At 36.0% G+C, this 72,089-nt stretch overlaps 1 non-coding gene across 1 annotated transcript; it reads right to left on the minus strand.

Annotated features, from left to right (window-relative positions):
• Window positions 1–38,213: 38,213 nt before the first annotated feature.
• Window positions 38,214–38,320, minus strand: LOC141680381 (small nucleolar RNA R71). The gene has a single exon (XR_012558321.1). It is a non-coding gene; the product is annotated as a small nucleolar RNA R71 (small nucleolar RNA).
• Between the last annotated feature and the right edge of the window lie 33,769 nt (window positions 38,321–72,089).

Consider the following 72,089-nt stretch of genomic DNA (forward strand, 5'->3'; position numbering starts at 1 on the left):
AAACAGTTTAACCCACCTGGATTCCAGCAACCACAACAGTATACTACAAGGCAATCATATCCTCAACAGGGAAGTGCAGCTGCACCTACTAGTGCTGATTTTGAGGAACTTAAGCTGTTGTGCAAGAGTCAGGCGGTTTCTATCAAGACCTTGGAAAATCAAATCGGTCAATTAGCCAATGCAGTGCTCAATCGTCAACCTGGCACTCTTCCCAGTGACACGGAAGTACCAGGCAGGAAGGAAGCTAAAGAGCAAGTCAAGGCTATTACCTTAAGGTCTGGAAAAGTAGCTGATGCTGAAAAGGCAAAAGAAGTCGAAGCTGAAGTTAGAGATGAAGAATCTAAGCAAAAGGAGAAAGTGGCGGAACCAAAGAAGACTACTGTTGAACACACTCTGCCTGAGGCTAATACAGGGGAGAAACAGCTCTATCCTCCACTACCTTTTCCTAAGAGATTGCAGTAACAAAAGCTGGATAGACAGTTCGGGAAGTTTCTGGAGGTGTTCAAGAAACTTCACATCAATATACCTTTCGCTGAGGCTCTGGAACAAATGCCTAGTTATGCGAAGTTTATGAAGACTATTCTTTCAAGGAAGGTGAAACTGGATGACCTTGAAACCGTTGCTCTCACGGAAGAATGCAGCGCTGTTCTGCAGCAAAAGTTACCACCAAAACTGAAAGATCCAGGAAGCTTCACCATTCCTTGCACCATTGGCAGTCTAACTTTTGACAAGTGCCTTTGTGATTTGGGAGCAAGCATTAATCTGATGCCCTTGTCGATCTTTAAAAAGCTGGATCTGCCTGATCCAAAACCCACATACATGTCGCTACAATTGGCGGACCGTTCCATTACTTACCCAAGGGGCATAGTTGAGGATGTGCTCGTCAAGGTGGATAAGCTCTTCTTTCCTGCAGATTTTGTTATTCTGGATTTTGAGGAAGATAAGAAGATTCTCATAATCTTGGGGAGGCCTTTCTTGGCTACTGGCCGTACCTTGATAGATGTGCAAAAAGGGGAACTTACTATGTGGGTCCAAGATCAGGATGTGACCTTCAACGTATTCAAGGCAATGAAATTCCCTACAGAAGATGAGGAGTGCTTAAAAGTGGATGTGATTGATTCTGCGGTTACTTCGGAACTCGATCACATGCTAATATCTGATGCATTGGAAAAGGCCTTAGTGGGGGATTTTGACAGCGATGATGAAGATAGCAACGAGCAATTATAATATCTGAACGCATCTCCATGGAAGCGAAAGCTCAACATACCATTTGAATCTCTTGGTACTTCTGACCTTAAGAATGCTGAAGGGAAGCTCAAACCATCAATAGAGGAAGCACCTACCTTGGAGCTCAAACCATTACCTGAACACTTGAGGTATGCCTTTTTAGGTGATTCATCTACGTTACCTGTTATTATTTCAGCTGACCTTTCAGGTAGTGAGGAAGACAAGCTCTTAAGGATTTTGAGAGAATTCAAATCGGCTATAGGATGGACCATAGCAGACATCAAGGGGATAAGTCCTTCATATTGTATGCATAAAATTCTGTTAGAGGAAGGTAGTAAGCCAACTGTGGAACAGCAGCGAAGACTGAACCCGATCATGAAGGAGGTGGTGAAGAAAGAAATTCTGAAATGGCTAGATGCAGGCATCATTTATCCTATTTCTGACAGCTCGTGGGTGAGCCCCGTGCAATGTGTACCTAAGAAAGGAGGTATCACTGTGGTCGCAAATGAAAAGAATGAGATCATCCCTACTCGAACAGTTACAGGATGGAGAGTATGCATGGATTATAGAAAATTGAACAAAGCCACAAGGAAGGATCACTTCCCTCTCCCATTCATTGATCAAATGCTTGACAGATTGGCGGGACATGAGTATTTTTGTCTTCTGGATGGTTATTCCGGGTATAATCAGATTTATATTGCACCAGAGGATCAGGAAAAGACTACCTTCACTTGTCCATTTGGCATATTTGCTTTTCGTAGAGTTTCGTTTGGGTTATGTGGCGCCCCGGCCACCTTTCAGAGATGTATGATGGCTATATTCTCTGACATGATTGGAAATAACGTCGAAGTGTTCATGGATGACTTCTCCGTCTTTGGACACTCATATGATGAATGTTTGAATAATCTGCGCGCCGTACTCAAAAGATGCGTGGAAACTAATTTGGTGCTTAATTGGGAGAAATGTCATTTTATGGTGCGTGAAGGCATTATCCTTGGGCATAAGGTCTCTAGCAAAGGTCTGGAGGTGGACAAGGCCAAGGTGGGAGTCATTGAAAATCTTCCCCCACCTAATTCGGTGAAAGGAATCCGTAGTTTTCTCGGTCATGCGGGTTTTTATCGGCGATTCATCAAGGACTTTTCAAAGATATCTAAGCCGTTGTGCAATTTACTTGAGAAAGATGTGCCTTTCAAATTTGATGATGAATGTTTGGCAGCATTCGAGACTCTCAAGGAGAGTTTGATCACGGCACCAGTTATTACAACACCAGATTGGACAAAACCGTTTGAGATGATGTGTGATGCGAGTGACTATGCGGTAGGTGTAGTTCTGGGACAGCGCAAGAAAAATCTCTTCCATGTGGTCTACTATGCGAGTAAGACTTTAAATGGGGCCCAATTGAACTACACCACTACTGAGAAGGAGCTTTTGGCTATAGTCTTTGGCTTTGAGAAATTTCGATCTTATCTGCTTGGTACGAAAGTAACAGTATTCACTGATCATGCAGCTATTCGCTATCTGGTTTCTAAGAAGGATTCGAAGCCGAGACTCATTCGTTGGGTGCTTTTACTTCAGGAATTTGAGTTAGAGATCAAAGATAGAAAAGGTACCGAGAATCAAGTAGCTGACCATCTCTCTAGGTTGGAGAATCCCGATTCTACTTCACAAGATAGGACGTTAATCAATGAATCTTTTCCGGATGAGCAGTTGTTTGCAATTCAGGAGGAAGAACCATGGTTTGCAGATATTGTAAACTATCTTGTCAGCAATATAATGCCGCTTAATTTGACATCCGCTCAAAAGAAGAAGTTTCTGCATGAGGTGAAGTGGTATATGTGGGATGAACCATATTTGTTTAGACAGGGAGCTGATCAGATCATCAGGAGATGTATCCCGTTCTGTGAGACGGAGGGGATATTACGAGACTGCCATTCCACGGTTTATGGTGGACACTATGGAGGTGAGAAGATGGCAGCTCGTATTCTTCAAGCAGGTTTTTTCTGGCCTACTTTGTTCAAGGATGCTCATCAGTTTGTTTTAAGGTGTGATCGTTGCCAAAGAGTGGGAAATTTGTCAAGAAAGGATGAGATGCCATTAAATGTGATGCTTGAAGTCGAGGTCTTTGATGTGTGGGGAATCGATTTCATGGGGCCTTTTATCGCGTCTTGCAATAATCAGTACATCTTGCTGGCAGTCGATTATGTCTCAAAATGGGTCGAAGTTAAAGCTTTACCGACAAATGATGCAAAGGTAGTACTAAATTTTCTTCATAAGCAAATTTTCACAAGGTTTGGAACGCCTCGGGTAATCATAAGTGATGAAGGATCGTATTTTTGCAACCGTAAGTTCACTTCTATGATGCAGCGTTATAATGTGAATCATCGAGTAGCTACTGCCTATCATCCGCAAACAAATGGTCAAGCGGAAGTGTCTAACAGAGAGATAAAGCGCATTCTAGAGAAGGTTGTTTGTCCGTCAAGGAAGGATTGGTCTTTAAAGCTCGATGAAGCTGTTTGGGCTTACAGAACAGCATACAAAACTCCACTTGGGATGTCACCGTTTCAGTTGGTGTACGGTAAGGGATGTCATCTACCGACGGAGCTTGAGCATAAGGCCTACTGGGTATTGAAGAAATTGAACCTGGATTTAGATGCAGCTGGTAAGAAAAGAATGCTTCAGCTTAATGAACTTGATGAATTTCAACTGCAAGCGTACGAGAATAACAAAATGTATAAGGAAAAGGTGAAGAGGTGGCACGATAGGAAGCTACATCCTAAGTTATTTGTGCCAGGGCAACAAGTTCTTTTATTCAACTCTCGGCTCCGACTTTTTCCTGGGAAGTTGAAATTAAGGTGGTCTGGACCTTTTATTGTCAAAACCGTGTTTCCACATGGAGCGGTGGAAATTTTTGAGAATGATTCGGACCAAGCATTCAAGGTTAACGGTCAGCGGTTGAAGCACTACTATGGGGATATGGCAAACCGAGAGGTGGTTAGTGCCATTTTGTTGACTACTTGAGAAAGGTACGGAACGTCAAGCTAATGACGAAAAAGAAGCGCTGCGTGGGAGGCAACCCATGAATTGTTGTTACAGGAACCCTTAGAAGTTAATAACCTATCCAAAAACACAAAAAAATCAGAAAATAGGGGCTGAAATTTTTTTTTTCCAGAGACCCTCTGCGCGCCCGCGCAGCTATGCTGAGCGGCCGCGCAGCTTGCTGCGCGCCCGCGCAGAAATGCTGAGCGGCCGCGCAGGGGTCGAGTTCCAGAAATTTTTTTGCAGTTCAGAAAAAAAAAAAGAAAAAAAAAACAAAAACACAAAAAAACCCATCACATAACATAAACCCACGAATTCTTTTCCCATTACCCCATGATTTTATCCCTCAACCCCACTCCTAATCTAATTTAACCTACTCCACACCCTATATATACATACACCTATCCTACATATCTCTCACAAACTTCCTACACTTAAACCCTCTCATAAACATCAAAAATCAGTTCTTACACACTTTTATTCACAAATCAATGGCACCCAAGAGAGCACGCACTATTGACAGCAGCAGCACAGTTCCTACTGCTGATTCATCAAGGGGTACTGCTGCAAGGCCTCGGTTAACTGACAGAGCTGCGGAGGAGGAGTACACTAGGCTGTTGGGGAAGCCGATTCTGAAGGAGAGGGGATTTTTACCATCAGGGAGGGATGGTGAGTTGTTGCCCATGATTGCAGAGAAGGGGTGGATAGCTTTTTGTGAGTCACCCGAAGCAGTACCGATGAGTGTTGTTCGCGAGTTCTACGCGAACGCGAAGGCTGAAAAGAATAGGTTTTCTGTAGTTCGTGGGCTGACGGTTGATTATCATCCTGCGGCGATTCGCCGTGTGATTGGACAGCGAGAGAGGAAGCCCGAGGAGGAGAACTGGAATGAAAAGACTGCTGAGGATTTTGACTTGGATTTGATTTGTGCGACTCTCTGTCGACCGGGCACAGTTTGGAACCGCAGTCCAGCCAATAATGAGTATCGTCACTTTCCGGCGATCGCCATGAACAGGTATGCCCGTGCATGGAATGCATTTATATGTGCTAATATTTTGCCTTCTTCACATGCACACGAGGTCACAGTTGAGAGAGCACAGTTGTTGTGGGGAATTCTGAATGAGGAATACTATGTGGACCTTGGTGAGTTTATCTACCAAGGAATTCTGAAGTTTTTGAGGGGAGCAAAGCATATGAACATCCCTTATGCATCCACGGTTACGAAGCTATGCCGAGCAGTAGGAGTGAACTGGCCGACTCATGAGCAGTTGCAGTTGCCAGCAGCTCCGATAGATTCTGGCACTCTGAATGGGATGCAGGAGTGGACCGGTGGTGAGCCTGAGGAGCATAGGCTGGGTTATCGTCTTCCAGGAGGACGTCCAGCACGAGGTGCTACTATGGCTAAGCCAGGGCGTGGTGAGGCTGGTTCTTCGAGAGCTCAGGAGGGTGCTGGGATGGGTGATGCCCAGTATAGGAGGCTTTCACGGCGGATGGATGCCATGTATGAGACGCAGAGCAGGTTTGCTCAGGAGCTCACTCTTGCGTTAGGGACTGCTTTTCGAGGCCTTGGAGCTGATATCCAGTGGCCAGTTTTTGGTGAGGACTCTGCATACCCGCCGCCTGATACTCCACCCACTGAGGGTGATGATGATGATGACTCCGAGTAGGTATACCCTGTGTTCCTTTCTACTACCTTCACTGGGGACAGTGAAGATTTTAAGTTTGGGGGTGGTAGTTAAGGAATATTTTGTGTGTGTCATATAGCTGCATATTCATGATAGTTAGTTCATATAGTTGCATAATTTTTGCCACATAGTTTTTTTATATAGCTTTATTTGTTTGTCATGTCATATAGCTAATGCATATACCATGATCCCTTTTGCAATGATTTATCGAGTGAATTGTGATATTGATGCGAGTGTAGTGATAGCATTAAAGTGATATTAAGTTGTGTAGGTTGATATGCATGCTAGAAGCACTTGTATTTTCACTAAGTCTTAGAGAATGCTTAAGGGCTAGATTGTTGTTATGATCTGATTATTTTCGAGGATAATCTATTTATTATGCTTAGAATTTGATAATAGGTTCTTAGTGGTAAAGGCATGAAAAAGAAAAAAAAATGGAGTAAAAATGGAATTTGTTGCTAGTTGTGGCTAGGCGTCAAATGGCTAGTAGCCGGCTCGCATGTTATGCGAGTAGTCTAGGGTTGAGCAAGATGGAGCGAAACGCACTTGCTCAGAAAAAAAAAAAAAATTTGCATAATTGATCAAGAGTGGGCTCTTTGGTATTCGAGTTATTAAGTTCTTAGGGGACTTTGTGCCTAGTGACCTAAGGCTTTTAGAGTCTGGGATTCGCTAACCTAACGCTCGTTACATGGATACCATTGTATAAGTCTTTTGTGGACCTCACTCATTGCACGGTCAAATAAGCATTTGAGTTGTAAATAAAAAGCACAATTCCGTAGTAAGCTCCAGAGTTCTTGTAGTGTTGTATATCACTTTGTGCCTAGAATTTTTATTCTTTGTATAATCGTAGGATTGCCTTGAAGATAGTCTAGTCATAGTAATTGGTCTAGTTCCGAAGCATATCTGTTAAGCATTTGCACACACCACGTTTCTGGCTGTATGTCTGTTTGCATGAGTTTATTGATCTTTAGTTGTCTAACTGCATTCGTTGAGATGTGACAATTTGGTTGGTTAATTGTAGTAAGGGGGATCGTTGTATTTTCATATAGATTGCATTCATGCATATTTTTATTTATTTTGAGTCTGTGACGCTTGAGGACAAGCATCGATTTAAGTTTGGGGGTGTGATAAGTGGCATTTTATACCACTTAGAACGTCTTAAAATGGCTTAAATTGGTGTCTTGAAATCAAGTATTTTGTGTATTTGATGCATTTTTCTAGTGTTTATGCATTTCAGGGTATTAGTTGCATTTCGGAGGAGGAATCATCAAGAATAAGCCTTGGCATGTGTTCACCATTGCGAGAGGAAAAGAACGGGCAGATTACGGCGAAGAAACGGAGCAAACCTGGATTTTTTCCAGTAGGGTCCTGCGCGCCCGCGCAGCAATGCTGAGCGGCCGCGCAGCAGCCTTGCGCGCCCGCGCAGAAATGCTGAGCGGCCGCGCAGGGTCGGGGAAAAGGATAAATTATTTTAGACTTCTACTTCTGTTTGGCTTCCAACTTCTATGTAATCTGAGTTTTATGGGACTATTATATAAGTAGATTTGAGACGTTTTCACAGAGAGGATGAAGGAGATTATGTTTTAGATTGTGTTTTGCGCAAGAAGCGAAGGAGATAAGGAAGAAGACCGATTTAGCACACTGCAGCGAAGAGGAAGCATATATTCTTGTGATTCTTGTTTCGTTGTAACGTTGGATGTTAGTTTTCTTGCTTTGACTTATTTACTCTTGTGACGTACTCTGTTTTAATATAATTAGTTTAGTTATTATTTTCTTGTGTTTGTTTATCATGATTTCATATGAACCCATGATGGCGATAAGTTCTATTATGGGCTAATCGTGATCATGGGGTTGCAACGGATTTATTATGGAATTCTTTAGTTAATTGTTTAATACTTTAGTGTGTGATGATTGCATGATATCTAGTATTGGTTGTGCGTATTCGTCTTATGTGCGTCGCGAACATATAAGATAGGGTGTTAATCTCTTGTGAAGCGACGGTGGATCTTGAGATTTAGAACTTTCCATGCTAGCATAGGTTCATGTACGTTGTGCATGATTAGTGGGTAACTCTAACAGTTTTATTTGCCCTATGTAATCAAAAGGAATAACTTGTGCTTAAATCATTGTGTTGTCAATTTCTGTAGACATATAGGAACTCAACATAATTGATGACTATTCAACTTCTATCTTAATTGTGGATGTTTGGTAGAAAGGTATTAGTACAACGAAAGTTGGTTTTTATCAGTTCCGTGTTATTCGATTAATATCATCACTGTCACATGCTAAAGGTAATAACAATGGCTATAGAAGGAAGTAATAATGAAGTTGTGATCTCATGAGTGTTTTATTATTGATAAATTGAAGTGTTAGTTAAGTGATTAATTAAGTAGTAATTATAGTTAATATTTAATCAACAATTTTAAGTGTTATTATCTTAACATTGAGAAGCAATCATACATTGGTGAGTGAGTTTAATTAGACAATAACTTAGTCTGAGTCTCTGAGGGAATGAACTAGAAAGTATTCTATATTACTTGCGAACGCGTATACTTGCATGAATATTAGTGCATGTTTTCGCCCTAACAACAACTGCTAATCATACACTATTATATTTATCGAGTTAGAATTATTTTAAAATCTGAAAAAGTAGCCAGAATTAAATTCAACCCTCTTCTGTAATTCTTGTTGTATTGTTAGGGAATAATAATAGGTTTCATCATAATCTATGCCCTCTTTTTGAGAGTAACCTTTATCTACCAGTCTGGCCTTATTTCTCGTTACAATACCATCTTCATCTAACTTGTTTCTGAATAACCACTTAGTGCCTATCATTGACTTGTCCTTTGGTCGGGGTACCAGCTTCCATACCTTCTACCTCTCAAACTGATTGAGTTCCTCTTGCATAGCAATAACCCAATCTGGATCTTCAAGTGCCTTATCTACTTTCTTCGGTTCCATTTCTGAGAGAAACCCTGAAAAGTGACATTTATTATGTGTGGCATGTCTAGTTCTCACTCCTGTATCAAGATCACCAATGATAAGTTCAAAGGGATGGTCTATGTTTCAAACTCTTTATCGAGGCATATAAGATCTTGATGTTTCCCCTTATTCAGCATGATGTTGAGTGTAAACTGTAGATCCTCTTCCTGCTCCCCCTGAGTTGCTGCCACCATAACTTGATAATTCTGATCTTTGAGTAGTAGTTCTTGAAGGGGTTCCTGTATGAATATCATAATCATTGTTTCTACCATTACCACCTTGATTTAAGATCAGCATTCCCATGTTCTATAGGTATAAAATTAGCAATCTTAGGTTCTTCTACATCTAAAGGATCATCTGACAGATTTTCAAATTCCAGAGATTCAGAATCCTTTTCCGTTTGCAGGCTTGCCAACTTGGTGTCGTCGAATGATACATTAAGGCTTTCAATCACTTTCTGATCAGTAATCGTATAAAACCTGTAAGCTTTAGATTCTAGAGAATAGCCAAGAAATATGCCTTCTTCCGCTTTAGCATCAAACTTTCCCATATGCTTATTTCCTTCCTTCAGCACAAAACATTTAGCTCCAAACACACGAAAGTATTTCAGTGTTGGTTTCTTGTTATCCATAATCTCATAAGGAGTCTTGTCATGATCCTTATTGTAATTCCCAATCAATGCAACAAGAATTACATAAGGGGGGGATTGAACGTAATTCTAGCTTCTTTTTCTGATTTTAAGAATGTTCTTACTTAATATATAACTGTGTTTGATTTTGCAATAAGTGCGGAATGAAAGTGAAATAGAAATCAAAATACAAAGCAATAAAACACAAGGATTTAAAACTTTCTGGTGGATTTAAACTTATCCACTAGAGATACATATATATAAAGATGAGAACTCTGTGATGCTTGAGTAGCATACAGATGCTTACAAGTGAACTTACAGAATTACAGAGAAATGCTTAACATATACAACTTTATCTATCTCTCTGAAAATAATGCTTGCTAACTTACTTGTTTGTTCTACTTGCTACACTTGGTTTATATACTTCCAAGTTACATGATAAAAAGACAAACAAGTAAAACAAAATTATTTCTAGTCTAATTTCATGCTACTTTATTACTCTATCCAACATCTTTGAATATCTTCATATTTGCATGGAAATGGTAATGCTTCTTTGTTCTCTAAATCCTGCAATTAGGCTGCCACATTCCATTTGCAAACACCCGATGCATGTGACTGTGTTGTCACTGTCAACCGCTCTTTTGAATTATGATCATCCGTCGGGACTATGTTGGTCATCCGTTGGGAGTCTTTTTGATTATCTGTTGGGAGCCTTTGTAGATCATCTGTCGGGAGCCTTTCTGCCACTTGACTTTATTTCACTTATACAGAATTACAAGACATCTTATAATTATAATTAGCCAACTTATTCTGCATATCAATCTAGTAGTCAACATGACTTAAAGAATCCTACATCATCTACTCAACTAATACATCGTTGTTTACATAAATGTGCTATAAGACTTATTATTACATAAGCTACACTCTCGATAGATGTTCAATGGTCATCCGTCGGAACTATAAAGTTCATCCGTCAGGACTATTATAAAACATCCATCGAGAGCAACAAAAACACTTAGTTAAATCTACTAAGGTGTTTTGTTCAATTTATCATCAAGTTCAAAACATATTCCTAACAATCTCCCCCAATTTATGTCTACTGGAATTGTAGCCATAAATTAAGAGAAACTTGATGATAACAAAATACCCTAAATGTACAGAATGAATTATGGTAGATAAAACTTGTAAGTGCTACAGTTTATTTGAAAATTGAACAAAGTAAAGTGTAGAAAGAGTTCTCACAATCATTTTCAAGATGCTCCTCTAGTCTGAGCAAATGTGATCTATTTCCTTAATTGTCTTGATTTCTTCCCAAGCTTTTTGTTGTTTTCTTCTATTTGATTTTGGAGTTGTCTATGAAATTCATGTTCTTCAGCATTTGATAAATCTAGCTTTTCTTGCATTTCCAATAGAGTCTCATTATTTGAGATGCCCAATTGGTCATCCATCCTGAAGAATCTCCTAACACCCTTTTCATCTATGAATTTCATCAGCCAATAAGGCCTCAAGTGCACTCTATTTCATGTGAAGGAAATTGATAGAGTTCTTGGGAGTGCATTTGAGGCTTTGCCGCTCCTTAGTTCTTCTATCTTCTTTAGAATCATTCTTTTGGCAGTCACATTGAATCCAAAATTTTTCTTGAATGATGAGAAGATCTTTATCAAAATAGAGCAGCTTTCTTGAAGAATCATGTGAAGGTGCCATACGATCTCTTTCCCACCCTTGTATTTGAACACCAGTCTTTCAGGGAGATTCCTGTGACAATCAATTGCTCTCACTTCTTCTAGTTCATCCACGTAGAGATTTATATTTGAAAACTCCTTGATGTCACATATATATAGAAGATCTCTCTTGCTGACAGTTGGTTGAGTTTTGGTTAAGGTTTTGGTTTTGAGTTTCACAGGCTTGACCTTCTTGATTGCTCTTGTCTTTGTCTTCTTTAGCTTGTTGAAGATTGGTAAATTAAGCTCAGATTGAGGCAAACTATCCCAGTCTATAGGCTCATTCTTGGGAACTATTGGCTCACCATGAAAGTTCTTTGTAGGATCCACCTTAGATTCATCTTGTACCACTGAGGGCTTGTGTTTGAGTTGTAGATATAGACTAGTTGGGAATGTAATCTTCCATCTGATCATCATTGAAGTCTAATCTTATTTTGGGAAGGATTTTGTATCTGAACTTCCTTTTATGTTGAGGTTCCTTGTGCATTTTCTGATCCTGATCCTCAGCTACCATAGGTTTTTTCTCAGAAATCTCAGTTGCAGTTTTCGTAGCTTGAAGCTTGGCTACTATAGTAGCTTGCTTTTTCTTCTGTTTGAGCTTCTTAGCATCTAAAACAACTTGCTTCTTTTCTTGCTTGATTCTTTCCTTTTCTTCCTTCTTAGCTTCTGCAAACTGAGGATGTTCAGCCACCACACAAATTTCTTTCCCATTCCTGTAGATCTTAGCAATTTTTCTCTCTAGCACAGAGTCAGTTGGATCTTTGAAGAATGCAATGGACCTTGCCAACAGTTTTTTTCATCTGGTCTTGAAGTCTTAAACATATGATCCAAGGGATTTTTGTGAGATGACTTTGGGTAGTTTCTTTTGGGCTTTAAAACTAAGTTGGCTTTTGGAGACTTTATACATGAAGGTTGGCCCTTTTCCAAATTACCTAGACTCATTTCATTCACTGAGATTTGTTTGGCTTGAGAGAAGTGATGAAAGATCTTGTCTGGTTCCACTACTTGACCAAATTTCTGCTCAATCTTCTTGTTAATTTCCTCCCATATTTCATTCAGTTCAGCTGCCTTGATATTGATCAAATCTATACTGTCCATCATTGGTGACTTAGTGAAGGTAATTTCTGGAACAATTACCTTGCTGATATTTATCTTTAGCACTGTCTCCCCCTCACTTGCTGCTCCTTGACTAACTCAGGTAATTGAGCCTTTCTCCCCCTTTTTGTTAGCATCAAGTTGAGAAGTTTTAGGTTTGGTATGTGCAGCCACTAGCTGTTGAAGCAGCATAGTTTGATGAGCTTGATTGAGTCTGATTTTAGAGATCTCACTCTCTAGGTTAATCACCCTTCTGTTAACATCATCAATTTTGGAGTTTATTTCAGACTCCTTACTGAGTCTTTGATGTAGATCTCTCATTGTAGGTTCAGGAAGCTTAGACTCTAATCTGTCAGATACATCAGTCTTGATATCAGCTATAGAGGCTTTGATTGCATCTACCTCCTGAGTCTGTTTGAGATTTGATATTTTATGTATTTAAAAAGAGTTGAGATGAGCTTATAGCAGACTTGTAGTGTTGGCATCTGTGGAGGCTTGAAGAGATGTATTGGTTTGCTTGATGAGAGAGATCAGGGTTGACTTGAAATGATGCTCACTGCATTCTTTGCTAAACATCCATGATGGAATGTTTGCATTCCTTCTTGAACCAGCTTCTCCCCCTAAATCCATGGGCTCCTCTTTTTCATCATCTTCATCCCCAAATAGATCCTCAGAACCACCAGTTCCATAGTCAACATCATCACCAGCTTTGGGAGGCATGGCTGGGATGGCATCTTTAGCTCTTTGCATAGAGGCAGTTGTATGCACCAAATTTAGCATTCTTTCAGCAGCCACATTGTCCTGTTTAGCCAAAACTTGATAAGTTGAAATAGGGTGAGTAAATGCCTCAGCTTCATAAGAAACATAATCTAAGACAGTTTGATATTCTTGCAGAATTAGTTGTTTCTTTTCAGCCTCACTGACATCCATTAACTCACTTACAATGGGCTCTTCCCATACATCTGTACCTTCTTTTCTCTCATTATCTCTCTTTTCTTGCATCAAGGGCTCCCCTTGGCTCACCACCCTCACACCCTCACCTTCACCTACTAAGGTGGAACTCCGCTCACTCACTTTTGCCAGGCTGGAAGAAATAGCCTGCATAATTTCTCTTTGATTCTCTTCTTTTACCTGAGAGCAACTCATCCTCTCACTTTGTTCACTCCCTTCCCTCAATCCTAGGAGTGATTTTACAACCACTAGCTCATCTACACTTGTAACAATTGTTGAAAATTCAGCTTGTGTAGTGAGTACCGACGGATGAGGAACATCTATCGGGGTAGTAGTTAGGATAGCCGACGGAAGACTGCTGTTAGGCACATTCATCGGGATACAATCACTAGCCGACAGATGAACAATATCCATCGGGATAGAAGAAATGATAGAGTTTGAAGTAGAAACTATTATGGACTCTATGCAGATTGATGAAAATTTAGGCATAGAAGTCTCAATAGTTCCTGAAAGGATAGGCAAGTGAGCCAACAAATCATCTAGAAGATGATGCTCACTTGTATTGAGTTTTGGCTTCTCTAACAGAGTTAAAGAAAGAGAATCAGGGATTGATGTGTGAATCATATCCATATCCAAATAATTGGTGGGAGAGTTTTATATGTTTGGTGCTTCTATTTTTAAAGATTTTGGATGTGACTCCACATTTATTGGAGTCACATCAAACTGAGTTGGAGAAGGTGCAATAATTGAGTCTTTAGCTGCAGTTTGCATTGTGTGTGTTCCCTGTGCATCCCCAAGTTTTCTAGATTTCTTCTTTCTTGTATAAGTTAGTGGTGAGTCTATGTCCCTAGCCCTTTTGACCTGTGCTCCTGGTTGGGAGCTTGTTTCAATAGTAGCATCCTTTTGAGAGGATGAAACTAGAGATGTGCTAATTTCCTTATTAAGCACCACAGTTTGTTGGGAAACTATACTGTGGCTAGGTTTGGGTACACTCACCTCACCATCCTTATTTTTAGGGTTTCTTCCCTCACCAATCTTACCCACCTTCACACTCCCTCCTTTGTTTATGGTAGATTTTGAAACTGGCATCTTTTGAGAGACACCAGAGTGTGGTTTCTTTGATTTGGATTTTGAAGGTTTGGATTTTGTGGCTTGGGTAGGCATCTGTTGGGTCATTGACATAGATGCCATAGCCATAGTCAATGACAAAGAAATTTGAGAGGTAGAAGGAGTAGGGACAGAAACATTTACCTCACTTACTTGAGGGCCCTCCATAATAGGTAAATAAACAAGGGGCACCTCCTTGTGGAGATCAGCTCTGTTTAAATCTACAATTATTCTCCTTTCTTGAACCCAACAGTCCAGTTTGTTGGTTGGGTTCTCAATTACAAGGTCCTCACAAACATGGTTAGCAATAATCATAAAGAATCTAGCATAATAAACATTTCTAGATCTCTTTTGGATTTCCCCTAACTTGTAACCTAACTCAAACATGACATCATCACTAAAATTATAATAATAATCATTAATTAGCATGTAAAGCATGTTAAGCATGGTAGTATTGATAGAATCAAAATTGCTTATCTTGCCAGAAAACACCTTGGTAACTACATCCACAGATAACTCCACTATTTCCTAAGACCTAGCCTCCTAATCTCACTTAACTTAGTGGTAGAAAGTGCATAGCCAATAGAATTAAGTAAGCTAACTAAATCAGCATCTGTATGTGGTTTAGTAGTAGTGTTATCAGGAATTTAAAGCACGCTTGAATAATATCATTGTTAACGCAAAATTCCTTACCTTTAATGGAGAGAGTTATTGTTTTGTCAGTTTCCTGATACACATCGGTAGTCCACATCTCCTCCACAACTTCACAGTAAATTGTGGGTGATTCCAGCATGGCATAATTAAGCTTGCATCCCTTCACAAAATCAATCATTTTGTGATAATATTCAGAGGCTGGAATTTCTTTGTTCACAAGAGCCACAAAGTTGTTCTTTTCATAAATAAATCCTGTATGAGACATGATCTTGACTACTGGTGCCATTGTTAAGCAATAAAGATTACAGAGAGAAAGGGGGTTTACTTTGAGGAAGAAGAGAGCAGTTAATTACAGTAGAGAAAGATAAAAGCTAAAATGAACTTGGAATAAGGCTTTTATGTATTCTCAGATAAAATGGGATAAAAATTAAAGGTAAAAATTAAAGACCCAATGAAAATTGCCCAAAATAGCCGTTTTAAAAGTGAAAATAAAATGTCAAAATTCTGTCAATTATCCGTCGTGATATACTTACAGACCGTAAGTAAATCCGATGGATAATGTTCAGAACTTTAACGGCTAAGATGTTGACAATTCGACGGATGGGAATAAAACAATTATCCATCGGGTTTAAAATAATCCAGAAAAGTAATTGATTTTAACCAGGCTATTCTACTTCGACGGATGATCAAACTCAATGGATAATAAACATCCGTCGAGATGTAGATTTTGACTTAGCCAAATTATCATTCAAAATAGAAGAATCAATTAAGTTTCAGGCTGCATTTCAACTTGCAAAATTATCAAAAATGATTTAAGAATAATTAGGCATACCTAACTCACTTACAAACCTAGAGAAAGTGGATTCATCAAGTGGCTTGGTAAAGATATCTGTAAGTTGTTTCTCACTTGGAACAAAATGAAGTTCCACAGTACCATTCATTACATGTTCCCTAATGAAGTGGTACTTGATGTCTATGTGCTTTTTTCTTGAATGTTGTACTAGATTTTCAGTAATGGCAATAGCACTTGTGTTATCAAAGAAAATAGGAATCTTATTCACCTGTAGACCATAGTCCAACAGTTGATTTTTTATCCATAAAATATGTGCACATCAACTACCATCAGCAATATATTCAGCTTCAGCTGTAGAGGTAGAAACTAAATTTTTCTTTTTACTGAACCAGGATACCAGCTTGTTTCCTAGAAATTGATAGGTTCCTGTTGTACTTTTTCTATCAATTTTACAGTCTACATAATCTGCATCTGAATAACTAGTTAGATCAAAACCAGAGTCTCTAGGGTACCAAATGCCAAGTTTTGGTGTTCCCTTATGATATCTGAAAATTCTCTTTATAACTATTAAATGTGATTCTCTAGGATCAACTTGAAATCTAGCACAGAGACAAGTAGCAAACATTATATTTGGCCTACTAGCTGTTAAGTACAAAAGTGAGCCAACCATGGCTCTATAGCTTGAAATATCCACAGACTTTTCAGAAGTGTTTAATTCAAGTTTAGTTGCAGTGGCCATGGGAGTTTTTGCAAATGTGCAATCCATTAGATCAAACTTCTTTAAAAGATCATAAATGTATTTGGTTTGACTAATGAATATTCCATCACTAACTTGCTTAACTTGTAAACCAACAAAGTAAGTTCTCCCATCATGCTCATTTCATTCTTACTTTGCATCAATTTGGAAAACTTTTTGCAACGTTTTTCATCTGAAGAAGTATACTAGAGCCATTAACGTTTCTAAAGAATAAAGTTTTGTCAACAGTACCTCTTGTGAAATGGTTTACTAAGAGAAACTTTGACAAAGTATCATACCAGGCTCTTGGTGCTTGCTTCAATCCATAAATTGCTTTCAAGAGATAGTAGACATAATCTAGAAAATTTGGATCTTCAAAACTAGGGGGCTGACTCACGTACACTTCCTCCTCCAAATCTCCATTCAGAAAGGCACTTTTGACATCCATTTGATAGACTTTGAAATTGGCATGGGCTGCATGGGCTGCATAGGCTAAGAAAATTCTGATGGCTTCAAGTCTTGCAACATGAGCAAAAGTTTCACCAAATCTATTCCTTCTTGTTGACAGTAGCCCTTAGTAACCAATCTAGATTTGTTCCTGACAACTATGCCATTTTCATCCATCTTTTTCCTGAATACCCACTTGGTGTCAATTGGATACTTTCCTTTAGGCTTGGGTACCAGCTTCCAAACTTTAGTTCTCTCAAATTGGTTTAGCACATCTTGCATAGCTAAAATCCAATCAGGATCCAACAAAGTTTTTTCTACCTTTTTAGGCTCTTCTTGAGAGAGAAAGCTGCTATATAGACATTCCTCTTGAGTTGCTTTTCTTGTTTGAATACATCACCAATAATGAGCTCAAAAGGGTGATCTCTAGCCCATTTTCTCTGTTGTGGTAGATTAGCTCTAGATGAAGAGGCCTCATTGATGTCTTGATGTGTGATTGAGTTTTGATTAGAAGAAACTCCCCCTGAGTTTGTGGATCTTTGATTTGAAGAATGGGTTCTTTCTACAAGTGATCTATTTTGACTCTCAGCTTCTCTAATTGTTCCAACAGATGATGCACTTTGTATCCCGATGGATGAAGCTGATTGTCTTCCGACAGTGATGCATTTTATAACTCGACTGATGCTGAATTTTGTGCTTCATTAGAGATAGATTTTTCTGCATTATCCTTAGCTACTATTTATTGATCACTATCATCATCACTGTCATCACAAATTATTTCAACATTGTCAAATTTGAGGCTATCATGGAAACCTTTATCTTTTAGTCCTTCAATATTCTTATGATCAAACACAACATGTACAGATTCCATAACAATGTTTGTTCTAAGATTGTAGACTCTATATGCTTTTCCAACAGCATATCCAACAAAAATTCCTTCATCTGCTTTAGCATCAAACTTTCCATGCTGTTCAGTTTGATTCCTTAGAATGTAGCATTTACATCTAAAGACATGAAGAAAATTTAGAGTTGGCTTCCTATTTTTGAACAATTGGTAGGGATTCATGCATTTTGCTTGATTGACCAAAAAAATATTCTGAGTGTAGAATGCAGTATTCCTAGTTTCAGCCCAAAAATATGTTGGTAACTTTGATTCTTCCATAATTGTTCTTGCAGCTTCAATAAGAGATCTGTTTTTCCTTTCCACCACTCTATTTTATTGTGGAGTTCTAGCTACAGAAAGCTCATGCATAATCCCATTCTCTTCACAAAATAATTTCATCACAGAATTCTTGAAATCAGTTTCATTGTCACTCCTAATTGTTCTTACTTTGAAATCAGGATGATTGTTGACTTGCCTTATGTGATTGGTGATGATTTTACTAGCCTCATCTTTAGACTTTAGGAAATATGTCCAGGAGAACTTAGAGAAATCATCCATAATTACTAGGAAAAATCTTTTCCTTGAGATGGACAACACATTGACTGGTCTAAACAAATCCATGTGTAGCAATTGCAAAGGCTCTTCAATTGTTGAATCAAGCTTCTTGCTGAATGATACTTTGATCTGCTTTCCTTTCTGGCAGGAATCACATAATCCATCCTTAGTAAACTCCACTTGAGGAATACCTATAACCAGTTCTTTCTTGACAAGTTCATTCATGGTCTTGAAGTTTAGATGGGACAACTTTTTATGCCAAAACCAACTTTCATCTTACTGATTCTGCATTTGATGAGTTGAAATCAGCTAAATACACATTTCTTTTTCTCACTCCAGTGAGAACCACTTTGTTGCTCTTTTTGTTTGTCATAACACAGGCTTATGAATTGAAGGTTACTGAGTTTCCCTTATCACAAACTTGGTTGATACTCAACAAATTATGCTTGAGACCATCCACTAGGGCAACCTCTTCAATGATGATATTGTCTTTTGAAATCAAGCCATATCCTACAGTATAACCCTTGCTGTCATCTCCAAAAGTAATACTTGGGCCAACTCTCTCCTTGAACTCTGTGAGCAGGGTACAATCTCCAGTCATGTGTCTTGAATAACCACTATCCAAGAGAACTTTAGAAAATCATCTACAATTACTAGGAAATATATTTTCCTTGAGATGGACAAAACATTGAATGGTCCAGACAAATCCGTGTGCAATAGTTGTAAAGATTCTTCAATTTTTGAATCAAGCTTCTTTTTGAATGATGCTTTAATCTGCTTTGCTTTCTTGAAGGCATCACACAAACCATCCTTTGAAAACTCCACTTGAGGAATACCTCTAACCAATTCTTTCTTGACTAGCTCATTCATGGTCTTGAAGTTTAGATGGGACAGCTTCTTGTGCCATAAACAATTTTCATCTTGACTTGCTTGACTGAGAAGACAAGTTATAGATTCTGCATTTGTTGAGTTGAAGTTAGCTAGATACACATTGCCTTTTCTCACTCCAGTGAGAACCACTTTGTTGTTTTTCTTGTTAGTCACAACACATGCTTCTGCATCAAAAGTAAGTGAGTTGCCCCTATCACAAAGCTGGCTGATACTCAACAAATTGTGCTTGAGTCCATCCACTAGGGCAACTTCTTTAATGATGTCATTATCTTTTTAAATCAAGCCATATCCCACAGTATAACCCTTGCTGTCATCTCCAAAGGTAATACTTGGGCCATCTCTTTCCTTGAACTCATTGAGCAGGGTAGGATCTCCGGTCACGTGTCTTGAGAAACCACTATCCAGATACCAAAGATTCTTTCTGTTTCCCTACATACATCAAAATCAAATCAAGTTGATTTTGGTACCCAAGTTTCCTTGAGTTCTGCCTTGTTAGCCTTTTTCTTTGGTTTCTTAGGTTTGACCTTATTTGACTTGGGTATTTCAGATTCATCCTTTGTCATTTGAGTTGGACCTTTTGTTAGTGTATACTGAAAATATTTATTTGAAGTATGTACATTTATTTTTGACCAGTTTATTTGAGAATCATTTGAATGTTTACATGTTGTCTAATATTATATATTGTGAACAATCTAGTATCAAATGGGATACAGAATATTAGATTGTTATATATGGTTATATAATATAATAAGGTTCACAACACAGGTGGTGTTGGACAATCCACTGGTATGGCTGTAGTATTATTTAGATTAGTTTATATTGACTAATAAATAATACCAGTATACTTTGTGTATATTGAGCAGGATCAAATTTAGAATTGTTCCCTTAATACTGATTAAGAAGGAGAACTAAGATTCTATGTTATTATTAATGCTTAGGTTCTTAATCCAGAAATAGTAATTGACATGTGTATATTATTTACATGCTTTGATTTATATATGAAATAATTCTTTTGAATTATATCATTATATTTTGGGTGATGGAATTATATACATGGTGGATATTATTTATTGAAGGAATCCATGTTCTGATAATATTCGGGTTAATGATGTCCCCTTGAAAGCTCAAAAAGATTTAATTATGTGAAACCGTGCAGGTGGAATTTATTCTGGCATAATTAAATAAAGGTTGAGTGGATGATCAAGGATAAAAGATATTAATTAAATAAATTATCAGTAATTTATTTAATTAATGGACATATGATATTTTAAACATGGGGAATTTAATAAGCAAATAATATTGGAACCGAATTATTAAATTACGGTATTAGGAAAGGTAGTGCAAATATTAATTCTTTAGTGGATTGAATTAATATTTAATTACATTGGGCTAGGCTCAAGATGTAATTAGAAGGCCCAACCTAATTATCCATGGTCCCTATTGTAGCCTATATATATTCTTATTCTCTTCTTGCTTGGAATTGTGTGAAAACATATTGTAGCCACCAAGGAGCAAGAAGAGAGGATAACTTGAGAAGACGGAGGCCACACTTCGTTCAAGGGAATTTGGGAATACAATAGAAGAGCGTGGAATCAACCATTAACAAGGTAATCCTCTTTTCGTAATCTTTATCGTAAAACGTAGTAACACCCTAAGTCCGTGGTTCCCAACAATTGGTATCAAGAGCCTGGTAATGGGTTCTACGTTTTATGATATAATGTCCATGTTGTAATTATATATGCGTGTATATAGTGTTTTGCTTGTATTGGTTTTGATGCAGGTTGTTAATCCACTATTATGGCCATGTATATTTTAATTATGTGTTTGGATCCCACGTGGTTTAATCGTGGTTAATTTTTGTTTTGGTTTCCACGTGGTTTAATCGTGGTTGTAATTTACACGAGGGTTGATCGTGTTAGAATAGATTTTACAAAATTAGTTTTGTATTAGATCTATTTTTTTTGTAATTGTTCCGGGTATTTTGTAATAGTTATGTGCGATCGAAAATCAATTCCGGTAGTTTTTTGTTCCGCTGTGCGATTACAAGGGGCTGCTGTTGATGTTTGGATCGAACAAAATCAAAACAAAACTCACAGAAAAGCAATAGGCGCGCGCTGCGGCTGCTGCGACAGCTGGGGCTGCTGGGGCCGCTGCGGCAGCTGGGACTGCTGGGGCTGCTGGGGTCGTCGGGGCGCGCTTGGGGCAGATTTTTTTTGAGAGCTGGATTTTTTTTTCAAGGGCCATAATAGTGGAAAATTTATTTTAATTTTTTCCATTAAATTTTAATTATTGCTTTAATTTATTGATTATGTGTGTCGTTAATTATGTGTGTAATTCTTTTAAAATTGCATGTTTAACTTAGTTAGGACGACATGGACATAAATTTTATTTATTGCTTTAATTAAATGTTATATGTTGCTAAAATTATGTGTGTATTTTGAATGCATGATTAGACATAATTATAACAACATAGGGCCCCATTTAATTTTAAAATTCCTCAATTTTAATAAAAAAAATTCTAAGTGGGAGAGAGAATTAATATGAAATTAAATCCCATGGTCTCCATTATTGGTTGTAGGTAATTTAACATAAAGACGAATATAAATTATATATACGTCACCCATCGTGGCATGTAATTTATGGTGTCTAGAATGTTATAGAAATTACTAGAACAAACTTCTTAAATTAATAAATTTTGAAAGGAATAAATACAGATTTTCTTTATTTCTGATTTGGGGCGATTTTGTCAAAAACGGGTTCATCGAACTTGTAAGACTGTGGGTTTTAAGCGAGACCGATGTGACTCCTCCACTACCTGGAAATCAAACCATTGATGAATATTGAACTGAAGTATTCTATTCAAGGCAAAATTACGAATATTGGAAGGTATACATGCCACCCATCGTGGCGTACCAAGTTCCATAGATTTCGAATAATTTAAGATTTGATGATGGTATACACTTAGCTATGAAAAATAATATAGTCCACCCCAACGTGGCATATTGTTTAGTAATAAGACCGAAGTAACATTTAAACAAAATTAGGTGGTATACATGTCACACATCGTGGCGTACCAGAAGCTTATGGTGTTTATATGTTAGTGCATTAAATTTTAATAATTGTTAGAGGAATCAATAGATCTTAATAATTAATGCACCCTTATTTATGTGATGTTTTTATGCATGATTCTCAGGATAAAATGGGTTTTAATCCACTATTCACCATACTTAAGGATAACAAACTTACCGGACCTAAATATATTGAATGGAAATGAAATTTGGACATTGTGTTGACTGCTGAGGAGTACAAGTTTTGCACTTATGAACCCAAGCCTGAACAACCTGCTGCTGATGCTTCTGAAGATGAGAAAGAGTATTATAAACGATGGATTAAGGCTGATGAGATGTCGCGATGTTATATTCTGGCAGCAATGTCGGGTGTTTTGCAGCATCAACATCAGTCTATGGCCACTGCTTCGGATATGCTCTTTAATCTCAAGGAACTTTTTGGAGATCAGAATAGGGCTGCTAGGCAAGTAGCCATGAAGGCTTTAATGAACACTCAGATGGCTGAAGGCACACCTGTAAGGGATCATGTTCTCAAGATGATGTCGCATCTAAATGAGATAGAGATCCTTGGTGCTGAACTTGACGGGGAAACCCAGATTGACATTATCCTTATGAGCTTGTCCAAGAGTTTTGAGCAGTTCCGCTTGAATTACAACATGAACAAGAGGCAGTATAGTCTCGCGGAACTGCTGACAGAACTTCAGGCAGCTGAAGGATTATTTCGGCAGAGTGTTCAAGTGAATGTGGCTGAGAAAGGTTCTTCCTCTAAGCCGAAAAGTATTAAGAAGAAGAAAAGGCTCAGACACAGAAAGCTGTGAAGGCAGTGGGAGTTCAGGGTGGGTGAAAAAGCCTAAGGGAAAGTGCTTCAGATGCAAACAGTCAGGTCACTGGAAACAGGATTGTCCTCTTCCTAAGAAGATAAACAATACTGGTATGTCTCTTTCTCTAGTTACAGAAACATTTATAGCGGCTATATCTACGAGCACTTGGTGTGTAGATACAGGAGCCACTGATCATGTTTGTAATTCTATGCAGGGGTTCCAACTATCCAGAATGCTTAGAGATGGTGAGATATACGTGTTCATGGGAGATGCTACGAAAGTAGCAGTAGTTGCAGTAGGAGTTATTCATTTATCTTTTGGTTCTGATAGGATTTTGATTTTGAACAATTGTCTTTATGTACCCTCTTTTAGAAGGAATTTAATTTCGGTTTCTAAACTTGCTTTGGATGGTTATAATGTTTGTTTGGATCGTAATGTTTCTATTATGATGAATAAACGAATTATATGTTCTGGTACATTGCAAGACAATTTGTATATAATTAATCCTAGTCAACCTGCACTGCAACTGCAATTTAGGGAATTGAACAACACATCTTCTAACTCTACTAAAAGAAAGGAACCTTCTAGTTTGAACCAAACATATCTTTGGCACTTGAGATTAGGTCATATTATCTTGAGGAGGATTCAAAGACTGGTAGTAGACGGGCCTTTAAGCTCATTGGCAGTGGAGCCATTTCCAGTTTGTGAATCCTGCTTGGAAGGTAAAATGACTAATAGGCCTTTCAAGGCAAAAGGGAATAGAGCCAAACAACTGTTAGAATTGGTTCACTCTGATTTATGTGGACCCATGAATATCCAAGCAAGAGGTGGTTATGAATATTTTGTCACTTTCATTGATGATTATTCTAGATATGGGTACGTTTATTTGTTGCACCGTAAGTCTGAGTGCTTTGATAAGTTCAAAGAGTACAAAGCTAAAACGGAGAAGCGACTTAATAAAAGTATCAAGTCACTACGATCAGATCGTGGTGGCGAATACTTGCTTGGAGAATTTAGGGAATATTTATCAGAAAATGGGATAGAATCCCAGTTAACTGTACCAGGCATACCCCAGCAGAACGGTGTAGCAGAGAGAAGGAACCAGACTCTTTTAGAGAGTGTTAGATCGATGATGAGTTATTCGGATTTACCCAAGTCATTTTGGGGACATGCCTTAGAGACAGCAGCTTATCTTCTGAACTTAGTACCTTCTAAGTCGGTTCCTAAAACCCCCTTAGAATTGTGGACCGGGGATAAACCGAGTCTAAGACATATTCGAATATGGGGTTGTCCAGCACATGTGCTGAACAAGAACGCGACTAAGTTAGAATCTCGTACAGAAGTAAGGTTGTTTATAGGCTACCCCATGGGAACGAAAGGATATTTATTTTATAGTCCGAAGAATCGGGATGTCATTGTTAGCACCAATGCAAGATTCTTGGAGGAGGACTATATAATGAATCACAAACCCATGAGTAGTGTCGTTTTAGAGGAACTAGTGGGAGGGACAAATAATACCCATGAAGCTGTAGTACAAGTAGAACAACCACAACATAATGTACAACCTGTCACTAATACCGCACCAGTGCCTCGTCGTAGTGAGAGGGTTGTTCAACAGCCTGATATATTCATGTTTTTGGGAGAGTCTTCAGACTTGGTCCCTGGTGAACATGATAATGATCCCCGTACATACGAAGAGGCAGTACAAGACAAAGATGCAGATCTTTGGCAAAAGGCGATGGAATCTGAGATAGAATCAATGTATTCTAATCAGGTCTGGGAGCTCGTGGAACCACCCAAAGGTATAAAACCTATTGGATGTAAGTGGATCTACTAGAAAAAGAGGGGATTAGATAAAAAGGTGAAAGCCTGGAAAGCAAGACTTGTTACGAAAGGGTATACTCAGAAAGAAGGTATCGATTATGAGGAAACCTTTTCACCGGTAGTCATGCTTAAGTCAATCCGTATTCTTTTATCTATAGCAGCTCATCTCGATTATGAGATTTGGCAAATGGATGTCAAGACAGCTTTTCTTAATGGAAGTCTTGAAGAAACCATCTATATGCAGCAACCAAAAGGATTCATTAAGGAAGGCCAAGAGCATCTGGTATGTAAGCTTAAGAGGTCTATTTATGGACTTAAACAAGCTTCTAGAGACTGGAATATTCATTTTGATCAGGCAGTCTAGTCATATGGATTTGATCAAAGTCCAAGCGAATCGTGCGTGTATAAGATAAGTGAAGGTAATGCAGTGGTTTTTCTAGTACTATATGTAGATGATATTTTACTCATGGGAAACAATGTTGAGATGTTGTCATCAGTAAAGGCATGGTTGTTCAAACAATTTGACATGAAGGACTTAGGTGAAGCGACATACATCCGTGGGATCAAAGTTATAAGGGATCGCAAGAAAAGGCTGTTGGCTTTATCTCAAGAGCCCTACATTGATGAAGTATTAGCTCGTTTTAACATGCAGAAAGCATGGAGTTGCTCTATCTAAGAAGCAGTGTCCTTCGACACCTAAGGATATAGAGAGCATGAAAGCAGTTCCTTATGCTTCAGCATGTGGAAGCTTAATGTATGTTATGTTATGTACGAGGCCTGACATCTGCTTTGCTGTAGGCATGGTTAGTAGATATCAGTCGAACCCAGGTCAGGAACATTGGAGTGTAGTAAAAACTATACTCAAGTACCTGAGAAGGACTAAGGAGTATATGTTAATTTACAAGGCCTTAGATTTATTTCCTTTGGGATATACTGATTCAGATTTCCAATCAGATAGGGATAAGAGGAAATCAACCTCGGGATATGTTTTTACTTTGGGAGGTGGAGCCGTTATATGGAGGAGTGTAAAGCAGAAATACATTGCAGACTCTACCATGGAGGCCGAGTACGTGGCGGCCTCTGAGGCTGCCAAGGAGGCTGTATGGTTCAGGAACTTCCTTTTGGACTTAGATGTGGTACCTAATTTGCCTAGGAGCTTGACGGTGTATTGTGATAACACTGGTGCTGTGGAAAATTCAAAGGAACCGTGAGACCACAAAGCAGCTAAACATATTGAACGTAAGTATCATCTCATACGAGGAATCGTAAAGCGAGGGGATATAGTTGTGGCTCACATATCATCAGAAGACAACCGAGCAGATCCTTTCACAAAGAGCTTGCCAACTAAGGTTTTTGATAAGCATGTGGAAGCGATAGGAGTCAGATGGATGGACACATAGATTTTTATGTAATAGTGGATTAAATAAATACTGATGTACACACAGAATATTTTGAGTATAAGTGGGAGATTGTTAGTGTATAGTGAAAATATTTATTTGAAGTATGTACATTTATTTCTGGCCAGTTTATTTGAGAATCATTTGAATGTTTACATGTTGTCTAATATTATATATTGTGAACAATCTAGTATCAAATGGGATACAGAATATTAGATTGTTAAATACGGTTATATAATATAATAAGGTTCACAGCACAGGTGGTGTTGGAAAATCCACTGGTATGGCTGTAGTATTATTTAGATTAGTTTATATTGACTAATAAATAATACTAGTATACTTTGTGTATATTGAACAGGATCAAATTTAGAATTATTCCCTTAATACTGATTAAGAAGGAGAACTAAGATTCTATATTATTATTAATGCTTAGGTTCTTAATCCAGAAATAGTAATTGACACGTGTATATTATTTACATGCTTTGATTTATATATGAAATAATTCTTTTGAATTATATCATTATATTTTGGGTGATGCAATTATATACATGGTGGATATTATTTATTGAAGGAATCCATGTCCTGATAATATTCGGGTTAATGATGTCCCCTTGAAAGCTCAAAAAGATTTAATTATGTGAAACCCTGCAGGTGGAATTTATTCTGGCATAATTAAATAAAGGTTGAGTGGATGATCAAGGATAAAAGATATTAATTAAATAAATTATCAGTAATTTATTTAATTAATGGACATATGATATTTTAAACATGGGGAATTTAATAAGCAAATAATATTGGAACCGAATTAATTAAATTACGGTATTAGGAAAGGTAGTGCAAATATTAATTCTTTAGTGGATTGAATTAATATTTAATTACATTGGGCTAGGCTCAAGATGTAATTAGAAGGCCCAACCTAATTATCCATGGTCCCTATTGTAGCCTATATATATTCTTATTCTCTTCTTGCTTGGAATTGTGTGAAAACATATTGTAGCCACCAAGGAGCAAGAAGAGAGGATAACTTGAAAAGACGGAGGCCACACTTCGCTCAAGGGAATTTGGGAATACAATAGAAGAGCGTGGAATCAACCATTAACAAGGTAATCCTCTTTTCGTAATCTTTATCGTAAAGCGTAGTAACACCCTAAGTCCGTGGTTCCCAACACCTTTGAAACCATTCACAGAAGCATAATTATCATGCACATTTTGATTAACATGAAAAGGCATGCTGTGTGCAAACATGTTATTCCAGTAAGGCATGCTAAATGGCATTTGAGGCATACTAAATGTAGCATAATAAGGATAAGGTGCAAATGGCATATTAGCAAATTGAGCATTTAGATTCTGTGCAGGAAAAACATTAACAGGCATTGTAGGCATGTTAGGAAATGAAGGTGGTGTAGACATAAGAGCAGGCATAACAAGTTTGCAATTAACAGATAAATGATTAACACTACCACACTTAACACAGATTTTTCTTGGTGCATATTTATCAGGTGTGTAGTTGTTATGTTTGTTAATTCCTATTTTCCCATTTCTATTGTTTTTCCTTTTTGACTCTGCTTTCACTTCAATTTTCTCCAATCTTTCATTTAATTGCTTGATAGACAGATGACCTACATTCACTCTTTTGTTTTTATTCACTTGACTTGTTTCTCCCGGAACAAAGTTCTTAGAAACTGATCCATATTTATCATTTAACTTAGCTAGTTTAGCTTTGCTAACTGGTTTACTTATACTCAATGAATGTCGATCATTGTCTCTCGACGGATAATCCTTTTGATTATTCGACGGATAATTTTCATCATCAGTCGAATCCACATCAGTCAAAAGTCCTTCAACCGAATTGGAATCAAGCTTCTCCTTGTTCTTTTTCCAGGCTGCATCACAGAAAGATTCTATACCTTGAACTTTTGTGATTTGAGCATGGACATCTCTAGATGATTTCCATGACTTAATCACTTCATGTTCAAGTTGCTTTCTTAAAATCTCCTCTTTCTTTAAGGATTCAGTTAGTTCTTCCTTAGCAATCTTGCATTCTAATTTCAATTTTTCAAACTCAATAAATTGAGTCTCTAGCACATTGTTTCTTTCACTCAAAAACATATTGTTCTATTTAATTTTACTGTTTTCTTTGGTGAGAGACTTAAGTGTAACACGCAGGTGATATAGTTCAGTAGACATGTCATTTATGGCATCATTACACTCAGCTTTAGATAAATGTGCTAGGTTTGTTGTGATTACATGATTGCTTGATGAACTAGTTTCTGTTTCATCTGATTTGGCCATAAGTACTATATTGACATAGCTTGTATCTTCATCCTCTTCCAATCCATTTGCAGCCCAGTAATTTTCTTGTGTAATGAAAGCCCTTTCCTTTTGCTTGAGCAACTCAAAGTATTTCTGCTCATAATCAATAGCCTCAAACTTCTTTTTACCGGAATCAGGCTTTCTACACTCCCTAGCAAAATGACCTGCCAAGCCACATTTGAAACATTTAAATTTAGACTTATCAACCATGTTTCTGTTTGACTTGGCTGCTCTATGTTTCTGTTTGACTTGGCAGAGATCTAAGGAATTTGAGGTTTGAGTCTTTTGTTTGATAGACCCTTCCATGTAGTTTTAGAGCATTCAGTAGTTTTTGGAATATACTGAAAATGTTAGTGAGTGACTCACCTTCTTCACTATGGAAATGCTCATATTGCTGAATCAAGAGTTGCATCTTGTTCTCCCTTACTTGCTCAGTTCCATCATATATAACTTCAATTGTATCCCAGACATCCTTAGCATTCTTGCAATTTCTGATGTTGTCAAACATGTCACTCTCAACACCATTAAATAAAATGTTCATGGGCTTTTTATCCTTTTGAACTTGTTCTTTATCTAGATCTGACCATTCTGCTTGTGACTTTGGGACTGATGCTTCATTTCCTGTAGCAACTCTCATAGGTATATGGGGACCTTTCTCAATGCAGTCCACATATGCTTCATCTTCAGATAGGAGATGCAGGTGCATTTTCACCTTCCAATGGTGATAGTTGTCTTTTTCCAGAAATGGAATCTTTACTCCAACATCTTTTCTGTTCATCTTGTAGATTGTTGTGATCTTTACACTCTTTGTACTTCAAGTGTTACGACCGGTATTTCTAAATCTTATTTATAATTATGTGTTTATATTTGAGATTTAAATTGTGTAGAATTATAAATGAGGGTGATCTATATGTTGAGTGCCCATAAACTAAGTGTGTAATGTATTAGTTTATACAAAAAATTTCGAAAGGAAGATCTTATTATTTAGTATTTTTAAATGATAATCAAAAGTATTTCATTCTATAGGAAAAATCGATTTTTAAAAATCTTTTAACAAAAAACATTTCAAATTTTATATCATTAAATTTCTAAAATCATAAGCTATTTTATGATATATATTTTGTGATTTATGGAAGTGTAGTTATATTTGTAGAAATTATTTTATATAGATTAGTTAATTTTTAATTTACAATTTACTTAGTTGCCCATGCATGCATTGTACTTTCAACACAAGATAAGGGCAAACTTGGAAATTCCAACACCACTAACTACTACTTCACTAGCCAAAGTACATAAATAACCTTGCATGCAAATCTTGCTAGTAGTGGAAAAAGGATAGAATAGTAAAATTTAACTCCACTGACTACATACCTTTGAATATTATTATTTGAATAACCAAAAGCTAGTAAAAACACTCAACCTCACCTCATTCTCACTTCACTCCACTCCACTCTCTCCCCACTTCTCCCTCTCTCGGCCGAAGCCCCCACCCCCATTCTCCTTCATTTTTCATTCAAACATCCACCCTCCATTAATTAATCTCACTTCCCATATATTGTTCATTTATAATCCAAAGAGTTTATGATGAAAAATCTATTTTTTAATCTTGCATGGTAGTGTTTTGTTAAACTCAAAGTGAACACCTTTGATTCTTGTGAATCTAAGGTTTTCACCATGAGATATATTAACATGGGGTTGAGAATGGCTAGACATGAGTGTGTCACTCTTGTGCAAATGTTGTTTTCACCCTAATCCATTCGGCCATGACTTGTTAGGAGCCGAATGGATGGTGTTCTTGTTGCTTTGTTTGATTTTTATATGTTTATGTGATAATAGCATGGATTTGGAAATAAAAACTTGATAAAACTCTTTGCATGCTAAGTGATCATATTAGTTATGGCTAACGCTAGGCTTGCATGTTGATTTTATGATGAAATTTATATGGAAACCATATTGTTTTTGGCTTGTAAGTTCGAGAACATGCATGTATAGGTTCAACTCATGATTTTCGAAAGTTCTTCATCATTTGGATTGATTTTTGTTAATAAACTCTAATTTCAGTTGAGTTAAGATATTAACTACGATTTGTGCTCTTTGTTATGTGATTTTGATTCGTATATATATGGAGGATTTGAGTTGTTATTCTCGAAATTGCGATGACTTATATTTAGTGTATTATTTTGACTCTTATTTTGCTATATTGCACTTTAGGTAAGGGTGATCTCCACTAAGCCAATATTGTGTGTGGGAGTGTTAGTTCAGTCGGTTTCCTTGGTTGAGGTTTATTTTGGGTTTTGGTTGATGTTTGGTTTGGCTTGTCAAGTGGGAAATATGGTGGAAATGGTACATTAGATTCTGCAAATTTTTAGTTTGGTATCATGAGGTTTAGGGTGAGATATGACCTTGTCATTTTAATGAACTTTGAGTCCCAATCCACCAGAAGCTAGTAATAGGAGTATATTTCAGATTTTAGATGTTAATTAGAGGTTTGTAGGTTGTTTGGTTAGGTGCACGAGTGAAAACATTAAATCTGTTCCGCAGGGGACAGTTTGACTGCAACCTAGAAATGAGGAGTTTTGACCATGTCATGGGTAGGCCCTTATTAGGCCTTGGTTGGCCCTAGTTAGAGGGAGTGTCATAGGTATTTTTCCAGCCATAGTTCATAGGAATTGAGTTAGAATCATGTGTCACAAGTTAGTGCAAAATAGGACACTTTTCTGTCTAGAAAATAAGGGAACCATGGACTTTAAGCTTAGTCCTAGGGAGGCCCAAGCTAGGCCTTTGAGTCACACCAAGTTTGGGAGTTACCTTATGATCAGAAGAGTCTAGTTTAGAAGTTTGGGAGGTAAACTTGAGGTGTAAGGGTGTCAACTGTACTCAAGAAACCATTGATGTCATCCTGAAATCACTATAATGAGCACATTCACTTAACATTTAGTTTTAGAGCACTTATGAGTGAGGCCTAGGTTGACCATCATAGTTGTAAGATAGTATGAGGTCAGTAGAGTGTAGGTCTTAGGTCAGGGTCAATAGGAACTTGATGGTTTAGGAAAGGCACTTCGAGTTATGAGGTCAATATTAGGAGTTTTGACTAGTTTAGCATAATTAAGTGACTTGAGTAAGTGGAGTGAGATCATCCAAGCTTAGTGATGCAATATAATGTGTTGATATAATATTATGTACTTAAATGTGTTATGTGAGCATATGTGGCTATGTGAACTATTATGCTTATAAGGTAATTGTAAGCATGTATGTGTATATAGGCCTAAGTGCCAATGTCCCTAATTTCATTTTATAATTAGGTTGAGTTGGTGAGAATATATTATAATGAGTTTATTATTATTTTATGTAGGCTCACGAGACGAGGGTAAACTTTCCATTAAAGTCGAGTAAAGCTCCTAGTTGCTCCTACCTGCCAGTCAAGTCAAGCCTTTCTCAAGGCAAGTGTTTCAACCTTCCTTTTTGTTTACACTGCAAGTGTGTGCTAACCCAACTTTTATATATGATGCAAGTATTCTAAATCACCTTGATATCCATATATACATGATCCAAGTGTTTTTCATTCTATCTTTCGTATTATATGCAAGTGCCATGAACCCTCAAGTATCTAAAGCAAGTAGTTTAACTTTACTTGAAGATTGCTATGCAAGTAACTCAAAACTCATACCATGCTAGTCTACCAAAGTAATTGTGATGCTGAACCCTGTATAAGTTATACTCAATATCCTTATCTTGACACCTAAAAGTCAGTTATTCCTTAACGTTTTTCATGATTGCTTGATAATTCTATTTTTACCCCTAAACCATGATATCCTGTTATACTTTGAATTGATGCTTACCTCCTTTATATTCTAATACCTATGTCTTATCTGGAACCACTACATTGAACCTAGTTTGACCTAGCTCTTTTCAATAACCCTGTTAAACTTCATTACCAAGTCCTTAAAAATCTTGTTTAATATTGTAATCTCTTTAAATATTAAATTGCTGATCTATCTAAAGCCAACCCTATGTAGTTACAACTCGCAACTTTAGTTCTTGCACCCTGAGTTAATGTCATGAACTCAATGTAACCCTGATTATTTGGTTAATACCTTTATGTTTAGTGATCAGATTCCTTGGGAATAGAAACTTTGCAATACCCGTTGATAAGATATCAGTTTAGTTGATCATGGCCTTAAAACTGATTGAACCTACTCCATGTGCTTCGAAGTTGACCTAGAATCCCTGATAAAGATGTTCACTTTCTAAGAATTTCACCGTCACTTTGCATCAGTTTTTAAAATGAAATGTTAAAAGTGGATTTTCAGTCCCAAAGGGGGATGCATGTTTTCTTTCAATAGTGGATCTGGACTGAGACGCAAGTCCTTTCCGCTCTTAATTTATCAGCTTAAAAGTTGCCTAGAGATCCCATTAATGTTCTAGAACCCAGCGAGGTTCGGAATTACTTCCCGGCTGATCACCGGCTGTAATCCGTAGCGTCATAAAATGGTTTTTGATAAAGAAATGGTTTTTAAATATTTGTTACAAATAAATGATGCCATCACCCTAAAAGTTTATCTCTTGTTACTATATTATTGGATCTTTCATTTCCGTGGTTATTCTTTCATTCTTGTTTATGTATTATATAGCACTTGTTGAGCATTTGGCTCACTACTTGCTTTCACCCTGATATTTCAGCTAGCAGATATGGTTAGATTCAAGCAGGCCACCCGTAAGACTTGTGATGCCGATTCGTATATTAGAGCTCAGGTAGTATAGTGATCGTTTTGTGTGAGGACTCGGTATTGAAATCAGGTTGTAATAGTTAATAGTGTTTGGTTGTTCGAAACCCTAAACTGTTAGATCTTGGATTCGAATGTATTTATTTCCTTTTGTTAACTATTGTGATTATTCGTATAGTTTCTTTTGTTAAATTTGGGGTATGACATCAAGAGCTTGCTCTAATACCAATTGTTATTCTCAATCAATTTAACAAGAATTACAGAAGAGGGGGTTGAATGTTATTCTGGCTTCTTTTTCTGATTTTAAGGATGTTCTTACTTAATATATAATTGTATTTGATTTTACAATAAGTGCGGAATGAAAGTGAAATAGAAATTAAAACACAAAGTAATAAAACACAAGGCTTTAAAACTTTCTGGTGGATTTGAACTTATCCACCAGATATATATATATATATATATATATAAAGATGAGAACTCTTTGATGCTTGAGTAGCACACAGCTGCTTACAAGTGAACTTACAGAATTACAGAGAAATGCTTAACAAATATAACTTTGTTTATCTCTCTGAAAATAATGCTTGCTAACTTACTTGTTTGTTCTACTTGCTACACTTGGTTTATATACTTCCAAGTTACATGATAAAAAGACAAACAAGTAAAACAAAATTGTTTCTAGTCTAATTTCATGCTACTTCATTACTCTATCCAGCATCTTTGAATATCTTCATAATTGCATGGAAATAGTAATGCTTCTTTGTTCTCTAAATCCTACAATTAGGCTGCCACATTCCATTTGCAAACACCTGATTGATGTGACTGTGTTCTCACTGTAAACTGCTCTTTTGAATTATGATCATCCGTCAGGACTATGTTAGTCATCCGTCAGGAGTCATGTTGATTATCTGTCAGGAGCCTTTCCGCCACTTGACTCTATTTCACTTATACAAAATTACAAGACATCTTATATTTACAATTAGCCAACCTATTCTGCATATCAATCTAGTAGTCAACATGACTTAAAGGATCCTACAATATCTACTCAACTAACACATTATCGTTTGCAGAAATGTGCTACAAGACTTATTACATAAGCTACACTCTCGCTGGATGTTCAGTGGTCATCCATCGGGACTATAAAGTTCATCCGTCGGGACTATAAAGTTCATCCGTCGAGAGCTACAAAAACACTTAGTTAAATCTACTAAGGTGTTTTGTTCAATTTATCATCAAGTTCACAACATATTCCTAACATTTATTAATCAGGGTACGATTTTGAGGGTTACACGATGTGTTAACAGCTTTAGCCCAGAAATAGGTAGGAAGTCTTGATTCACTTAGCATAGTCCTTGTTGCTTCAACCAAGGTTCGATTGTTCCTTTCTACTACTCCATTTTATTGTGGAGTTCTTGGGGCTGAGTACTATCTCAAAATACCTTTCTCTGTATAGATTTCATTTAGAAATGCATTCTTGAATTCTGTCCCATTATCTGATCTGATCTTTCTGACAGGTAATTTCTTTTCCATCTCAATCTTCTTTATATAATCAACTATCAACTGTGGTGCTTCATCGTTTGATTGCAAGAACAATACCCATGTGTACTTGGAGTAATCATCGACTATCTCTAAAGCATATCTTTTCCTTGATAGTGATAGCACATTCACTGTACCAAATAAATCCATGTGAATTAACTGAAGAGGTTCAGTTATGCTTGTCATTTCCTTGCTTCTATGTGATGCTTTCTTTGATTTCCCCTTTTCACATGCTTCACAGAGTCCTTCTTGACAAAATTCCATCTGTGGTAGTCCGCTCACCAATTCTCTCTTAACCAGAGAGTTCATTGTCTTGAAGTTCAAGTGCGGGAGCTTCTTGTGCCATAGCGAACTTTGTTTAGATGAAGCTTTGTGATAAGTGGTATTTTATACCACTTAGAACGTCTTATAATGGCTTGAATTGATGTCTTGAAATCAAGTATTTTGTGTATTTGATGCATTTTTCTAGTGTTTGTGCATTTCAGGGTATTACTTGCATTTGTGGGGAGATTTCATCAAGAATAAGCCTTAGTATGTGCTTGGCAAGTGGGAAGTTAGGAGCAGAATGCAGCGAAGAACGGGAGCAGAAAAATGAATTTTCCAGAAAGGTGTTGGGCGCCCGCTCAGCTAGGCTTTTGTGGACCTCACTCATTGCACGGTCAAATAAGCATTTGTTTGTGTGTTAAATAAAAAGCATGATTCCGTAATAAGCTCCAGTAATCTTGAAGAGTTATAAGTCATTTTGTGCAAAGAAAATTTATTCTTCGTATAATCATGTGATTGCCTTGAGGATAGTCGAGTTATGATAATTGATCTAGTTTCGAAGCATATCTGTTAAGCATCCGCACAAACCATGTTTCTGGATGTATGTTAGATTACATGATTTGATTGATCTTTATTCGCCTAATTGCATTTGTTGAGATGTCGTAAGTTGGTTGGTTTGTTCATAGTGAGGGGGATCGCTGCATTTCATATAGATTGCATTCATGCATGTTTTTGTTTTATTTTTGAGTCTGTGACGCTTGAGGACAAACATCGATTTAAGTTTGGGGGTGTGATAAGTGGCATTTTATACCACTTAGAATGTCTTATAATGGCTTGAATTGATGTCTTAAAATCAAGTATTTTGTGTATTTGATGTGTTTTTCTAGTGTATGTGCATTTCAGGGTATTACTTGCATTTATGGGGAGATTTTATCAAGAATAAGCCTTAGTATGTGCTTGGCATTGCAAGTGGGAAGTTAGGAGCAGAATGCAGTGAAGAACGGGAGCAGAAAAATAAATTTTCCAGAAAGGTGCTAGGCGCCCGCTCAGGAAGCTGAACGCCCGCTCAGGATTGTTGAGCGGCCGCTCAGGGGCGTAAATTTTAATTATAATTTTTAGACTCCTGGTTCGACAGGACTTCCAACTTCTGAGATAGGTGGGTTTTGTAGGGCTTCTATATAAGTAGTTTTTAGAGACGTTTAATGTGTGTTGAATCGTGGTATTAATCAAGGAGCAAGGAGATAAGGAAGAAGACCGTTTTAGCACATCGCAACGAAGAGGAAGCATATTTTCTTGTGATTCTTTTATTCATTGTAACAGAGGATGCTAGTTTTCTTTGCTTTGAACCTATTTACTCTTGTGACATACTCTGGTTTAATATAAGTACTTTTATTAATTATTCTCGTGTGTTATTATCATGTTTTCATATGAACCCATGGTGATGATGAGTTCAATCATGGGCTAATCGTGATCATGGAGTCGTAACAAATTTACTATGGAATTCTTTAGTTAGTTATTTAATATCTTAGTGTGTGATGATTGTATGATATCTAGTATTGGTTGTGCTTATTCATCTTATGTGCATCGCGGACATATAAGATAGGGTGTTAATCTCTTGTGAAGCGATGGTGGATCTTGAGATTTAGAACTTGCCATGCTAGCATAGGTTCATTTATGTATATGCATGATTAGTGGGTAACTCTAACCGTTTTACTTGCCCTGTGTTATCAAAAGGAATAACTTGTGCTTAAATCGTTATGTTGTCAAATTCTGTAGACATATAGGGTCTCAACATAATTGATGACTATTCAACTTCTATCTTAATTGTGGATGTTTGGTAGAATGGTATTAGTACAACGAAAGTTGGCTTTTATCAGGTTCGTGTTGTTCGATTAATTTCATCACTGTTACATGCTAAGGTAATAACAATAACTATTGAAGGAAGTAGTAATGAAGTTATGATCTCATGTGTGTTTAATATTGTTAATTCAAGTGTTAATTAAGTGTTTGATTCTCGTAGTTAATTCTAGTTAATAATTAGTTAATCAAAATCTACGTGCTATTGTCTTGACATTGAGAAGTAATTATACATTGATGAGTAAGTGTTAATTGAACATAATTAGTCTGAGTCTCTGTGGGAATGAACTAGAAAGTATTCTATATTACTTACGAACGCGTATACTTGTATGTATTATTAGCGCGTGTTTTCTGCCCTAATAAGTTTTTGGCGCCAATGCCGGGGACTCGGCGTATTTGCTTAGTTTATGTACTTACCATCAGTGGTCATTAGGACTCATTGATTAAGATGTGTTACTTATTGTTTCCGATTGTGTTTCAGGTACTTTAGCGAGCGTTTATGCAAACATGTTCTCGTACTCGCAAGAGGACTTTAGATACGGCTGAGGAGACGGACGAAGTTCTTGATATTCCGGAGAAGATAGATTTTGAAGATTCGGATAACGAGAACGAGCAGAAAGAACTAGTAATCATGGGTGATCGTATAGTTCCGGAAGATCCAGCTCTTATGGACTTTTCTCGGCCTAAAATTAATGACATTCAGTCAAGCATCCTTCATCCGGCTATTCAGGCTAACACTTTTGAAATCAAGCCGGGCACTATTCAGATGGTGCAGAATTCTGTTTCTTTTGGAGGTGCTGCTACTGAAGACCCCAACATCCACATCAGGAATTTTTTCGAGATCTGTAGTACCTTCAAATATAATGGTGTGACTGATGAGGCTATCAAGCTGAGGCTTTTTCCATTCTCTCTGATGGATAAAGCTAAGGACTGGTTACATTCTGAACCAGCTAGGTCCATCACTACTTGGCAAGATCTTGCGCAAAAGTTTCTGGTAAAGTTCTATCCAATGGCGAAGACTGCAGCTATGAGGAGTGCTCTTACTTAGTTTGCGCAGCAGCCTACAGAATCTATGTGCGAAGCGTGAGAGTGCTACAAGGAGATATTGAGAAAGTGTCCACATCATGGTATGCCTGATTGGATGGTGATCACTGGTTTCTATAATGGTTTGGGGGCCCAATCTCGGCCCATGCTCGATACAGCAGCTGGAGGCGCCTTGTGGGCCAGAAGCTATACTGAGGCTTATAATCTTATTGAGACTATGGCTGCAAATGAGCATCAAAACCCAACTCAAAGGATGATTCCTGGGAAGGTAAAGGGTATTCTGGAAGTTGATGCAGCTACAGCTATTGCAGCGCAGCTCCAAGCGCTGTCTTTGAAGGTTGATTCTCTAGCTACCTATGGAGTAAATCAGATAGCTATGGTCTGTGAACTTTGTGCAGGTTCTCATGCTACGGATCGGTGTTCTCTTGTCAATGAATCTGTTCAGTATGTGAACAATTATCAGCGACCGTAGCAGCCTGTGCCAGCTACCTATCATCCTAACAACAGAAATCATCCCAATTTTAGCTGGAGCAATAATCAAAATGCTATTCAGCAACCATATCAGCAAGGCATAAGTAAATAGTTTAATCCACCTGGATTCCAGCAACCACAACATTATGCTCAAAGGCAATCATATCCTCAACAAGGAGGTACAGCTCCACCTTCTAGTGCTGATTTCGAGGAACTCAAGCTGTTGTGCAAAAGTCAAGCTGTTTCTATCAAGACCTTGGAAAATCAAATTGGTCAAATAGCCAATACAGTGCTCAATCGTCAACCTGGCACACTTCCCAGTGATACTGAAGTTCCAGGAAGAAAGGAAACTAAAGAGCAAGTCAAGGCTATTACCTTAAGGTCTGGAAAAGTTGCTGATGCTGAAAAAGCAAAAGACGGAGAAACTGAAGTTGGCGAAGAAGAGAAGCAAAAGGAGAAAGCGGCGGAACCAAGGAAGACTACTGTTGAACACACTCTGCCTGAGGGTAATACAGGGGAGAAATAGCTCTATCATCCACCACCTTTCCATAAGAGATTGAAACAACAAAAACTGGATAAGCAGTTTGGTAAGTTTCTGGAGGTGTTCAACAAACTTCACATCAACATACCTTTTGCCGAGGCTTTGAAGCAAATGCCTAGTTATGCGAAATTCATGAAAGGTATTCTTTCACGGAAAGTGAAACTGGATGACCTTAAGACCGTTGCTCTGACGGAAGAGTGCAGTGTCGTACTGCAATAGAAATTATCTCCAAAGCTTAAAGATCCAGGTAGCTTCACCATTCCTTGCACATTTGTCAAGTTGTCTTTTGACAAGTGCCTGTGCGATTTGGGAGCAAGCATCAATCTGATGTCGTTGTCTATCTTCAAAAAGTTGAATTTGCCTGATCCAAAGCCCACCTACATGTCTCTACAATTGGCTGATCGTTTTATTACATACCCACGAGGCATATTGGAGGATGTGCTAGTAAAGGTGGATAAGCTCTTCTTTCCTGCAGACTTTGTTATTCTGGATTTCGAGGAAGATAAGAAGATTCCCATAATTTTGGGGAGACCTTTCTTGGCTACAGGCCGTACCTTGATAGATGTGCAGAAAGGAGAACTTACTATACGGGTGCAGGATCAGGATGTGACATTCAATGTGTTCAAAGCGATGAAATTCCCTACAGAAGATGAGGAGTGCTTAAAGGTGGATTTGATTGACTCTGCGGTTACTTCATAACTAGATCATATGCTAATGTCTGACGCATTAGAGAAAGCCTTAGTGGGGGACTTTGACAGTGATGATGAGGATGGAAATGAGCAACTACAATATCTAAATGCTTCTCCTTGGAGGCGAAAGCTAGACATGCCATTTGAATCTCTTGGTACTTCTGACCTTAAAAATGCTGAAGGAAAGCTCAAACCATCTATTGAGGAAACACCTACTTTGGAGCTTAAACCATTGCCTAAACACTTGAGGTATGCCTTTTTAGGTGATGCATCTACTTTACCAGTTATTATTGCGTCTAACCTTTCAGGTAATGAGGAGGACAAACTCTTGAGGATTTTGAGAGAATTCAAATCGGCTATTGGATGGACTATAGCAGATATCAAGGGGATCAGCCCTTCGTACTGCATGCATAAAATTCTGCTACAAGAAGGTAGTAAGCCAACTATTGAGCAACAACGATGACTTAATCTTATTATGAAAGAAGTGGTGAAGAAAGAAATTTTGAAGTGGCTGGATGCAGGAATCATATATCCTATTTCTGACAGTTCTTGGGTGAGCCCCGTGAAATGTGTACCTAAGAAAGAAGGTATTACTGTGGTAGCACATGAGGGTATAGAGGGTATGCATGGACTACAGGAAGTTGAACAAAGCCACGAGGAAGGATCACTTCCCTCTTTCATTTATTGATCAGATGTTTGACAGGTTGGTCGGTCATGAGTATTATTGTCTTCTGGATGGCTATTCGGGGTATAATCAGATTTGCATTGCATCAGAGGATCAAGAAAAGACTATCTTCACTTGTCCATTTGGCACATTTGCTTTCCGCAGAGTTTCGTTTGGCTTATGTGGCACACCTGCCACTTTTCAGAGATGTATGATGACTATATTCTCTGATATGATTGGAAATAATGTCGAGGCGTTCATGGACGACTTCTCCGTCTTTGGACATTCGTATGATGAATGTTTGAATAATCTTCGTGCGGTGCTCAAAAGGTGTGTGAAAACTAATTTGGTGCTAAATTGGGGAAAATGTCACTTTATGGTGCGCAAAGGCATTATTCTTGGGCATAAGGTCTCTAGCAAGGGTCTTGAGGTGGATAAATCCAAGGTGGGCGTCATTGAGAATCTTCCGCCACCTATTTCTGTGAAAGGAATCCGTAGTTTTCTTGGTCATGCGGGTTTTTATCGGCGTTTCATCAAGGACTTCTCGAAGATATCAAAGCCGTTGTGCAACTTGCTCGAGAAGGATGTGCCTTTCAAATTTGATGATGAATGTTTGGCGGCATTCGAGACTCTCAAGAAGAGTTTGATAACTGTACCAGTTATTGCGGCACCTGATTGGACAGAGCCTTTTGAGATGATGTGCGATGCGAGTGATTATGCGGTGGGAGCAGTTCTTGGGTAGCGCAAGACTAATCTTTTTCATGTGATCTACTATGCTAGTAAGACTCTTAATGGAGCTCAAATGAATTACACCACTACTGAGAAGGAGCTCTTGGCTATAGTCTGTGGTTTCGAAAAATTTCGACCTCATCTGTTTGGGACAAAGGTGACAGTGTTCACTGATCATGCGGTCATTCACTATTTGGTTTTCAAGAAGGATTCGAAGCCTAGACTTATTCGTTGGGTGCTCTTGCTATAGGAATTTGAGTTAGAAATCAAGGATCGAAAGGTACTGAGAATCAAGTAGCTGACCAACTCTCTAGAATGGAGAATTCCAAATCTACTTCACATGATAAGACATTGATCAACGAATCTTTTCCGGATGAGCAGTTGTTCGCAGTTCAGGAGGAAGAGCCATGGTTTGCAGATATTGTGAACTATCTTGTCAGTAATATAATGCCTCATAATATGAGTACAGCTCAAAAGAAGAAATTTCTGTATGAGGCGAAGTGGTAGATGTGGGATGAACCGTATTTGTTTAGACAAGGAGCTGACCAGATCATCAGGAGATGTATCCCATTCTGTGAGACGGGGGGATATTACGAGACTGCCATTCTATAGTTTATGGTGGACATTATAGTGGTGAAAAGACAGCAGCTTGTATTCTGCAAGCAAGTTTTTTCTGGCCTACTTTGTTTAAGGATGCTCATCAGTTCATTTTAAGGTGTGATCGTTGCCAAAGAGTGGGGAATCTTACGAGGAAGGATGAGATGCCGTTAAATGTGATGCTTGAAGTCGAAGTCTTTGATGTTTGGGGAATCGATTTCATGGCACCATTTGTCTCATCCTGTAATAATCAGTACATCTTGCTGGCAGTCGATTATGTCTCAAAATGGGTAGAAGTCAAGGCTCTACCGATGAATGATGCAAAGGTAGTGTTGAATTTTCTTCATAAGCAGATTTTCACAAGGTTTGGAACGCCATGAGTAATCATAAGTGATGAGGGGTCGCATTTCTGCAACTGTAAGTTCACTTCTATGATGTAGCGCTACAATGTGAATCATCGTGTTGCTACTGCCTATCATCCGCAAATGAATGGTCAAGCAGAAGTGTCTAATAGAGAGATCAAGCGCATTTTAGAGAAGGTTGTTTGTCCGTCAAGGAAGGATTGGTCTTTAAAGCTCGATGAAGCTGTTTGGGCTTACTGAACAGCATACAAGACTCCACTTGGGATGTCCCTGTTTCAACTTGTTTATGGTAAGGGATGTCATTTACCTGTGGAGCTTGAGCATAAGGCTTATTGGGCGTTGAAGAAGTTGAACCTTGATCTAGGTGCAGCTGGGAAGAAGCGAATGCTTCAGTTAAATGAACTTGATGAATTTCGACTCCAAGCATATGAGAACAACAAAATGTACAAGGAAAAAGTGAAAAGGTAACACGACAGGAAGCTATATCCTAAATCATTTATGCCGGGGCAGCAAGTTCTTTTATTCAACTCTCGTCTCCGACTTTTTCCTGGAAAGTTGAAATCAAGGTGGTCTGGACCTTTTATTGTCAAAACTGTGTTTCCACATGGAGTGGTGGAGATTTTTGAGAATGATCCGGGCCAAGCATTCAAGGTTAATGGTCAGCATTTGAAGTATTACTATGGGGACACAACAAACCGGGAAGTGGTTAGTGCCGTTTTATTGTCAACTTGAGCGAGGTACCCTACGTCAAGCTAATGACAAAAAAGAAGCGTTTCTTGGGAGGCAACCCATGATTTGTGACTATAGGAACCCTTAAAAGTTAGTAACCTATCCAAAACCACAAAAAAAATTTGAAAAACCAGGGCAAGAATTTTTTTTTCAGAAGGTCCCAGAGCGCCCGCTCACTCAGCAAGCTGGGCGCCCATTTAGGTCCGCTGAGCGACCGCTCAGGACCCGACTGCCTGAAATTTTTTTAGCCTAATAAAAACCCAAAAAAATCAGAAAATACAAAAAATAAAAACACAACCCACAACCCATGAGCTATTTTCCCATAAACCCACATTTTTAACCCTCAACCCCACTCCTAATCAAATTTTAACCCTAATCTTTACCCTATATATACATACAACTATTCCATATAGTCCCCATACACTTTCAACCTTAAACTCTCTCCCATATTCAAAAACATAAATATTAAATACTTCTTCTCAGTTTCAATGGCACCCAAGAGATCCAGGATGATTGATAGCGGCATCACTGTTCCTACTGCTGACTCTTCGAGGGATACTGCTGTGAGACCTCGTTTGTTTGATAGGGCTGCGGAGGAGGAGTATACTAGGCTTCTGGGTAAGCCGATTTTGAAGGAGAGGGGATTCTTACCATCGGGGAGGGATGGTGAGTTGTTGCCGATGATTGCTGAAAAGGGGTGGATTTCTTTCTGTGAGTCACCAGAGGCGGTTCCGATGAGCGTGGTTCGCGAGTTCTATGCGAACGCAAAGGCTGAAAAGAATGAGTTTTCTGTTGTGCGTCGGCTAACGGTGTATTATCATCCTGAGGCGATTCAGCGTGTGATTGGGCAGCGACAGAGGAAGCCCACAGAGGAGAATTGGAACGAGAAGAGTGCTGAAGATTTTGACTTGGATTTGATTTGTGCTACTCTCTGTCGGTCGGGCACGGTTTGGAAGTTCAAGACTGGGACTAACGAGTATCGTTCTTTTCCGGCGATTACGATGAATAGGTATGCCCGTGCATAGAATGCCTGTATTTATGCTAATATTCTGCCTACTTCACATGCACATGAGATTACAGTTGAGCGAGCATAGTTGTTATGGGGTATTTTGAATGAGGAGTACTATGTGGACCTTGGTGAGTTCATCTGGTCGAATTCTGAAGTTTTTTAGGGGAGCAAAACACATGAACATCCCCTATGCATCTACTGTTACAAAGCTTTGTCGAGCAGTGGGAGTTCATTGGCCTTCTCACGAGCAGTTGCAGATATCGGCCGCTCCTATTGATTCAGGGACTCTGAATGCGATGCATGAGTGGACTGGTGCAGAGCCCGAGGAGCATGGGCTGGGTTATCGTCTTCCAGGAGGACGTCCAGCAGCTACTGCTACCATGGCTAGATCGGGGCATGATGAGGCAGTCTCTTCTAGAGCTTAGGAGGGTGCTGGGATGGCTGTTGCCAGTATAGGAGGCTGTCGAGGATGATGGATGCTATGTATGAGACATAGAGCAGGTTTGCTCAGGAGCTCACCCTTGCACTTGGGACTGCTTTCAGAGGCCTTGGAGCTGATATCCAGTGGCCCATTTTTAGTGAGGACTCTGCGTATCCGCCTCCTGATACTCCACCCTTTGAGGGTGATGATGATGATTTCTCCGAGTAGGTATACCCTGTGTTCCTTTCTACTACCTTCACCAGGGACAGTGAAGATTTTAAGTTTGGGGGTGGTAGTTAAGGAATATTTTGTGTGTGTGTCATGTAGTTGCATATTCATGATAGTTTAGTTCATATAATTACATATTTTTGCCATATAGTTTTTTTTATATAGTTTGATTTATCATGTAGCTCATGCATATACCATGATCCCTTTTGCGTTGCTTTACCAATTAATTTGTGATATTGATGCGAGTGTAGTGATAGCGTTAAAGTGATGTTGAGTCTTGTAGGTTGAAATGCATGCTAGAAACACTTGTAATTTCACTAAGTCTTAGAGAATGTTTAAGGACTAGATTGTTGTCATGATTTGATGGTTGTTGAGGTTAATCTAGTGATTATGCTTAGAATTTAAAATAGGTTCTTAATGATAAAAGGCATGAAAAGAACCACTTGGAGTAAAATTTTGGAATTCATTGCTAATTGTGGCTAGGCGTCAAATGGCTAGTAGCCGGCTCATATTTTTATGCGAGTAGTTTAGGGTTGAGCAAGATGGAGCGAAATGCACTTGCTCAGAAATTTGAAAAAAAAAATAAGAAAAAAAAGAAGAAAAAAACTTAGAAAAAGAAAAAAAAAGAAGAGTAATGCATAATTGATCATGAGTGGGCTATTTGGTATTCGAGTTATTAAGTTCTTAGGGGACTTTGTGCCTAGTGACCTAAGGCTTTTATAGTCTGGGATCCGCTAACCTAACGCTCGCTAAATGGATGCCATTGCATAAGTCTTTTGTGGACCTCACTCATTGCACGGTCAAATAAGCATTTGTTTGTGTGTTAAATAAAAAGCATGATTCCGTAATAAGCTCCAGTAATCTTGAAGTGTTATAAGTCATTTTGTGCCTAGAAATTTATTCTTCGTATAATCATGTGACTACCTTGAGGATAGTCGAGTTATGATAATTGATCTAGTTTCGAAGCATATCTGTTAAGCATCCGCACACACTACATTTCTGGTTGTATGTTAGATTGCATGATTTGATTGATCTTTATTCTCCTAATTGCATTTGTTGAGATGTCGTAAGTTGGTTGGTTTGGTCATAGTGAGGGGGATCGCTGCATTTCATATAGATTGCATTCATGCATGTTTTTGTTTTGTTTTTGAGTCTGTGACGCTTGAGGACAAGCATCGATTTAAGTTTGGGGGTGTGATAAGTGGCATTTTATACCACTTAGAACGTCTTATAATGGCTTGAATTGATGTCTTGAAATCAAGTATTTTGTGTATTTGATGCATTTTTCTAGTGTTTGTGCATTTCAGGGTATTATTTGCATTTGTGGGGAGATTTCATCAAGAATAAGCCTTAGTATGTGCTTGGCATTGCAAGTGGGAAGTTAGGAGCAGAATGCAGCGAAGAACGGGAGCAGAAAAATAAATTTTCCAGAAAGGTGCTAGGCGCCCGCTCAGGATTGCTGAGCGGCCGCTCAGGGGCGTAAATTTTAATTCTGATTTTTAGACTCCTGTTCGGCTGGACTTCCAACTTTTGAGATAGCTGGGTTTTGTAGGGCTTCTATATAAGTAGTTTTCAGAGATGTTTCACGTGTGTTGAATCATGGTATTAATCAAGGAGCAAGGAGATAAGGAAGAAGACCGTTTTAGCACATCTCAACGAAGAGGAAGCATATTTTCTTGTGATTCTTTTATTCGTTGTAACAGTGGATGCTAGTTTTCTTTGCTTTGAACCTGTTTACTCTTGTGACGTACTCTGGTTTAATATAAGTAGTTTTATTAATTATTCTCGTGTGTTATTATCATGTTTTCATATGAACCCATGGTGACGATGAGTTCAATCATGGGCTAATCGTGATCATGGGGTCGTAACGGATTTACTATGAAATTCTTTAGTTAGTTGTTTAATACCTTAGTGTGTGATGATTGTATGATATCTAGTATTGGTTGTGCTTATTCGTCTTATGTGCGTTGCGAACATATAAGATAGGGTGTTAATCTCTTGTGAAGCGACGGTAGATCTTGAGATTTAGAACTTGCCATACTAGAATAGGTTCATGTATGTATATGCATGATTAGTGGGTAACTCTAAACGTTTTACTTGCCCTGTGTAATCAAAAAGAATAACTTGTGCTTAAATCGTTATGTTATCAAATTCTGTAGACATATAGGGTCTCAACATAATTGATGACTATTCAACTTCTATCTTAATTGTGGATGTTTGGTAGAATGGTATTAGTACAACGAAAGTTGGATTTTATCAGTTTCGTGTTGTTCAATTAATTCCATCACTGTTACATGCTAAGGTTAATAACAATAACTATTGAAGGAAGTAGTAATGAAGTTATGATCTCATGTGTGTTTAATATTGTTAATTCAAGTGTCAATTAAGTGTTTAATTCTCGTAGTTAATTCTAGTTAATAATTAGTTAATCAAAATCTACGTGTTATTGTCTTGACATTGAGAAGTAATTATACATTGATGAGTAAGTGTTAATTGAACATAATTAGTCTGAGTCTCTGTGGGAACGAACTAGAAAGTATTCTATATTACTTGCGAATGCGTATACTTGCGTGTATTATTAGCGTGTGTTTTTTGCCCTAACACTTTGCTATAGAAACATTTCATTACTCCATCATAGGTAGACTTTAGGTCAGCTACGAACATATTAACTTTCCTTACTCCTTGTAAAGAAAGCTTCTCATCTTTCCTGTGAGTGATCAAGCATCTTTCTGGTCTAAAATCAACATTGTATCCTTTGTCACAAAGCTGATTGACACTCAAAAAATTATGCTTCAATCCTTCCACAAGAGAGATGTTTTCAATGATGAAATTCCCAATTTCCAAATTGCCATATCCCTTAGTAAATCCTTTGCTGTCATCTCCAAAGGTAACTATAGGGCCAGCTTTCTCAATCTTACCTTTGAGCAGAGACTTTTCTCCTGTCATGTGCCTAGAACAACCACTGTCCAGAATTCACATGATCTTTTCCTTTTGTACCTTACTCTGCAAACATAATTTGATTAAGAAGACTTTGGTACCCAAGCTTTCTTGGGTCCTGAAGGTTTAGGGGTAGAAACAAAATCAATAAATGAAACCTTAACAGTCTTAGCTTTCACTTTGACTGACTCCTTATCAGTGTTAGTCTCAACATATTTGTCAGACTTAGAGATAGGAGGTGCTACAGTCTTGGCCCGTGTGTGCTCATTACTCATGCTTGTCTTAGTGTCAGTGCAAGTGCTAGCAGTTGCATGAAAAGCTTTAAAATATTCATACATGGTAACAAATGTACATGGCATACAACCAACTACGCCACAGGGCTCATGAAAACTAGGCATGTTAGGCATGACATGCACACTAGAAGTTGCAACAGATTATACTTTAGCTTTTCTGCATGCATGTGTAAGGTGTGCAGCAGAATTGCAATTATTACATAACTTTCTAGATGCAGATGAGGAAGTTGCAAAATCAGATTTCCTATTTACACAAACCTTGCCATTTCTATTCTTCTTTGCCTTAACCTTAACACTCTCACCAGTCTTGGAGTTATCTATTGAGTCTGGTTTCGTAAGAGTGTCAGGTTCTTTCCTACCCACCTTATTACCTAGGTCAGCTCTGGATTTAGATTTACTAGCTGGAGCCTTAGGAGTCTTAGGATTCCTCTACCTTCTCTTTCTCTCTGTCTTCAGCAATCAATTCCTCATTGATTAGCTAACTTACTTCATCCAAAGGTTCTGAAACAAACTCAATGAACAACGGAGATACATCATCCTTAATAACATATGGTACCTTTTTTGAGACAAACATGTTTATCTCGGATGCACCACTATGCTTCTTACTGTTCAGCTTAGAATAGTCAAGTCCTATTGAAGTCTTAGATTTAAATCTTTGACTATCTATTATCTCCTTCTGAGTCAAAGTTGCATTCTTAAAAAGCCTGTAACTTCTTTTCTAAATCAGCAATTTGGGTTCTAGGAATGGCTTCTATATCTGAGTTGCACTTAACCTTATTCTCTAGATATTCATTGTTTTGTTTAAGGTCTTCTAAGCCAACTACAGGATATTCTAGTTCTTCATATCTAGAGGTTAAACTCTCAGTTTTAAGAACTAACTTATCATTTTCAAGTTTATATGCAAGCATGCTTGTATGAATATTATACAATTCAAAGTAAGTTCATGCACAATAGATTTGTATTCAGACACAAACATATAAATAGTGCTAAGTGCAGGAACCTGAGATGATTGTGGTGATTCCTCTGCAGAGTCTGCCATAAGAGCTAGATTCACATACTCTTCCTCTTCATCCGAATCAGTATTATCCCATCTTTTTGCTTCAGCAATGTATGTTCTTCCTTTTTCCTTAACCACATAAGCATTTAGCTTCTGTTTAAGATTCTCATTCCGCCTCTTCAGATCTTCATAAGTGTCCTTTTTATAGGAATCTTTTCCTTTTGCTGCCTTGGGCTTTCTGCAATCAGATACAAAGTGCCCCAACTCATTGCAGTTATAACATCTTGTTTTGCTCTTGTTTACCCAACTTGATTTGTAGCCTCCTCTGGAGCTTGACCCTGATGAGTAGCTTCCTTTCTGAAATCTCCCTGATGAACCCCTTAGTTTATGATTGGGTTTCCTTCTGAATCTAACATGACTAAATTTTGCAGCCATGTATGCTATAGATTTATCCTCCAACTGTTCAAGTTCTTCCTGAATGTAAAAATCACTTTCATCCTCCATCTCACCATGAGCAATCTCAGCTACAACAATTTCCTTGATTGTTGAGGAGGGTGGAACCTTGACTTCTTGGGTTTCAGGTTCACGAACTACAAGTGCAGTTGTTTTTGCAAGTATCGTACTCTTATTGTCAATAAAACCAGGTGCATAGATAATAGCTCTCTGCTCTTGTTCCAGTTAATGGGTTCTTAGCTTTCCATAAATCACATCCAGAGACATGGTAATAAAATCAGCTCTTTCCCTGATTGATGTATTCTTTTGTTCCAAATGAACTGGTAGAGTCAGCATAAACAATCTGTTAGACTCTCGTACTAGATAAAATTTCCCTTGTAACTTTGATTCGCTTAACAGTCTTGTATATTTCTCAAAGAGTGAAGATGGTGTTTCTCCGGGTTGAAGTTTGAATTCCTCATACTGAGTAGTCAGAATATTCATCTCGTTCTCTTTGACTTCTTCTATACCTTCCATCAAAAGCTCAATGATATCCCACATATCCTTTGCACTATTACTTTCTAGAAGTTGATGACTCATATCATTATTGGTCGATTCCACAATTATGATTTGAAGGCTTGTGTCCAGATTTATCAACTCCTTGTCAGTCTCCTTTATTTAGACGGATCCCTGGGAGTAGATGAGGAAGGAATTCCTACACCAGTTGCAGTAGTGGATTCAGCAACTACTTCCATCGGGACATAAGGGCGATTCAGTAGTATCCCAATATAAAGTGGATTCGAAGCTTTCATAAACATCATCATCTTATTCTTCCATAGGTTGTAATTATCTCTATCGAATGGGGGAACCTTGATACTTCCAATTATTTGGTTATTCATCATCTTGGCGGAATTAAAATTAGTTAAAGTTCAAAATTTTCAAGAAATGAGAAATTTTGAAAATTAAAAAATTTCAAGAAATTTTTCAAGAACTTGTTTCTTTCTTCGGATCTTGATTTATATGTCAATCAACAAGCTCTGATACCAATTGTTAGATTTTTTCGATTTGTTATAAGTTCTTCGTTATAAGTACAGAATCAAAATGGACACAAAACAATTCGAGGAATATATTATTTTTATTAATATAATCCTTGAGGTTGCTACAATCTAATCAATGAATTGATTAGCTACAATAAATTCAGTAGCACAACTGTGTGTTTACAAGTTTAATAAATGAAGTCTTTAATGAAGCTCCCGTAAAATACGTTCTGTTTAGCTGAAGAAGATAAACAAATAAATTTACATTCATTTGCTGCTTTTATAGTCTTCAATCTATATTGGACAGGTGGGATCATTTTATCCACACAACCCATTTTAATTGCTCCTTTTAATCTGAATAATCCTTCCAAGTGCTAACTGGCGACTAGAGGGAGGTGTAACCCGTGACCATAACCTGCGCCCTTCAACTTGCGACTATAGAGTTGTATTTGCTGACCTTCGACCTTCAACTTGCGACCACATAGTTGGTCTTACTAACCTGCCACCTACAACCTGCGACCACAACCTGCAACATACAACTGACGACCTACAACCTGCGACCTCAAAGTTGTATTTGCTAACCCGTGACCTACAAGGAGTGTTGGTTTTTGCCTTAGTAATTTTCTCTGTCTCCAATAGCTGTAACAAAGAAGCATTTCTTCTGTGTTACTGAATTAAATCTTTTATGGAATATTGATGTTTGGTGCACTGGTCTGGTTCATAAACAATTAACATGAATTGATTTAATTCAATTCCTTTTGCACTGCAAAGATGATACATCTTGGACGGTTATTTCCAGCTTCAAACACTGAACCCCTGATCTGCAATACTCCAATTCAAACCATGTAACTGATACTGAAAGTCCTTTGATATCTTATTCTTCATGGATGCTTGAACATGTTAATGAACTTCTTCCCATGACTTGATTGTGGACTTAGAGAGTCATTTACATATTTTGATTCTTTGTATATATCCTGTCTTCATCTTTAGGGATCCTGTGCTTCACAATTTATTAATGTTTATCTGTTTCTGTTTCATGTTAAGTTATAATTCTTCGATTACATGTTACATTACATTATGCTTTACAAAAATAACCAAGCTACAATACATTGAAGTCTCAATTATCCAAACCACACTACTAGATAACGTCTCTATTCTCCAAACCATACTACAACGCAAGAGTCTTTCACCAACGCGAACAACCATAACAAAAGTACTACATAATTAAAGTACTAGATTACCAAGGCAATAGAGCACAAAAGTAAGTATCGCTTCTTTATCATTTTCTTCTTTCAGCATCTCGCTAATGGTATCTTATAATAGAAATTTACATAAATTTGTTAAAGGTAAAATCAAGTCAAAACTGACAAGGTTAGGATGAATGAGTGATTTAAACAGGTCCAGTAGTTCGACTGGGACGACAAAGAAGACTAGGTGATTGATTTAATATAAATTGGTGCATTTTTGTTAAAAGATATAACAGTATGTAATCTATCGAGTTAAATCCAGTGCATTGGTTCACAACTTGTGTTGGCCAAAATCTTGGATTAAGGAAGCAACTGGCCATGCACATGCACTTATTTACAAACTTATATACATTTTACAATTTGCATTTATGTATCTTACAATCTTAAAAATTGTAGTAATGTGCGACCACTAATACAATATCTACACATAATTCAAGTACTAAAACTATTTGCTTAGATAAAGTCATATAACCTAATAAAATTTTAGGTTGGAGCTGAAATCAATAAGGATACTATTGACACCAAAAAACCAAATGATCACACGGAAAACATTGTAAATAATTGGAGAAAATAAAACTAAATAACTAATGTCCAACATGATGTTTCTTACACTAATGACATGTTGTACTTACACTAATGACGTTTATTAAATATTAAGATAGACATGAAATAACATCAACAAAAGGGAGCTTAACACACATGGAGTCATCTATATTAGTATAAATATGATATATGATCAATAAGCATTAATTTAATTTTCTTATTTATCTCAAGGAAGCCTTTTAAATTAATTAAATTATTCCCTATATATTATGTTTATGTTTGTTGCTTATTTCAGTCTTGAAGATAAAATACGGTTCACATCACAAGCTAAATAATCTAAGCCTAGAGGCTAGATCTACAGAGTAAATAAAGAATTATTTATCAAAAAATTAGTGTCAATCTGATGGAAGACACCATTACAACGCAACACAAGCCAGATAACTTTCATTTCAGTGATTCCTTACCCACTAAAAATTTCAAGTAATTATAATATTAAAAGAAAATGTAAACAACCTTCTAGTTGCTATAGAACTATAAACAATGTCCAGTATAATGTTTTTATGCTATAATACCGAAAAATAATGCTCAGTAACTTACATCTACAAAATCTTACATGATGAATCACTGATAACAAGCTGAACAAATTGAACACTTCATCCTACAAAAATATTTTGTTAATGCTCATTATTTTTTCCACCTTTTAAAAATCATGTAAAACCCACAATTCCTACCCAAATTATAACTTGTCCACTTCTAATCTCAATCCCATTTCTTAGAAAAGAAAAATAAATCATGCTCAGAATTCTGTAAAAAGCAAATACTAATTTGACTTGCCCAAACACACAAATAATACCGGATTTGATTGGCCCAAATATTGAAATAATAACTAAATTAACTTGCCTATATGGAAATAATACCTAATTTCTAGCTTGTATTCTCACTAATTTAAGATAAGATAAAGTGATTTAGGTAAGTGTAAGTGTAGATTTAGATAAGATAAAGTAATTCAGGTTTACGATTGGTGCACTACATGGAAATAAAATGTCAAAAAAACTTGCCAACATGGTGTCATAGTCGTCAGCTATTTTGCATCTAAACATCACAAATGGTGCTTTATGATCCTTTCAAACCTGGAAAATATAAAGTTATCTAAGATCTCTGATCTCAATAACAAAATTTGTTGAGTACTTTCAAAGGTTGTTTAAAAGGATTTATTTTTGCCTTATAGGTATAACCCTTTTGTGTATGAGACTCGAACCATTTGGTGACTTGAAATATCTAACACTACTCGCGAAATTATAAGAACGTAGCATAATAACTCACAATTTTACTCTCCCTAGTCATATTCGACTCATTAACAACAAGGGAATGTCCAGATATTAGACACCATAAACGGGAACCAATATAAAACAAACAAGTTTACAAACCAACAGTTGCGTCAGAGATCTTAATTCCCAAATACCCTGAGTAACAAAAATCTGGCATTCACCTTATCACCAATTTTGAGTGGGATGACATCACCAACAACAATTTCAAAGATATATCTCTGCTATCTAATTATCTACAAGTGGAAACTAGTGTACGACGAAGGTGGATCAAAAAACAACAGTTCACAAGTAGTAATCAAGTTACTACCTTGGGAAGGAAAAAAATCAAATCATCTACCCTAAAATTATCTATATCAGACTCAACCTTAAACAAACATCAAAGGAAATTACTCACAAGTCAAATAAGAAGCTTGTACTTCAACTCAGTGGTCGATTAATAAGCTGAACCTCACAGATAAGTTACAATTTAAAACTCGAAGCACCTACAAAATTGAAAAGTAAAATAATTGAAAGAGAAATAAATTAAAAACATATGGTTCACAAAATTAAAAATATCAAAAAAAATTAATAGGTGAAACTCCTTTGAAATGATTCAATCACTAATAATCCAAAATCTAACCCGAAAGGATTGCCAAATGCAAAGTTGGTCCTATATTAAGTCTCAAGAAAATATGTATACATGTTTAAATACGATAAAATATTAAATATTTATCAGTTAATCGAAAAATAAGGACTAATGCCCCAATTTGAAACCCTAGAAACCCTACATATCCATATATATTAAAAAGTTAGTAACAACCTTTCAATTAGAGCCATATAATTGTGTATTCAAATATCAAATCTTCAATTTGTTCTTCAATTCATCCTTAAGAGTGGAGAGAGAGTGTTTTCAGAGAGAGTTAAGAGAGAGATGGTGAGAGACTATGTTTGACTAAGTGTGTTTCGTAAGTGACGAAGTCCGGGTCTTTTTCATTTTAGGGGGAAAAATACCACCCTTCTTTCACAAGTAAAGTCTGTTGTAATTTTTAATTTTTTCTATTTTACTTTTTAATTTTAATTAGTAAAATGGTTTATATTAAATAAAAGATAAAAAAGTAATTTTTGTATTGATGTACAATTTATCTATACGAATTTCAATATATTTTATATTACATTTTTCATTCACTAATAAATCAAAATTTAGTTTTAATACTAATTTATGATAATATTTTTACTTTAATATTTTTAAAATTTTAAAAAGTAACTAATGTAATACCAGGTGTTGGTGTTACATGTTGTGCAACGCCGATATTTCCCTGCAACACTAGTTTTATAGCTATTGTAACTCTAACTGAGTGGTGTTACAATAGAACAAAAATTTCTTAGAGGTGTTACAATAGAACAAAAATTTCTTAGCTAATGTAACACTGCTTGTAAGACTTGCATTACAGTAGCCAACTTATGGCGTAGTGGAAACATGTAACACTTATACTATATATCTTAGTTCTCTTGTTGTGCAGATTACAATAATGCATATGCTCTGTGTAACGACTGGGAAATTCCGATTATATTATATCATAATAAAGGTGAAATATATGTTTTATTATGTCATTTAGTGTATTTAGTCATAAAAAAAAATTATAGCTTTTATGTGCTATATGTGTTCTGTGTCGTCAGGGTATTTTCCAGGTACTTATCGGATATTTTATTTTGTGTTAAAAACTTTCGTATCAAAAGTTATACGACCCGAACTTTGTTTTAATAGCTGATATTTCAAATAAAATAATTGGTCTTATTTTTCCTAGTATGGCTTGTACCATATCGTTATTCTGAACATCCAGTTATTTTAGGAATTTTCTCTTTTCACGAAAAATGACTTTTCCGGGCCCCTTCCGCTGCAAAACCCCCACAAAATTCATATTTTAATTTTTATAAAATTATGGGACTTTCAACTATAACATTTCTTTGTATTTTTGAATTATTCATATTTTTGGGAAATTTTGGCATATATAATGTATATATTTAATATTAAAAATTTTAAAAATTTATACTCAAAAAAATTATTAATTAAGGGCCAATTAATTTTATTAGATGTATAATTAGGGCCTTAATTTTAATTAGGAGTATTATTTTACCTACTACAAATAGCCTAATTTCTATTAATTAATTATAATAAAATCATTAAAAATTCAGAAAAATACAAAAATTCTCTGTTTTCCGGGTCGGGTTTTCAGAATCGGGTCGTAAAATCAATCGGTGATTTTGATCGATTTTCGGAATCAAATACGGTCGTGTGAGTACTCAAATCGATCCTCTTGATCCGTTCTTTCAATTTCTAGCATCAATTTCATGGTTTAATCTGTTATTTTTCGATTTTAATTTCTAGGGGTTATGTTCGAGTTAGGACTTTTTGATTCCAGAGTTATTTGGATGATTTGATAATTGATATATCTTCTCTGTGATGTGTGCAGTCGATTTATATATACAATTTCATCAAACGATTCTTGTATGATCGAATTCAATTATTAATTTTTGATTTTTACGTTTTTGAGTTTGAGTAATTTCCAGTTTGTTAGAGTTAGGGCTTTGATTGTATAGCTTATAAGCTTTGATTTAAGCTATAGAACGTGTGATTTCATGTACAAATCTATAAATTTAATAGTTGGCCAGAAATTTTGAGCTTTGATCGGATATCGAGTTCCAGGGGTTATTCAGGGATGCTGTGGCCGGAGTTGAATTGGTTATATAATTTGGAATTGAACCCAGCTCAGAAACGAACCAAACTGTTACGTTTTTGGCCTGAAAATGGGTCACCGGAATCCTGGCCGGTGTCGATTCTGCAAATAATCCGGTCATGTTCTTCATGACTCAGATTTTGACCCGTTTGAACCGTTTTCAGAACCCGATTTTGATCTGTTTTTACCCAATTCCATTTTCAGAAATCTGTTATTGGATTTTTATTTAACTTTTTATTTTATAAATTATAAAATTCAGTTTTATTTATTTAAATAAATTGATTAATTTAATTTAATTAATTAATTGATTTTGTAATATTCCCTATTTTTAGAATTATTATAATTATTATTTGAATATATATATATATATATGCGCTTTTATGTTTTAGAAGGAATACAATGGTGGATATTTTATTTCTGTTTGACAAGTTGGTGTTATTAAATGGTAATGTGCTAATTGTTAAGTGTTATATCGATCCTTGTTAATTCCTGAAAATATTTACTTAAATGTATTATTTTCAAAAGTTATTTGGAAGCCGATCTTATTGATATCGTGAAATTATTTTTATCAATAAATAATTATTATGTGATTATAATGAGAATTTTGGTGAATCATCTGTTGATTGATATTTATATTTGGGTGTTTATATGTGATAAAGTGTAAGTATTTTGATTTTTATATGTCCAGAATAAAGTATAGATAATTTTGGTATTTTTCTGGTAATTTTTGGAGTGTTATATGATTTTATAAAGATTTCTAGATTTAATAATTATTTTCTAAGTAATTATAAAACTATTTTATAAAGTCGGGAATCGTCCAACTTCAACCGGTTATGCGTTTTTACAACCCGAAACTCTTCGGAAAACTCCTTCCTAACCTAATCTAGTAATTCCGGACATTTTCCGTGTTTTAACTTTTTCAATCCGGAGTACGGTTTGACCCGTGCGCGTCCCGGCGCAAAATTTTTGATACGCTAATCATTTCGGTAGATCAATAAAACCCGTATTCTCGAGAGACGGTATATTTTTACAATATTTTCTCATAGGGTGTTTTATAAGAAGTTCGGTTTTGATAATTATCCAAATCTGGTATTAAATTGTATCGTTTTTATAGTTACTTAGCGGCTAAGTAATCTATTTTTCGATCCGATATATGAGTGTAAATTCAGTATTAAATTTCAGAATATTTCAAAAATTATGAAACTTATATTTTATTAGTATTTGAATAATTCAAGATTTTTAAAATTATTTCAGAAATTTTTCGAGTTATATTTACCCGCACGTTTGTTCGGTAAATCGTAAAATGCGGATATGAGCGTGATTTATAATTATTTTAAAAATTATGAAAATTTTATTTTATTAGTTTTTAAATATTCCGAGAATTTTAGAAATATTTCGGTTTCATAAAAAAATTATCGCACCGAGCCCCTACCGGGACGTCAAACCCCACAAAAATCAGACTTTTATTTTTATAAAATCGTGGAACTTCCAAATATTTTATATTGTTGCTGAAATATTCATAATTTTTGGGGAATTTTGATACAAATTTTATATTTATTTGATTAAATATTATTCCCCGCTATTTATTAATTTTAGGCTTATTTTAATTATGTTGTATTGATTTTTTAGTTAAAAGAAAAAACAAAAAAGAAAAAGCAAAAATAAAAATAAAAATAGAAAACGTTTAAACACCCCACACCCCCACCTAGGTAGCCACGTAAACCCCCCTCCCCCACAACAAAACCGCATAGTACTCCCTCCCCATTTTTCTTTTATTCCCCGAGGTTATCTCTTCTGTCTCTTTATCTTTCCCCAGTTTATATGTTTTCAATTTTCAAAAATTCATATCTTACAAACCGTACATCCAAATTTCAATTGTTATATATACAAACTATCAACGCTTCGATACCTACGCATAGGTATATATATTGTAAGGTTTTGAGAAGAAAATTTATGGAGCATATTTTCCGTTTTAATTTATTTTCGGGTCATAGAAAAAGAGTTTGGAGGCGGTGATTACTCCACATGGCATCTCAGCGTGTATATATCTATCGCTATTAATTTCGGATTTTTATGGAGATATTTTCCGGATATCAGATATTCTCTTCGGGGTGATCAAAATTTTATTTTGGGTTACGATTTCGAAATTCCGTTTTCATACTTGTGTATATTATAACATGTTAGTGTTTATATATTTATTTCATAATTTTTAGAACTTTTTGTAGAAGTCACTTTTGGCCGTGTTTTTCGTTTCTGGCGTGTTTATACGTGCAAATATAAATTATTGTGTGTTTTAAATTTATTGATTTTATTAGAGTATAGTTGGATTGTGTTGGTTTGAGATTGATTTTGAGGGGTATGACCCCGGGAAAATTCCGTTTTACAAAGACGTTATTTCGAATTTTTTTCTAAAATATTTATTTCGATTTCAAATTATTATCTTTTATTATTTTCGAAACTCATAATTTGATTCAATTATTTATAATTTGTTTTGATTTATTCTTATTTTATTCATAATAAATATAATGTTTGTCCGTTTAATGCGAAATGAACACGTCTAGACTCAAAAAAATATTTTGCTTTCATTAAAAATACTTTCGAGACCCAAATTCTTTTTTTGAAACGTCACTTGTTTTACAAGTCATTCTGAGTCGATTATTGATCGATAAGTAGTATTTTTGACCTGATTTCAGTTTTAAACGTACCTAGTTGGACCTTTTGACGAACCGAGTCATATGTGATATGAATTATGTGATACGTGGATTATGTGCTTACGTGTTATATGAATTATGTGTGTACATGGGTCAATGGTCTTGTGTTTGACTGTCTTCTTTATGTGTGGGCTATTGTATGGGTAGACGAAAGGATTTTGACGTGCAGTTCGTCGAGTAATTATCGTTTAGGCGATTAAAATTTTATCTTTTAATTATAGATGCGGATAGCTCGAGTTGATCGGGGCAAGACATTGGGAAGAATGAGATAGAATAGTATTGAATAACTGGCTTCTAGCAATCGCAGGAGCAGCATATCAATAAAGTGTTGAAAAGAAGGACATTGATGTTTTGAGACAGAATTTCAGAATAGATGCGTCATTGCGAGTGTGACTAACTACTAAATCTCAAAGGCAAGTATCCCTATCATCACTTATTGTTCAAGTGATATTTATTTTGAATCTCATTATGCAAGTATTGCTTTCCCTATTCTCAGTTCGGAATAGATAAATGTTTTACATATCGTTGAATTAAATGATTCTGTTTATGCAAGTACTCTTCTACTATTCTATGTTCTGAATAGCTAAGTGATTTTACATATCAAATCACTAGATTTACAAATGTTTTGGATTTTGAGAAAGATGATTTGGTTGCGAATATTCCTACCCAAGTAAATGGGGGAATAAAATTATTTCGGGTGTCAATTATTACGACCCTTTCTCAATAAAACATTTTAAGATTGGATCATAATTGTGTAAGTGACCGGGACGGACGGTCCATCGGAGGACTATTTCTAAGTGTCATATGAAATATTATGACACAATTTTTGCCATAGGCAGGTATATTGCCTTTTTATTTGAGTACTCATGTTTTGGGGACATGTTTCTACGAATCATGAACCAGTGCTATCACACGGGCTGATCAACATGTGATAGTACGTCAGTCGGAGAATGATCCTAATCTAAATTATCATATCATTTTTTTATATTCATATAATAAATGATTTATCAACTGTTTCTATTCTGGATAAAAGGTAAAATACATTTTTGATTCAGTTTCTGATTGAGGTGGAGACTTACTTTGTTGTTAAATATCAAAAGTGGTATTAGAATAGATGATTGGTGTTGACTTCAGTATGGGATGTTGTGAGCATCAAAGTTCGTATTGATATCTAATTTGATATGACAACAAAATGAGTATTAATATTAAGAGTTCGGTTTTGAATAAAGTTAATGATTCAATCCATAATCATTGCTTCTTGTTATTGTTGTTTACGATATTTCTGTAAACACTGTTTTACGAGTTTTATTCTCGTCAAGATTCAAAGTATTGCTGAAGCATTTCGCTCGAAAGTATCAAAAAGAGTTTTGAATACAGTGAGAAACAATTATCCGATTCTTTAACAAATTTTCAGTTTCAGCAATTATGATTTTAAAATATTCTGGTCTAATGCAGATGTCGGTTTTATATCAAAAGACCCTATATATATTACAATGATCTTGCTGAGCATTTCTTCAGTTCATACTTGCCTGTTTTTAAAATTTAACCTCCAGTAAGGATTAGCTTGCGCTGTTTAGCCGCGTAATTCGAGGAAGCAAAGAAGAAGCTCTTGGAAGGTGGTTGGTCCAGCGTTTGCGAACTAGTGTAAGTTTTATTGTATAAAGTTGTTTATATTATATTATATTATATTATAATTGTGTTATTTTATAGTCGGGCCTAGTATACTTCTTTTCGAAGTTATACTAGCGAGTTAGTTTTGAGATTGGAATTTATTGAAAAGAGTTTTAAAAGAAAGTGAAAAATTTATTTGTGGAATTTGGATTTCTTGTTTCTAGAACTGTAACCTTAAAAGATCTTGTATTAGTTTGGGGTCATAGATGCTAAATATCTTCCGCTGGCAGTTATTTATTGATTTAACAGATTATTTTTGGTTGAGGTTTCGTAGTGACGACCAAATCTTCTGACCCCGGATTTGGGGGCGTTACAGATTTATTTTATAAATAAATCTAAAATATTTTCTAAAATTCAATATTATTTATTTAATTATTTCTTATTTATTTCTTATTTATTAAATATTTAAAAATGATTAATTAGTTTGATAATTAATCAATTTATTTTCAAGAATTCATTATAAATTTATTTTAATTCCAAAAATTATTGAAAAATCATTTTTAATTCTAATTTTTTCTAAATAATTATTTAAAAATATATTTAAGGTTTAATTATTTTGAAAAACTGATTATTTTGAATAATAAATTAATTTATCCCTATTTAGTTAATAATAATTGAACCGTTTATCCAATTTAAAATAAACGAAAGCCCTTCGACTCAGAAAAATGAGTTGTTTTCAATAAAAATAGTTTTACATCTTAATTTCATCCGGAATCGAGTCGCTTTTGATATTTATTTACTTATAGACCCTATTAATTATAAAGATGAGTCCAATAAATTCTGAAAATTAGGAAACGAGCCAGATATTGTTCGATAATGCGAATATTGATTCGATTTCGATTCTAAAAATATTTTTAAATCTAGAATGACTATGTGACTAATGTGCTATATGATTTATGTGTTAATTGAGTCCTAGTTGATAGTAATTATTATATGAGTTAGTTTTAATCGTACGGGTAGACAATAAGGGCTACGTGAAGTCGGTTTGAGACACGATTAAGAGACGTATCGACTAAATGAGTATCTTTCTTTGATAGATACGAAGCCAACAAGGCAGATCCAGCCAGTGTTAGAAAACTGTGATATATTTTCTGTAAATCGCGTAACAGGCAAGTTTTCCCCTTTCTAAATTCAAAATAGTAAATTACTTTCTTCTATTCAGCTTCCCAATTCAGTTAAACACTGGTAATTCCCATTCACATACACTGATACACAATTATTATTCTTTTATTTGTATTTCACTTTGATTCCTGATTTCTCCAGATACACTGAGTACTCTATTCATATTCATTACACATTATATATATCCTGATATATTCTGATGTTAGGATACATCAAAGCATAACGATTGTTCCGGATGCTCATCTGCGGACTGGATGGTGATTATGAGGATCGGGTATACACTTGATCCTATGGACCAGGAATTAACCGGATCCATGTTTTGGGCCGTAGAGCCTGGGTACCCGAATGGATCTATACATAGAGGTATAGATCTGCACTGTATTCTGGCTGATCAATAGGAGAAGGGTGTGAACTTGTGTCCAGTCTAGTTTATTTATAATCGCTGATAGTGGCCTTCGTTATTTCCTTACAGGGTTACATCTTTACATATACCGCCAGATTACCGGTTCATTTAGCTTTCTTATAATACTTTTTATATATTTTGGACTTGTTGAGCAAATTATGGCTCACCCCCTTTTGTTATTATTCACTTTATCTTTTTCAGTCAAGAAAGAGAATGAAACATATTCGGATTTGCGTGGTAAAGAAGCGTGTCAAGCTGCGGGCCCTCTAACACCAAAGGTGCTGATCCCGATAAAAGAGGAGAGCTTTGAGCCACGTGAGCAGGTGTAGTGTAGATAGATGTGGTGTGTGTTTGAATAAAATGAATTTAGTTTAAAACTTGTTAGATAATGGTTTGTAATAAAGAGAGTTCTTTGAGATGTTATATTTGGGTTTGCAATAAAGATAATGTGTTGTTCTTTTTTTCATACCTCAACCTTAAAAGATCCTGGATAGATAAAAAAGGGTAGATATATATTTGCATAATAGTTATACAGGTTTGTATTATATTTGAGATTAGCAAGTAACCCCCAGATCTAGACCCCGGATTTGGAGGGCGTTACACTCTGTGTCAATTTAGCTCACCCTTCGATCATATTTAGGGTATTTCTTTTCTTTTTATTTTTTCTTAGCTATTTAGATAATATTGTTTAAAAATTCTGTTTTATTTTTTATAGAGATAAATTGAGTTATAACTTCTAAGTTACTAAGCAATATTCTTGTTGTAAAGTAAAAAGTACATCATGGAAATGAACATATAAAATGGTATATTCTCTCCATTTTCTAACATGTACCATATTATACTCAAACAATTATATGCTTGCATCTACTATAAAAGGACTAATTTAGAGCCAATACACTTAATAATTGAAAAATTAATTTAAATAGGCATTATCAATAAAAAATCTAACATGCTTGTGTTATTGACAACTAAAATCTCACCTCTGGCAGATTCTGATAATTAGTTCAAGACAAGCTCCAATCTCCTACTCTACGTAGAATCAATAGTTTTGGATCTTTCAAATCCTAAAAAGTTACATTAAATTTTATATAATAATTAAAACTATATTATATTATTTACAAAATTATTTTATCTAAAATTACAAAGATAAGGCAAAAAATACATGAATTGTTTAATAAAATGTAACAAAAGATATAACTTTAAAAGTTAATGTCTATTAAATTTATTTAAAGCATAAATATGAGCTTTTGCCCAAAAAATAAAAAAAGTGCTAGTAATATTTCAGTGTGGCACTTAACTTTCACTATGTTATCTTTCTTAACTTGAATCGAACGGTTTCTATTGAGCGCAAATAAGCATCTTAAGTAGTTTGATCTTTCCAACAACATAGCCAACTTGCTTATGCATGCGATGAAGAAAGAAAAAGACATGGTAATCTTGCAAAGGCTATTAAAAGACTTCACTTTGGGAGCTCTGAAATGAAGGATGTTGATGCGAACGATATTAAAACCTGCAAGATTTGTGGTCATGATAATTATAAACCTGCATCGTGATTGAAACGGTTCCTCATGTCATACTTCCTGTATATATTTTGCTCGTATATATTTTGCTTCCCATTTCTTATCGCGTTGGTCACATTGCTACCTAGTCTTAGGCTCATTTCTTTTGCAATATTTTTTTTTGTGAAATTCAGAGTTTATATAAATACCCACAAGGCAATTAAATTAAAATAACCATAGCTTGTATATCTATAAAATATAAAAAATCCAGTTACTCAACCTTCTACAAATGAATAAAATATAAATTGGTATTTCGACCAAGGTCTCGATATATGACACAAATTTGCCCAAAAAAGCACATTAGGTCATGATTAGTCATTCTTATAAACTAAATAAATACATAAAATTTCTTGAGAGATTTGAAGTATTTTATTTGTGACGGCCTCAAACCCGGGGTCAGGAGTTGATGTCACGAACCACAACAATCACAATTTATATTACAATCAAAACCATTATTATTACAATATCACGACCCCCTTACCAAGATCTTTTCCAGGTTTAAGTATGACTTAAGCTACAACTATTACAAAACCAAACTTATTTAATAAATCTAACAAACTAACTTAATACAACAACTCAACAGACCACACCTGGTCTGACGCAACTACCTCAGAGGAGCCTGATACAGAATGAACTGAAACTCTGCCCTGACTAAACGGAAAGGTCTCCTAGGCATCCGCAATATATATACAAAACATTCTACAAGAGTGAGAAATCAATTGCTAAGCAGTACCATTATATGAATAACAAGTAAAATTTTTTATAATAAAACAACTATAGGAACAAAAATCATAACTTGTTGTAAAACAGGTAAAACATGTATAAACTGGATATTCAAAACTAGCATGCTCTGTAAAACAATAACATCAGTCGTGTGTTTTGCATAAATACCAGAGTCCAATTATAGAATGCTATTTCATTTTCAAATTATCTGTTCCATATATGTTGATTTTTAAACAGTTTCAAAATTGAATCAATCAAATCTATTGGATGTTCAACATGTGAAGATAGCTAATCAGTCCATCATCACTGGACAACGACTAAAGGCCATCCAGAATAAAGAATGTGTTACGGAACTTGGGAGACTAGCTAGGTCTCCCCCACGCTAGACTAATCGATTAAACAGTGTGCACAACCGAATTAGCCTCCTACGCCACCATCTGCTGGGCCATTACCGAATAACGGGCCTCTTACACAACTCCAAAAGATTACCTGATTTCCCTTTTTTACCTCTTTCCAAATTCTATGACATAGGGATAAAACATTCCATGACATAGGTGGATCAAAACTTTCGACGACATAGGTGGATCAAAACATTCCACGACATAGGTGGATAAAAATATTTCACTTTATCCATTTTTCCAAAACCACTTTTACCTATCTCTTTTTAAAATAATTTTATCGCAACACACTTTCCAAAACCTTTTCCATATTAATCACATTTTAGAGATAGGTATTTTTAGAAGTTACTTTTCCCCCAACAAAATTTTAAACAAACATTTTCAAATACAGGGGATACGTAACTCAAGACATTCTGTTCCACTACGCATTTTAAATCAACAGTTATTCATATATACTGAACCGTAAAAGATTTATTGAGGGGTACTAGCCTTGCAGAGCTTTACAATTATTAGTGATTAACCTTGGACCGACTTGGACATTCGAGCTTTATCGTCTAACTATTAGACTATCCTGGATCCGACTTCAACACTCAGGTCCTTCGATTGGAACCTTGCTGAGCTTGTCAATCGACCACTAAGCTATCCTTAGTTCTATGTCAACTCTCGGATTTTCCGACTAGAACCTACAAAGTCGAAATACCCTATGTTAGATGACCAGTTACGCTTGACATATCCTCGCTATCAATTCTACTCGAACGGTATCAAATCCCGACTTGTAATTATGCATATTAGTATAATACACGTAACAACTAAGGTTCACGTACTCAAAACTCAGGTCGATATCTATTTTCATAAAAATACGTATAACCACCGTTTCGAAAATAGGGTTGTCAATTATTATACAAAATATTTGATCATGACACACAAGTAGAGCTCGTAAAATATTTAAAATTATATAAGTATATACGTTCGACTGATATCCCTGATATTTTACTGGATACGTTCTTGAATTTTTGGAATTAATTTCCCGAAAATCATGCAGCGTCTCCTTTGTTTAACGGACTACCCGTCGAAACAATATCGACGCAACAATTCCCAACAACGGAATTCAAATTAATTTCGAGCCTAAATATTTAAATACTATTTTTATTTCAAAAATTATAAAATAAAATTTATAAACTTGTTATTATTTGGCTCACGAATCATCATTGCCATTTATCCGTCAGCGATGCATAATTTCGACGGTACCTCAATGGGTTTACTGTCGAAATTTCACCAAAATTTTCAAACCCGAATAATTTAATCAAACAAATATTTCGCAATAATCACAGAAAATCATCTGAGTTATACAATTATCACAACTAATTATTCAGAAAATTTCAAAATAATTATTCTAATTAATCAAATTTAAGAAGCACACAATCGGACTACTAGCAACAACAAGGCAAAGATACAAACACACAACCAACACGCGCATGACAGCGGCGACAGGGTCGCCGGAAACGGAAACAGGGGCGGCGGTAATAACTTACCAGAAATAGGGCAGTAACGGGGGGAAAGGAAGAAGGGAGACAGAGTTACAGAGAAATTAAGAGAAGAAGATAGAGACGAAAGTGATATAGCGAGAGAGGAGAGAATAAGGTCAAGAGGGAAAAGACAGGCGAGAGAGATTGATAGTCGAGATAGAGTAGCAGAGAAAAGAGAGACACAGAGCTGTGTTTCTGTGTGATTTTTTTTATTTATTTAACCACTGAACAACTAACACGTGTCTCATGAAGTTATAAGAATGTGACAAGAATCAATTAACTTGACACGTATCCCCTAAGTGGCCCGATTTCGTCCTGCGATTTGCGTTTAATCGAACAAATTACGGGTAAATTTATCCCGAAAAATTACCAAATAAATTTCAAAATTCCCAGAATAATTAAAAAATAAAAAAATAAAATTTTCATAAGTTTTAAACCATTTTTGAATCACACAACATACCCGCATTTTACGATTTAACGAACAAACGTGCGGTGAATAAAATTTGAAAAATTTCCGAAATAATTTTAAAATTCTCGAAATATTCCAAACTTATGAAAATATGAGTTTCATAATTTTTGAAGCATTCTGGAATTTAATATTGAATTTACTCATAAATACAATCAAAAAATCATTTTGGGTTAAATAATTGATGAAATATTATTTTCTAAATTTTATAGATTCCTAAAAATAGTTAATAAAATTATTAAGCAATAAAAATGATTTTATAGATAATCTCAATATTTATAAAAATAAATTCTCCATAAAATCATTTTTAAAAGTAAAAATTAAACTAATACGACTTAAAAATTAATCACACAAATAATCCTCGAACACCACAGAGTCACACACAGTTAATATTAAATATCACACACTGCTGACAAATCCATAACATATTTTATTTACTTATTTATTTAATAATTACACTTGTAATAATACAAAAATATGAGTCGTTATATCCTCCCTCCTTAAAAAGATTTTTTCCTCAAAATCTGAACTAATTAAACAAGTGAGGATATTTATCAAGCATCTCTGACTCTAACTCCCAAGTAGACCCTTCACTCGAGGAATTCTCCAAAGTACTTTATCTATAGGAATAGACTTATTTTTAAGGACTCATTCTTTACGATCTAGGATCTAGATTGACCATTCCACGTAGAACAAATCTGACTGAAGCTTGATTGGCTCCTACTCGAAGACTTGGTTCGAATCAGGAACATATCGCTTTAACATAGACATGTGGAACATATTATGGATATATTACAGCTGCGGCGGCAGTGCCAACTAGCAACTTTACCTATATTTCTGAATATCTCGAACGGTCCAATATAGCTAAGACTCAGCATATCTTTCTAACTAAACCTAACCAATCCTTTTCATCAGTTCAGGTTGAAAAGTTACCTCATTCAATTGCTCCTTATCACATTTTGGTATTCGCACTTCAATCTCTAACTTTATAATTCCTTCATCAATTCCTTAGCGATCTTAATCACATTTAATATTTCCTTTCCACTCAAAGCATCTGCCACTACATTGGGTTTTGCTTGGGGTGGTGGTTAATGGTACAATCATAATCTTTTATCAATTCCAACCAAAATTCATACTTTGAAAACTTAGCATACCGTTGCTTCTCTCCTAACATTTGTAGGGAAATCCTTTGGCGTTCTACATGGACTTTCGTATTCTTTGAATAACTGAGGATGTTATCAATAAATACAATTACACTTATACAAGTACTCCTTAAACATTCTGTTCAATAAATCTTCAAAGGTGAGTGGTGGATATGCTAATCCAAATAAAATCATGGTCATATATATGTAACATTTTTCCCCCAAAACATAATTTTAAACAAACATTTTTAAATACAGGGTATACGTAACTCAAAACGTTCGGTTCCATTACGCAATTTAAATCAAATTTTTTTCATATATACTGAATCGTCAAAGATTTGTTCATGGGTACTTGCCATGCAGAGCTTTACAACTACTACTGTTTAACCTTGGACCGACTTGGACATTCGGGCTTTATCGTCTAACTATTAGTTTATTCTGGATCCGAATTCAACACTCAGGTTCTTCGATTGGAACCTTGCTGAGCTTGTCAATAGACCAGTAGGCTATCCTTAGTCCAATGTCAACTCTCGGGTTTTCTGACTAGAAGCTACAGAGTCGAAATACCCTATCTTAGACGACCAGTTACGCTTGACATATCCTCGCTATCAATTCTACCCGAACGATATCAAATCCCGACTTGTAATTATACATATTAGTATAATACACGTAACAACTAGGGTTCACATACTCAAAACCATCTATTTTTGGAAAAATACGTATAACCATCATTTGGAAAATAGGGTTGTCAATTATTATACAAAATATTTGATCATGACACACAAGTAGATCTCGAAAAATATTTATAATTACTCAAGTATATACATTCGACTAATATCCCCGATATTATACTAGATACGTTTCCGAATTTTAGGAATTAATTTCCCAAAAATGAGGCAGCGTCTCCTTTATTTATCGGACTACCCGTCGAAACAAAATCGACGCAATAATTCCCAACAAAGCAATTAAAATTAATTTCGAGACCAAATATTTAACTACTAATTTTTATTTCAAAAATGATAAAATAAAATTTATAAACTTGCTTTTATTTGGCTCATGAATCATCATTGCCATTTATCCGTCAGGTCAAAGAGTTAATCGCTAACGGCGGCATAATTTCGACGGTACCTCTACGGGTTTCCTCTCGAAATTTCACCAAAATTTTCAAACCAGAATAATTCTATCAAACATACATTTTGTAATAATAATAGAAAATCATCCAAGTTATACAATTATCACAACTAATTCTTCGGAAAATTTCAAAATAATCATTCGAATTAATCGAATTTAAGAAGCACACAATCAGACTACTGGAAATAGTAAGGCAACGATACAAACACACAACCAACACGCACATACACGCGCATGACAGCGGCGACAGAGTCGCTGGAAACGGAAACAGGGGTGGCGATAATAACTTACTGGAAATAGGGAATTAACGGGGTGGAAAGGGAGAAGGTCGAGAGGGAAGAGACAGACGAGAGAGAAGAAGATAGAGATGAAAGAGATATAGTGAGAGAGAAGAGAACAAGGTCGAGAGGGAAGAGACAGATGAGAGAGATTGATAGTCGAGAGAGAGTAGCAGAGAAAAGAGAGACACAAAGCTGTGTTTTTGTGTGATTTTCTTTACATCAAGGTACTTGCATAAAAATAGAGTTGATAAGGGAGAAACACTTGTAATATATCTAAAAATTTCATAATAAACTTGCAACATATCTCAAGAAGATTTAAGGACACTTGCAATATATGAAGAAAGTTCGGGAATACTTGCCTTAAAGAAGGCTCATCTAGAACTCGACTTGGCTTAGGAGCACCCGGGAGCACTACTCAGCTTTGACGACAAGCTTCCTATCTTCAATTGATACTACACAATAATAATAACTCTCATTATAAAAGACTCTTATAAGAACAATCGACCGTAATGCTAATGCACAATTCGATTCCAAGTAGCATTTAGCATCTTACTTTGCATATGACCTCAAGTCAACAGACATTACTATATATATATATAGCACTATAACACCTTGGAGCACATAAGCACATACAATTACATGCAATATTTTATTTAGACTTGGTACATTATTGGGTATTGAATGATCTCACTCAATTAATCTCCATAAATTGATTAGCATAGAACAACTTTACTTGTCCCGAAACTCGAAGTGCCTCAACTTGGTAATATCATTTCCCTTGAACATACCTATGGCCTTACACCCTAATGAACTTTATCTAATTGGAAACACTAAGGCTTACTTAAGCCTCGCTCATAGGGTTCACAAAACTAAGTGCTAAGTCGAAGTGTTCTCACTTCCACTCTCTTGGCGACACCTTAGGCGACTTAGGGTCTTTGACACTCTTCTAATCTAAGACTTACTCCCAAAACTAACCCACTGGATTCTTAAGACCTAAATATAACTTATGCACTTTGAATTAAAACAAGGTCTAACCTATGCCTCCCTGGGACTACCCTCAAAGTTGACACAAATCTACTTAGTGCCTTAAAAACTGCCCTGTTTTTGACTCACTTTAAACCATTGATTCTAACTCTAAAACAACATATATCGAATGGAAAACCATCCCTAAAATTCCTAGTATCATTAATAATCAAGGCCTAATGAGGGCCTACACATAACACCACTTTATGACCTCCAAAATACACTAAATCTAAATTGTCCCCTGTTCCAGCAGATTTAGTGTTTCCGCTTGTGCACCTCACTAAATGGTAGGTTTTCTTAATTCTATTTTCCCTGGACTCAAATATATATCAAGTCCCAACTCTCTATAGCTCGGGCCTACGAAGGCCTAAGAATTTCCCATTCAAAACTCACCTACAGCTAGTGTGCAAATCTGGAAAATCAAAGTGTCCTACTCTCAACCATTCCACCTTAACTCCCACTTTAAAACCAAAAGATCAAACTTTAACCAAGAAACCCTACTGCCCTAATACTCTCAACGAATGCCTCAACAAGTGTGAAGATCATTCATACCCTAGTGCACCTTCATGCAAATAAATTACCAAAAGCAATGCAAGTTTAACAATCAACAAGATTTTGACTAAACAAGGGAGATTTCTCCCTAAAAATTCGAGTTTTAACACTTACCCAATAATAATAATCATGCATACTATCTTAACTTAACTATGTTTAGCAAAAAAATATGATAACTCCCAATATGTACAAAAAATTCAAAATTCGAGGATTTAAACAAAACATTCATGCTTTCGAATGAACTTGTAAAATATCATAGTTTTTCATCTAAAACTCATTATAAAACTAACATGAAAGGCTATAAATAGCTATAACAAGAATGATCACTAATATGAAAAGAGTTTTTATCAAGTTTCTTTTTCAAAAACATATGTTACTAGTACATAAGTATTGTATCTCATGGAGAAGCCTTAGATTCATAAGAATCAAGGGTTTTCTCTTTGAGTTTAAACAAAAACATCACATGCAACCATGTATCATAAGAATATTTAGGAAGTGTATAAAATAGGTATAGGTAGTGGAATTAAACTAAAATAAGGTGGGAGATTGAATGATAAATAGAGGGGAATGAGGGTTGGGGGCTTCTATAACGACTCGTGTATTTTTGAATTATTTAATTATGTAATTATGAAAACTATTAAATAAGTAAAATATGTGTGTTGGTTTTGACCACCATGTGTTATTTGATTATTTTCCATATGTGATTTATGGTGTACCGGGTTGTCCGCGTAATTAATTATGGGATCATATTGAATTGTTTTCACTTTTAAAAAGTGGATTTAGTGCAAATTTATTTCTATAAATATTGGGAATATTTCTAAAATTGTTTTTATGATTTTATAATTACATTAATTATTTTTAGGATTTTCTAAAATTGAGAAATCAATATTTTATTAATTATTTATCTTTAAATGATTTTTTGATTTCTTTTACTCGTAAAATCCGTATTTAATTCCAGAGTTTCTCAAAAATCACAAAATTTACATTTTTCTAAGTCTATAATATTTTGAGAATTTTAAAATTATTTTGGAAATTTTCGGGAATAATTTCACCTGCGCGTTGTTTCGTTTAATTGTTAAAAAGCGGGTATAAAGTGCACTTCGAAAATGGTTTTAAAATTTTAAAAATTACGTTTATAAACTTCGGGATATTTGTAATATTTTAAAAATATTTTCGTAAT

Source organism: Apium graveolens, chromosome 1, assembly GCF_009905375.1.
Source record: "Apium graveolens cultivar Ventura chromosome 1, ASM990537v1, whole genome shotgun sequence".
NCBI classification, from domain to species: domain Eukaryota; kingdom Viridiplantae; phylum Streptophyta; class Magnoliopsida; order Apiales; family Apiaceae; genus Apium; species Apium graveolens.